The 66,250-nt window shown below is 42.1% G+C and overlaps 1 protein-coding gene and 1 long non-coding RNA gene across 2 annotated transcripts; one reads left to right on the top strand and one right to left on the bottom strand.

Annotated features, from left to right (window-relative positions):
- Nucleotides 1-28,844: 28,844 nt before the first annotated feature.
- Nucleotides 28,845-35,822, bottom strand: LOC122477114. Its single transcript, XM_043570003.1, is given in 6 exon segments — nt 28,845-29,474; nt 29,477-29,753; nt 29,755-30,750; nt 30,753-31,540; nt 32,418-32,502; nt 35,751-35,822. Coding segments are annotated over 6 exon segments (2,841 nt in total). The 3' UTR covers nt 28,845-28,851.
- A 3,994-nt stretch (nt 35,823-39,816) lies between these two features.
- On the top strand, nt 39,817-60,702 carry LOC122477804. The gene is made up of 3 exons (XR_006295767.1): nt 39,817-40,680; nt 43,927-44,121; nt 60,468-60,702. It is a non-coding gene; the product is annotated as an uncharacterized LOC122477804 (long non-coding RNA).
- The last annotated feature ends 5,548 nt before the right edge of the window (nt 60,703-66,250 follow it).

Genomic DNA, 66,250 nt, shown 5'->3' on the forward strand with positions numbered 1-66,250 from the left:
TGCTTCCACATGTTAGCTGCTGGTTCCAGCTTTGCCTTCTTCATTCTATCAACATGATGCCTCTGACATGAACATCATAGCATGACTACCAGAGAGAACACTTAGACATGGTATAACAAGCAAAGATGAGCCCACATTTCCATGATGTGAGAGGTTCAGTGTCACTGCACTGTGTGAGATGGAGCTGGGGAAGAGGCACCGTGTCGTTGCAGTTTCCAGTGACCTGGGTGTGGACAGTGAAGCACATCTTCAACCGCTCTCCCTGTGATTATGTTCTCTGCCTTACTCTCTTTCCTCTTTATTCCATGCATTGTATGAACTCCTGACTCTCCCTTTTGTTGGGATAGCAGAGAAAGGTATGGACTCGACCCCCAGAAATAGGAGCTGATAGAGAAGAACAAGTATTGTATCCAATGTGCTAGAAAATGTGTTGTAGTCAGAGTGAAAAGATCATGGTCCTATCACTGGGACACTGTAATTAAGTCATTTCTTTCTTCCAGTGCTTTCTAAATAAGAAGATAACAATACCCAGTGCTCCCAACCACCCAGAATTATTGTGGACTTTAAGTGTGATTCCATGTAAGAATGCAATCTGTGGTCATAGGTGGGAGTGAAGGACCACTGCACATTTGACTAATCGTATTAATGGAAACACCCCCTGAAATCACAGAAATATTCATGGTAGACATTAAATTTAATGTACATAAATGTCAGATATTTATGTCAGGATTTCTCCCAAGTGTGGTCCATGCACTAACTCATCAAAAAGAGCAGGGTGTGCATATTAAAATGGTGGATATATTGGTCCACATTAGCTTTACTGTATACAAAACAAAAAAAGTTTTGGGATATCTCTCCATAATTCTTTGGAGCTTCTGGTGTTTTCCTCAAAATGTCTGTATTCCTTCACGTGCAGATATTTGATAACCAACTCTGCCTTTATCATCACATGGCACTGTCCCTGTCCTGTCTTAACATGGCCATCTTCTTATAAAGATAACACTCACATACTCTAATATGACATCATAACTAATTACATCTGCAACAACCATACCTCCAGATAAGGTTACATTTGAGGCACTGGGTATTAAGACTTCAAAATATCTTTTTTTGGGGGGGGGGCGGTTGATGCAATTTAACCTATAATAGCCACTGAAAAAATTCATGGGGATACAACACAGTGAACAAGACAAGCCATATCCCCAGTGCTTTTATTCTACCTTGGGGAAACCGTCAATAAACAGACAAGCAAATCAATAAGCAGGACAATTTTATATGGGAATATATATTGTCCAAAGACAGTAAATGAATCCTTTTAGTAAGAAATGATGCGGTCATGGATTATTATAGATGGGGTTGTCAGTCTAGCTCATTCTCAGAAAGTGATATTTGCGCTGATTCCTGAATGGCAAGAGCAAACCAAGCCTGGGCTGGCCTTTTGGTATGCAGAAGTACACCAGTACTTCCAAGAGCAGATGATGAACTCAAGTGACTGAAGCCTGGCGGACAATGTGCAGATGGTGGAAGATGAGTTCCCAGGGCAGACAGGAGCCACAACATTTGGGACATGAGATTTAAATTTATTCTATTTGGATATGTATAGTATGAGAGTGACATGATGTGATTCATATGCTCAGTGGTGACTGTGGCCACTGTGAGGAGAATGGACTGGACAGGGACAGGATAGCTGTGGGGATAACCATAAGGAAAATCTTGTAGAAGTTCAGAAGAGGGACTGTGCCAGTGCTGCATCAGTGTGCAGGGAACAGGGGTGGCCCTGGACATGGGCATGTTGGACAATCAGGCACTACATTGGGTGTGGGTGGATGTGTGGGGGTAAGACAGGAGCTTAGGTGAGCCCTTGACTTTTTGTACCACCATGTGCAGAAATGGTGATGCCATTTTCTAAGATCTGTTATTTCAACCAATTTTGAGACATTCCCATGATAGGTATCCAATGGTGGATATAATTAAATTTAGTGATTTAAAAGACACAACAGTTGATGAATAGGATTCAGTTATAAGATTATCAAGGTTATCAACCTTTAATAAAGATACATGTAAATGTTTTTTTCTTTCTTCTTTCTTTTCTTTTCTTTTTTTTATTTTTCTTTTTCTTTTATTTTTTTGAGAGAGAGATAGGGCCAGAGGCAGAGAGAGGGAGACAGAGAATCCCAAGCACCCTCTGCGTCATCAGTACAGAGCCTGATGCAGGATTCGAATTCACAAACCTGAGCCAAAATCAAGAGTCAGATGCTTCACGGACTGAACCACCCAGACACCCCATGGAAACGTTTTCTAAAACTATCCACAGTATTAGAAACTGAACTTTCATATATGTATGTAAACTTCCAGCTTTTATTAAGCTGTTACTATGTGCCTTTCAACGTTCTATGTGTGGTCATGTATACACTAAACCAATTCTCAAAACAACAATCCATGAGGAGTGGCTGATTGTTTTCCTCATTTACAGAAGAGGAAACTGAGGCATAGAGGTTCATTCATTTTCCTAAAGTTCAGAAACAGCCATTTATTTCAACATTTCTGCAGTAGAATTTTTTAAATGACATGATTCCTGACCATGTGTCCTTGTAATTCCCAAAAGACAAATATATATCACTATTTTTGTATCATTATATATACTATTACATATTATATTTGCATATTATTATATTATATATAGTTATATATATAATAAACTATATATATATAGTTACAGTTATATAATTATAATTAACATGCTATGTTATATTAGTTTTTGATGTGCAGCGTATTGTCAACAATTCTATACATTACTAAATACCATAAGGGTAGTCACTATCTGTCACCATACGTTTTGAAAATATTCTTGTCTATATTTCCTATGCTATACTTTTAATCTCCATAATTTATGTATTTTATAACTGAAAGTTAATACCTCTTAATCCCCTTTACTATTTCATCCATTCCCCCAATGACTTACCTTCTGGCAACTACTTTATTCTCTGTGTTTAGCAACCTGTATTTTTACAACTCACACTTGTCAGATTAGCTAAAATTAACAACACGCACGCACACACACACACACGCGCGCGCGCGCACACACACACACACACAAAACCGGCGTTGGAGAGGATGCAGAGAAAGGGGAACCCTGTTGCTCTGTTGGAGGGGAAGAAAACTGGTGCAACCAATCTGGAAAGCAGTATGGAGGTTTCTCAAAAAGTTAAAAGTAGAACTACCCTATGATCCAGCAATTGCACTACTAGGTATTTACCCAAAGGATACAAAAAATACAGATTCAAAGGGGTACATGCACCCCAATGTCTATAGCAGCATTATCAACAATAACCAAACTATGGAGAGTCTCAAGTGTCCATCAAATGATGAATGGATAAAGAAGATGTGTTCTATATGTACATTGGAATATTACTCAACCATCAAAAAGAAGGAAATCTTGTCATCTACAACAACGTACATCGAGCTAGAATGTATTGATAAGCAAAATAAATCAATCAGAGAAAGACAAATATCATGGTCTCACTAATATGTGGAATTTAAGAAACAAATCAGATAAACATATGGGAAGGAGAGAGAAGAAAGAGAAACAAACTACAAAGGACTCTTAATGACAGAGAACAAACTGAGGGTTGATGGAGGCAAGTGGGTGGGTGATGGGCTAGATGGATGATAGGTGTTAAGGATGGCACTTGTGATGATCACTGGGTGTTGTAAGTAAGTGATGAATCACTGAATTCTGCTCCTGAAATTGACATTGCACCGTATTTTAACTAACATTTAAAATAAATAAATAAATAAATAAATAAATAGGATCTTGGAGATCTTTCCATATTAAAAAAAAATGAGTATGTGTTTTTGTTCATTTGTTTTGTTTTGTTTTGTTTTTTAGATTCCACATATAAGTGAAATCATATGGTATTTGTCTTTCTTTCTCTGATATTTCACTTAGCATAAAGCCTTCTAAGTCCATCCAGGTAGACCAAATGGCAAGAGCTCATTATTTTTCATAACTGAGTAACTATATATATATATATATATATACATATATATATAGTTTCTTGAAATTGAATTGCTGATTCAATTTCATTATTATTCATTGGTCTGTTCAAACTTCCTATTTCATCCTAGTTCAGTTTTGGAAGATTGATAAAATTATTGGCTAATTTATTCCTAACATTTAATTTTTTCTGTTACTTTGTTATTAGCACGTAGAAATGCAAGATTTCCACATATTGATTTTGTATCCTGCAAATTTACTGAATTCACTTCTCAGCTTGAAGAGTTTCCAGGTGGAGTCCTTAGGATATTCTATAAATAGTATCATGTCATCTCCCAAAAGTGAAAGGTTTACTTCTTCCTTACTAATTTGAATGACTTTTTTTGTCTTTTTCTTGTCTGAATCCCATGGCTGGAATTTCCAGTATTAGGTTGAATAAAAGTGCTTAGAGTGGACATCCTGTTCTTGTTCCAGTCTTAGAGGAAAAGCTTTAAGTTTTCGCCATTGACCCCAATGTTAACTGTGGATTTCTTATACATGGTCTTTATTATCTTGAGGTATGTCCTCTCTACACCCCCTTTGTTGAGAGTTTTTATCATGAATGGATGCTGTATGTTATCAAATTATTTTTCTGCATCTATTGAGAAGATCACATGATTTTTATCCTTTCTGTCGTTAATGTGATGTATTGATTAACATGGAATGATTTGCAAATATTGTACCACACTTGCATTCCTGGAATAAATCTTACTTGATCACGGTGAGTGACTTTTTTAATGAACTATTGAATTCGGTTTACTAATATTTTGTTGCTCAGGACTTTTGCATCTATGCTCATCATATATATTTGCTGGTAGTTTTTCTATTTCTTGCTCTTGTTTTCACTATCTTTGTAGTGTATTTCTTAAGTTTATTTATTTATTTTGAAAAACAGAGAGAGCGGGGGGTGGGCAGAGAGAGGGAGAGAGAAAAAATCCCAGGCATGCTTCATGCTTATATCCTTCCCCCCCACCCCCGCCACCGATGTGGGGCTGGAACTCACGAAACGTGAGATCACGACCTGAGCTGAAATCAAGATTCGGATGGTTAACTGACTGAGTCACCCAGGTGCCCCTGCAGTATGTTTTTCTTGTTTTGGTATCAGGGTTTTTGCTGGCCTTTTAGAATGAATATGGACATTTTACATTCTCTCCTATTGTTTGGAATAGTTTGAAAAGAATAGTTATTAAGTCTTCATTAACTATTAGTAGAATTCACCTCTGAAGCCATCTAGTCCTGGACTTTTGTTTGTTGGGAGCTTTAAGATTACTGATTTGATTTCATGTCTGTTAACTGGTCTGTTCAAACTCTCTATTTCTTTCTGGTTCATTTTTGGAAGACTGTATGTCTCTAGGAATTGATCCATTTCTTCTAGATTGTCCAATTTGTTGCCATATAATTTTTCATAATATACTCTTATGATCCTTTGTATTTCTTTGGTTTCCGATTTGTTTCTCCTCCTTCATTTCTGCTTTTATTTCTTTGAATCCTTTCTCTTTCTTTCTTGTTGAGTCTGGCTAAGGTTTGCAGTGTTATTTTTAATAGAATCAACTGCTGGTCTTATCAATCTTTTCTATTTTTTTTATTTGTTTGTTTGTTTGTTTGTTTGTTTGTTTTTAGTCTTTATTTCACTTATTTGCACTCTAATCTTTACTATTTCCTTTCTTCTACTAGCTTTGGACTTCTTTATCTAGCTACTTTAGGTGTAGAGTTAGGTTGTTTCCTTGAGATTTTTCTTGCTTGTTGAGGTAAGCCTGTATCACTGTAAACATCCTTCTTAGAACTGCTTTTGCTGCATCCCAAAGATTTTGGATTGTTGTGATTTCATTTTCATTTGTTTCCACATTTTTTAAATATCCCCTCCGATTTTTTTGGTTGGGACATCCATTGTTTAATAGCATGTTGTTTAGCTTCCATGTATTTGTTTTCTCTTCAGATTTTTCCTGTAACTTATTTCTAGTTTCATACTGTTGTGCTTAGAAATGATGTTTGATATGCTCTCAATTTTCTTAAATTTGAGACTTGTTTTGTGGCCTAACATGGGATCTATCCTGAAAAATATTCCATGTGCACTTGAAAAGTTTGTGTATTCTTCTGGTTTTGAATAGTATGTTCTCTATATATCTATTAATTCCATCTGGTGAATTGTGTCACTCAAAGCTACTGTCTCCTCATCAATTTTCTGGCTGTCTGATTTATCTATTGATATACATGGGGTGCATCCATAGCTGTGCCAGAAAGACAGATTGCAAACACCTAGTCTGACTGTTGGACTCCCCCCCCCCCCACCAACCAATGAAAGCCTCTCAGTTGGCCATGCACCAAGCAAGACCTGCTATTCAGTGCACCAGAAACTATGGCAGAGAGGGTAATGGCAGACAGCTAGCCGGCATGCTGCCCTACCCACCTACCTGCCTATAGCAAACTCAGATAGGCTAATCAGCTACACATGGCACAAAGTCTGCCAGTGCACCCATAGCAGGCAAAGTGGATCATTGCAGCAGCTTGGCTGAAGGCAAATATGGCTCAGCCAAAACAGTAGAGCACGTGAAGACCACCTAAGAAGTACCCCTGGGGTTCCTGGTTCTAGTGGCTGGGAGGATTGTGGTACAGGGTACCACAAGAACTCTTCTACAGAAGGCCACTCCCTTCAAGACCAGGAGATGTAGATGACCTCCCTAATGCATAGAAAAAAAAACACAGAGAGTTAGAGAAGACAGGACTATATCTCAAGTGCAGAAACAACAGAAAAATCACAGCAAATGAGCTAAATGAAATGGAGGTAAATAACACGCCCCATAAAGAATTCAGAGTAATGGTCATAAAGATGACCCACTGGACTTGAGAAAAGAGTGGATGAACTCAGTCAGAACTTCAACAAAGATATAAAAACACAAAAAGAACCAGTCAGAGATGAAAGAGTCAATAAGTACAAAAAATACATCACAAGGAATCAACAACACACTACAGGATGAGGAAAATAAGATTTATGTTTGTTTTAAACTCTTTTTTCTGCACTCAGAAACGTAATTGCAATTTTGCAAATGAGGGAATTGAGTAACTGTGAGCTGAAACAAAAGTCATCAAGCTCCTCCTGTTTGTAAGTAGAGAACTAGGGTTTAATCCTCGTCTGTTCCCAGAGCACACAGTTATAACCAGTACACTTAGGAAGAAGAGTAAGACTCCGGGTGCCTGGGTGGCACAGTTGGTTAAGCATCCGACTCTTTTTCTTTTTTAATTTTTTCTAATGTTTATTTATTTTTCTGACAGAGACAGAGACAGAATGCGAGTGGGTTAGAGGAAGAGAGAGAGGGAGACACAGAAGCAGAAGCAGGCTCCAGGCTCTGAGCTGTCAGCACAGAGCCCGACGCGGGGCTCGAACTCACGAGCTGTGAGATCATGACCTGAGCCGAAGTCGGACGCTCAACCGACTGAGCCACCCAGGTGCCCCAAGCATCTGCCTCTTGACTTCAGCTCAGGTCATGATCTCATGGTTCATGGAATCAACCCTAATGTCTGGCTCTGCGCTGACAGCATGGAGCCTGCTTGGGATTCTCTCTCTCTCACTCTTTCTCTGACAATCCCTCACTCTCTCTGTCTTTCAAAATAAATGAATTTCTAATTTTTTTTTTTTTAAGGAAGAAGCATAAGAGTCTGTCAGCTTATGGTGAATGATGTTAGGTTGGAGCCATATCTTGATGGTGTCAAAAAGAAAACTACAGGCCCAGGATGGAATCATTTTATGCTAGCCCAAGTCACAGAACTGGGCTTAATTACTAACCTAGTGACAACTTCAAACTCCCCTAGAAATGTGATTTCAACTTGTCAGTCAGGAATTTTCTTGTCATCACCAGTAAGGTAATCTGTCGCAAGACAACTAGAGTTGCTCATTGCTACTGCATTCTTCATTGTTTCTTGTGCTGTTCAGTTCACGGAGCCTGTAAGTATGTATTATAATTTTTAGGAGAATATGCATCATCTCCTTCCATCCTAGACTACCCCTCTGTCACCTTATATGTACTGATTCTTTTATCAATTTCTGTTTTAAACTTCCAATTTTTAAAAAATATAATGAATTACAGGGGCACCTGGGTGGCTCAGTCAGTTAAGCATCTGACTTTGGCTCAGGTCATGAACTTGTGGTTCATGGGTTTGACCCCCATGTGGGGCTCTGTGCTGACAACTCAGAGCCTGGAGCTTGCTTTGTATTATGTGTCTCTCTCTGCCTCTGCCCCACTCACACTCTGTCTGTTTCTCTCAAAAATAAATAAAAACGTTTATAAAAAAGAGAAAAGAAATAGAATCAATTACAATATACCTACTAGTTTTCTGCCCTGTGCATAGGTAAAAGGTAGCATATTATGCACAATTGATCTTCAATACACATTTATGACAAAAAGAAAATGAATTTGATAAAACATATCAATAAAAGGAAGGATAAATACTATGTGGTCATTTCACCAGATGCAGAAAATGCATTTGACACGGTATAACATCCATTCATGATAAAGACCCTCAACAAAGTGGAATTAGAGGGAACATACCTCAATATAATAAAGACCATATATGACAGACACAGAGCTAACATTATATCAATGGTGAAAAACGGAAAACATTTCCCCTAAGGTCAGGGACAAGACAAGGATATCCACTCTCACCATTATTATTTAACAAAGTATTAGTAGTCCAAGCCACAGGAGTGAAGAGGAAGGAAAACAAAGGCATCCAAATTATAAAAGAAGAAGTAAAATGTTTACAATTTTCAGACTACATGATGCTATATACAGAAAACACTAAACACTCCACTGGGGTGGGGGGAAACTACTAGAACTGGTAAATGAATTTAGTAAGGTTTCAGGATACAGAGTCACCATATAGAAATCCATAGCATTTGTTTTTTTTTTTTTTTTACTGAAAACTATGTTTTCTTATTTTTGAGTAAACTATGGAGTGATGCTTCAGACTGAATAAATATGGATACAAATTTGTCCTATCTTTGCCATATGGCTATTATTTTTTTAGTGTGAAATTTATTGGCAAATTGCTTTCCATACAACACCCAGCGCTCAGCCCAACAGGTGCCCTCCTCAATGCCCATCACCCACTTTCCCTCCCTCCCACCCCCCATCAACCCTAAGTTTATACGCAGTTTTTAAGGGCATTTTATATTCCAAAATGAAGCAAAAGAAAGAGAAGTTAAGAGAGCACTCCCATCCATATCACAAGAAAGATAATAAAATACCCAGGGGTAACTTCACTCGATAAAATATTGAAAAAAAATATATCGAAAACAACACAAACAATTGGAAAGATATTCCATCCTCATGGATTGGAAGAAAAAATGTTATTAAAATGTCCATACTACCCAAAGCAATCTATAGATTTAAGGCATTCCCTTTGAAAATACCAACACAATTTTTCACAGAAGTAGAACAAATAATCCTAAAATTTGTATGGAACCACAGAAGACTCTGAATAGCCAAAACAATCTTGAAAAAGAAAAGCAAAAATTGGAGGCATCACGTTTCTGGACTTCAAGTTATATTACAGAGCTGTAGCCATGAAAACAGTGTGATACTGGCACCAAAACAAAACAAAACAAAACAAAAACACATACATGGATGGAATACAATAGAAAATCAGAAAAACTAATGTATCTATGGTCAAGTAATCCTTGACAAAGGAGGAAAGAATATGCAGTGGGGGTAAAAAATAAAAAAGCGTCTTCCAGAAATGATGTTGGGAGAACTGGATGGCTACGAGGGAAATGAGGAAAATGTTCCACTGGCCTACACCATGCCAAGATAAATTCAAAATGAATTAAGTACCTAAATGTGAGACTGTCAACTATAAAAATCTTAGAAGGCAACAGAGGCAGTAATTTCTCCAACAACATAGCAACAACATATGTCTCCAACAACGACATAGCAACATTTTCTAGATATAAGTTCTGAGGCAAGGGAAACAAAAGCTGGAACAAACTACTGTGACTTCATCAAAATATAAAGCTTCTGCACAGTGAAGGAAACAAACAACAAACCTAAAAGACAACCTACAGAATGGGAGAAGATATTTGCAAATGATATGTCTGATTAAGGGTTAGTATCTAAAACATATAAATCATGTATACATATCAAAACCCAAAAAAATAATCCAATTAGACAGTGGGCAGGGGACATGAACAGATATTTCTCCAATGGAGATATTCACTTGACCAAACACACAGATGAAAAGATATTCAACATCACTCATCATCAGGGAATTGCAAATCAAAAGCACAATGATATGTCACCTTAACCTATCACAATGGCTAAAATCACAAACACAAGAACCAACAATTGTTGTAGAGGATGTGGAGAAACAGGAAACCTCATGGACTGTTGGTGGAAGTGCAAACTGACGCAGCCACTGTGGAAAACGGTATGAAGGTTCCTCATGCACTAGCGAGTATTTACCCAAAGAAAAAAAAGTACAATTCAAAGGGATATATGCACCCCTACATTTCTTGCCACGCTATTTACAACAGGCAAAGTATGGAAGCAGCCCCAGTATCCATCAACAGATGAATGAATAAAGAAGATGTAGTATATAAATATATGCAAAGGAACATTATTCAACCATTAAAAAGAATGAAATCTTGTCATTTGCAGCAACATGGATGGAGCTAGATTGTATTATGCTAAACCAAATAAGTCAGTCAGAGAAAGACAAATACCATCTGATTTCACTCATAGATGGAATTTAAGGGGAAAAATTGAGCAAAGGAAAAAAAAAAGAGTCAGACGAACCAAGAAATACACTATTTTTTACCTTGTTATTTTAATTCCAGTTAGTTATCTGAGTCTCTCTGATGACTTATTTCACTTTGCATTATACTCTTTATCTACATCCATGCCATTGCAAATGGCAAGATTTCATTCTTTTTTTATGCCTGAATAACATTCCATTGGGTATATATACCACTTCTTCCATTTGTCTATCAATGGACACTTGGGAAGCATCCATATCTTGGCTATTGTAAATTCTACTGTTATAAACATAGGGATTCAGGTATCACTTTGAATTAATGCCTGTGTTATTTGGTAAATACGCAGTAGTGCAATGACTGGATCCTAGCATAGTTCCATTTTTAACTTTTTGAGGAACCACCATACTGTTTTCAATATGGGCTGCTCCGGCTTGCACTTCCCCCAACAGTGCAAGAGTGCTCCTATTTCTCCACATCCTTGCCAACACCTGTTGTTTCTTGTGTTGTTGATTTCAGCCACTCGGACTGGTGTGCAGTGATATCTCATTGTAGTTATTTGGGCAGGATATATATATATTTTAATTTACATCCAAGTTAGTTATCATATAGTAAAAATGATTTTAGTAGATTCCAGTGATTCATCCCTTGTGTATAACACCCAGTGCTCATCCCAACAAATGTCTTTCTTAATGGCCCTTACTCATTTAGCCCATCCCCCCACCAACACCCACTCCAGCAACCCTCAGTTTGTTCTCTGTATTTAAAAGTCTCTTACATTTTGTCCCCCTCCTTCTTTTTATATTACTTTTGCTTCCCTTCCCTTATGTTCATCTGTTTTGTATCTTAAAGTCCTTATATGAGTGAAGTCATATGATATTTGTCTTTCTTGTATTGACTAATTTCACTTAGCATAATACCCTCTAGTTCCCTCCACGTTGTTGCAAATGGCAAGATTTCATTCTTTTTGATTGCTGGGTAATATTCCATTGTGTGTGTGTGTATATATATATACCACATCTTCTTTATCCATTTATCCTTTGATGAATATTTGGGCTCTTTGCATACTTTGGCTATTGTCAATAGCGCTGCTATAAACATTGGGATGCACGTGCCCCTTTGAAACAGCACACCTGTATCCCTGTGGGGGATAAGATTAGCAATCCCCCAGGCCTACACCAATGAGTTTACAAGGCATAAAGAAACACAAAGTCAAAAAATGCTTACACCCGAGTTTGGGAAAAACAGATTGGCATTCCAAGAATAGGGAGGCACAAAGGTGCCAAGAATAGGGGTGTGCAAAGGCACCCCAAAATAGGGAGGTGGTGATGAACCCCCAAAAATAGAGAGGGAAGGACAAAGGCCTGAAATAGAATCGGTGCAAAGGTGCCCAATACATAGGAATAATGAGATTAGATATTCAGGGTGAAAGCACCCCAAGTTTAGTACTATAGCAGAAAGCTGCTTTCATAGAAGAATAGGGCCAGGTTAGGTAACTTGGTGAATTGGACTTTAGACCACTGTGCTGTAGGCAAAGCAGCCCAGAGTGGAGATGGTTAACAAAAGAAAAGGTGTCTTGTTAACCCTGAGGTTATTCCCCTTATCTGTCTCATCCCCTAAGCTGGCAAAGATAAACAGGCACAGCGTCTCCTGTCTGCTGTTAACAACCATCTACCCATGTTCCCGGCGCCTGGATTTTGCTTTATATTGACTCAAACCCCAAACACTGTATATCTTCAAGACCCCCTTTCCCCTCTCACATCCTCAAGTTAATGTTCACAGTTTCTTTGTCTTTTTTTGTGCACACCCATCACGTTTGTAAGCCTTCTGATCTGAATAGATACACGAGGCAAGGACCCTTCTTCAGGGCTCTTGCCTTTTTCCTGGACATTAGCCATCTCTTGTTTTAATCCTGTGTTCGCTCTTTTGCTAGACAAAAGAGAACTTTAGACTTAGAGTTTACGACCTAGCCCTTGGATAAATACCTCGTAGTGTAATTTCTGGGTTGTAGGGTAGTTCTATTTTTAACTTTTTGAAGAACCTCCATACTGTTTTCCAGAGTGGCGGCACCAGTTTGCATTGCCACCAGCAGTGCAAAAGAGATCCTCTTTCTCCACATCCTCACCAAAATCTGCTGTCGCCTGAGTTGTTAATTTTAGCCATTCTGACTGGTGTGAGGTGGCATCTCATTGTGGTTTTAATTTGTATTTCCCTTATGATGAGTGATGTTGAGCATTTTTTCGTGTGTCTGTTAGCCATCTCTATGTCTTCTTTGGAGAAGTTTCTATGCATGTCTCTTGCCCATTTCTTCACTGGACTATTTGTTTTTTTGTGTGTTGAGTTTGATAAGTTCCTTATAGATTTTGGATACTAACCCTTTATCTGATATGTCATTTGCAAACATCTTCTCCCATTCTGTTGGATGCCTTTTAGTTTTGCTGATTGTTTCCTTCACTGTGCAAAATATTTTAATCTTGATTATGTCCCAATAGTTCATTTTTGCTTTTGTTTCCCTTGTGTCCAGAGATGTGTTCGGTAAGAAGTTGCTGCGGCCAAGGTTAAAGAGGTTTTTGCCTGCTTTCTCCTCCAGGATTTTGATGGCTTCCTGTCTTACATTGAGGTCTTTCATCCATTTTGAGTTTATTTTTGTGTATGGTGTAAGAAAGTGGTCCAGGTTCATTCTTCTGCATGTCGCTGTCCAGTTTTCCCAGCACCACTTGCTGAAAAGACTGTCTTTATTCCATTGGATATTCTTTCCTACTTTGTCAAAGAATAGTTGGCCATACGTTTGTGGGTCCATTTCTGGGTTCTCTATTCTGTTCCATTGATCTGAATGTCTGTTTTTGTGCCAGAACGATACTGTCTTGATGACTACAGCTTTGTAATAAGTCTCGAAGTTGGGGACTGTGATGCTTATGGCTTTGGTTTTCTTTTTCAGGATTGCTTTGGCTATCTTGCATCTTTTTTTGCTTCCACACAAATTTTAGGATTGTTTGTTCTAGCTCTGTGAAGAATGCTGGTTTTATTTTTATAAGGATTGCATTGAATATGTAGACTGCTTTGGGTAGCATTGACATTTTAACAATATTTGTTCTTCCATTCCATGAGCATGAAATGTTTTTCCTTTTAACCGTGTGTGTCTTCTTCAGTTTCTTTCATAAGCTTTCTATAGTTTTCAGTGGATAGGTTTTTCACCTCTTTGGTTAAGTTTATTCCTAGGTATTTAATGGTTTTGGGTGTAATTGTAAATGGGATCAATTCCTCGATTTCTCTTTCTGTTGCTTTATTATTGGTGTATAAGAATGCAACCAATTTCTGTGCATTGACTTCACACCCTGCAACTTTGCTGAATTCATGGTTCAGTTCTAGCAAGTTTTTGATTAATTTGTTGGGATTTCCATGTAGATTATCATGTCATCTGCAAAGAGGGAAAGTTTGACTTCCTCCTTGGCAATTTGGATGCCTTTTGTTCCTTTGTGTTGTCTGATTACTGAGGCTAGGTCTCCCAATACCATGTTGAATAACAGTGGTGAGAGTGGACATCCCTGTCGTGTTCCTGACCTTAGGGGGAAATCTCTCAGATTTTCCCCATCGAGGATGATATTAATGGTGGTTCTGTCATATATAGCTTTTATGCTCTTGAGGTATGATCCTTCTATACCTACTTTCTTGAGTGTTTTGATCCAGAAAAGATGCTGTATTTTGTCAAATGCTTTCTCTGCACCTATTGATAAGATCATGTGGGTCTTGTCCTTTCTTTTATTGATGTGATGTATCACATTGATTGTTTTGTGGATATTGAACAGGTTTGCATCCCTGGTACGAATCTCACTTGGTCTTGGTGAATAATTCTTTTAATGTATTATTGGATCCAGTTGGCTAATATCTTGTTGAGGATTTTTGCATCCATGTTCATCAGGAAAATTGGTCGATAGTTCTCCTTTTTACTGGGGTCTTTGTCTGGTTTTGGAATGAAGGTAATGCTGGCCTCATAGAATGACTTCGGGAGTTTTCCATTTTTATTTTTTGGAACAGCTTCAAAATAATCGGTGTTAACTCTTCTTGAAAGCTTTGGCAGAATTCCCCTGGGAAGCCATCCAGCCCTGGACTCTTGTTTTGGGGAGATTTATTTTTATTATTAATTCGATTTCTTTACCCCTTATGGGTCTTCTCAAATTTTCTTTTTGTTCTTGTTTCAGTTTTGGCAGCCTATATGTTTCTAGAAATTTGTCCATTTCTTCCAGATTGTCCAATTTATTGGGGGTATAATTGCTCCTAATATTCTCTTATTGTTGTTTGTATTTCTGCAGTGTTGGTTGTGATCTCTCCTCTTTCATTCTGTGTTTTATTCATTTGGGTCCTTTCCTTTTTCTTTTTGATAAAACTTGCTAGGAGTTTATCAATTTTGTTAATTCTTTCAAGGAGACAGCTCCTGGTTTCATTGATCTGTTCTACTATTTTGTTTAGTTTTTTCATTTCGATGGCATTGATTTTCTGTTCTAATCTTTATTATTTCCCGTTTTCTGCTAGTTTTGGGGTTTTATTTGCTGTTCTTTTTCCAGTTCTCTCAGGTTTATGGTTAGATTGAGCATCTGAGACCTTTCTTATTTCTTTAAGAAGGTCTGGATTGCTATATACTTCCTTCTTATTACTGTCTTTTCTGCATCCCAGAATTTTTGGGCTCTGGTATTATCATTTTCATTGGCTTCCATGCACTTTTCAATTTCCTCTTTAACTTCTTGGTTAGCCCATTGATTCTTTAGTAGGCTGCTCTTTAGTCTCCAAGTATTTGCTGTCTTTCCAATTTTTTTTCTTGTGGTTGATTTCGAGTTTTATAGCATTGTGGTCTGAAAATATGCACCGTATGATCTCGATCTTTTTGTACTTGCTGAGGGCTGATTTGTGATCCAGTATGTGATCTATTCTGAAGAATGTTCCATGTGCACTGGAGAAGAATAAATAGTCTGCTGCTTTAGGATGAAATGTTCTGAATTTATCTCCTAAGTCCACCCAATCCAGTATGTCATTCAACGCCATTGTTTCCTTGTTGGTTTTCTGTTTAGATGTTCTGTCCATTACTGTAAGTGGGGTGTTGAAGACCCCTACTATGATGGTATAATTATCAATGAGTTTCTGTATGTTTGTGATTAATCTATTTATATATTTGTGTACTCACACGTTTGGAGAATATATATTTACAATTCTTAGATCTTCTTGGTGGATAGACCCTTTAATTATGATATAATGCCCTTCTTCATCTCCTGTTACAGTCTTTATTTTAAAGTCTAGATTGTCTCATATAAGTATGGCTACTCTGGCTTTCTTTTGTTGACCATTAGCATGATAGATGGTTCTCCATCCCCTTACTTGCAGTCTGAAGGTGTCTTTAGGTCTAAAGTATGTCTCTTGTAAACAGCATATAGATGGATCTTGTTTTCTTATCCATTCTGTTACCATAGATATCTTTTGATTGGAGCATTTAGGCCATTGACATTTAGAGTGAGTACTGAAAGATATGAATTTATTGCTATTATGTTGCCTGTAGAGTTGGAGTTTCTGGTGGTGTTCTCGGTTCATCTCTAGTCTTTGTTGTTTTTGCTCTCTTTGCTTTTGTTTCATCTTTTCTCCACTCAGAAAGTCCCCCTTAAAATTTCTTGCAGGGCTGGTTTAGTGGTCACGAACTCCTTTATTTTTTGTTTCTCTGGGAATTTTTTTATCTCGTCTTCTGTTTTGAATGACAGCCTTTCTGGGTAAAGAATTCTTGGTCACATATTTTTCCAATTCAGCACATTAAATATATCCTGCCACTCCTTTCTGGCCTGCCAAGTTTCTGTGGATAGGTCTGCTGCAAACCTGACCTGTCTTCCTTTGTATATTAAGGACTTTTTGTCCCTTTCTGATTCCATGATTCTTTCCTTCCCTGAGTATTTTGTGAATTTTACTATGATATGCCTTTTTGATGGTTGGTTTTTGTTGAATCTAATGGGAGTTCTCTGTGCATCCTGGATTTTGCTGTCTGTGTCTTTCCCCAGGTTAGGAAAGTTTTCCACTATATTTACTCACATAAACCTTCTACCCTATTTTACCTCTCTTCACCTTCTGGGACCCTTACTATTTGGATGTTATTCCTTTTTAATGAGTCACTGAGTTCTCTGATTCTTATTGTCATGCTCTTTTGCCTTCGTTTCCCTCTTTTCTTCTGCTTCATTATTCTCCATAAGTTTGTCCTCTATATCGCTGATTTGCTGCCCTGCTTCATTCACTCTTGTCACCGTAGCATCCATTAGAGATTGCATGTCCAAAAAGAAAAAAAAGGGGGGGAGGGAGGAAAACGTGTGAAAGTTTAAAAAAATGAATACAATAAAATAAAATGATGAAAGTAAAATGGAATTTTTAAAATTTACAAAAAGTAAATAGTATAGGAGAAAAATGAAAGAATTTTTTTTATAAAAACAGAAACTAAAAATATTTTTTCTCCTTCTGTAATTAAGAATAAGAAAAGAAAAATTTAAAAAAATGACTGCATGGATCAGCAAACGGAATGAAATAAAATTTTGATTACATCCAGTTCCCCCTAGAAGTTAAACTATGAAGCACTTCACAGTCTGTAAACTAAGCAGGTGGATAGACTTGTGGCCTTCCTCTAGAGCTTGGTTGTCCCAGCTGGATGGAGCTTGGTTTAGCAGCTCTGTTCTCTACTGGATTGTGCTTCTTAGTTTACTGGGGTGGATCTTTGTGGCGTGTGTGTGTGTATATGCATGTGTGGGAGGGGTGAAACTGGTGTCTCCCAGCTATCCAGTCTCTAGCATCAGAACTCTGTGCTCTCTCTGACCAGCAATCAAGCACCCCTCCTTTGTCTCCAGCTTCTGTCCACTCCCCACTTCTACACTGTCCATAACCAAGCCTTCAGCCTGCCAGGCGGTACCTCCTTCCCAAGTTTTATCTCAGATGGGGCTGTGTTTCCAAACCCTTCACTTTAAATTAAAAAAATAATAATAATAATTTTTTTTTAATTTCTTTTTGAGACAGAGAGAGACAGAGCATGAGCACGGGATGGGCAGAGAGAGAGGGAGACACAGAATCTGAAGCAAGCTCCAGGCTCTGAGCTGTCAGCAAAGAGCCTGACGCGGGGCTTGAACTCACAGACTGTGAGATCATGACCTGAGCTGAAGTCCGATGCCCAACCGACTGAGGCATCCAGGCACCCCTCAAGCCCTTCACTTTTGAGGGCCCTGTGGCTTTGACTCGCTCAGACCCTCTGGGAGAGGGTCTCACCAGGCAGTGGCTGAGTATCAGCCTGCCCCCAGGAATGTTCGCATGGCCACAATGCTGCAGATGCCCGAAGACTATGACTGGGTGCAAGCCCACCCCAGAAAAATTTCCTGTGATCGTATAGCAGCAGCATTTCAGGGATTATGGTAAATCACACACACACCTGGTGCCAGGCTTCACCCTTAGAGTCCTTATTCCAACACCAATAAACGTGGCTGTTCTCTGGGATCCACTGGAACCTTTGCCTGTGGGGAGGCCACACAGCCTCTACCAAATCTCCTCCCAGCAGTGGAACCCCCTCTCCCCTTGTGGCCTGAGGACCTCTCTGACCTTGGTGTCTGCTCCTGGTGATTCACCCCTCTCACCAGAGCTCTACCCAGTATGGAGCTGCTGAGTTTCAGACTCTGCCCTCCACTGTTTATAGCTTCTTAAAGGTATTTAAGCCCCTCTCCTTTCTCCATTCTCCTTTCTTCTTTCTCCCTTTCTTGTTCAGTCCCTTATGGGTGTTTCCACTCTTTCTCTTTCTCTCCAGCTGCTTTCGGAGGAAGTGCTTTTCCTGTACTCTCCCCTGTCTCCATCCTCTCTCGGCAATTAAAAACAGCTCCCTACCCTCCTCGGCTTCTATCTCCCCCAGTTCACCTCTCCGTGCCATGTACCTGCCATGTTCTGTGGTTCAAGTGGTGCATATTGTATTGTTAATCCTTAAATCAGTTTTCTAGGTGTGCAAAATGGTTCGGTGCTGCACTAGCTGCATTTCAGAGATGAGAGATGTAAAAAAACTTCCATCCTGTTCTGCCATCTTGGCCCCTCCCTCTCATTATAGTTTTGATTTGCATTTTCCTGGTGATAAGTCATGATAAGCAACTTTCCATTGATGTGTTTGCCATCTATCTTCTTTGGTGAAGTGTCTGTTTATGTCTTCTGCCCCTTTTTTTTTCATTGAATTATTTGGTTTTTTGGGTGTTGGCTTTCATAAGTTCTTTATATATTTTGGATATTAACCTTTTATTAGATATGTCACTTGCAAACACCTTCTCCCATTCCATAGGTTGCCTTCAGTTTTGTTCATTGTTTCCTTCTCTATACAGGAGCTTTATATTTTGATGAAGTCAAAATAGTTTATTTTTGCATTCGTTTCCCTTACCTCACGAGATATATCTAGTAAGAAGTTGCCTGGGCCAATGTCAAAGATGTTTCTGCCTGTGTTCTCTATGATTTTTGTGGTTTCTGGTCTCACGTTTAGGTCATTGCTCTTTTTTGAATTTGTCTTTGTATGGTGTAAGAAAGTGGTCCGGTTTCTTTCTTTGGCATGTTAACATCCAGTTTTGCCACCACAATTTAATGAAGACACTGTCTTTTATCCACTGGATATTTTTTCCTATTTTGTTGAATATCAATTGACCATATAGCTGTGGGGTCATTTCTGGCTTTTCAATTCTGTTCCATTTTCTATGTGTCTATTTCAGTGCCAGTACCATACTGCCTTGATCACTACAGCTTTGCCATATAGCTTGATTTCTGGAATTGTGATGCTTTTCTTTTTCAAGGTTGCTTTGGCTTTTCAGGATCTTTTGTGCTTTCATCCAAATTTTAGGATTGCTTTTTCTACCTCTGTGAAAAATGCTCCTGATGTTAAGATAAGGATTGCATTAAATTGGTCATGTTGTAGACACTAATTCTAAAGTTCTTTCTTGTCTATCAAGAAATCAGGATGCAGGAATAAAAGCGAGAGATGGCTAATGTCCAGGGAAAGGCAAGAGTCCCAAATAAGGATCCTTTCCACATTTTTATTAGGATCAGAAGGCTTACAAACATGGTGATGGATGTGCACAAAGAGACAATGATTCTGTGTACATTAACGCATGGACGTGAGGGAAAGGGGGTCTTGAAGACATTCGGGATTAAGGGTTTGGGTTAATACAAAACAAAATCCTGGTGCTGGGCAGCTGGGCAGAAGATTGTTTACAGTGGACATGAGGCACTGCCTCTGCTTATCTTAGGTAGCCTAGGGGTTGAGACAGGACACGTGACCTCAGGGTTAACAAGGCACCTTTCTTTTGTTAATCATCTCTGCTCTGGACAGCTTCACCCATAGCACAGAGCAGTGGTCCATAGCCCAATTTACCCATTTACTTAACTTGGTCCGTCCTTCCTGTGAAAGCAGTTTTCTGCTGCGGTACTAAATTGGGGGCAATTTTGCCCTGAACTCCTGGGCGGGGGGGGGGGGGGGGGAAGAGAGAGAGAGAGAGACCCCTCCTCTCGCTCTTCCCCCCACCCCGCTCCTACTCTTGTTTATTTCATATACCTATGTTCTATATTGGGGCCTGTTTATTTCATATACCTATGTTCTATATTGGGGCCTATATTTCATATACCTATGTTCTATATTGGGGCCTGCCCTCTCTATACTGGGGCTTCTGCCCCGCCTTCTCTATACTTATTTACCTAATCTTGTTTACCCAAACTTGGGTGTGAGCATCCTATGGCTTTGTAATTCTTTATGCCTTGTTAACCCATTGGTATAAGCCCAGGGAATTTCTAAGCTTATTCCCCACAGTTTCACCTTTTTTGTTTCTTTGGTTCTTCTAGTTTTGTGTTTGAGGGCCATCATGATAAGCACCTGGTCCTTGTTTTGCTTTTGGATGGCTTGAAGAGTGGTTCTGCCAGTGGCTTGAAGACATAAAAAGAGGCATAGTAAAAGCATTCCACTTCCCAAAGTTACCCAGAATTTGAGATGGGTGCTAGCCGCAAGTGAGAAAAGATTTACATCACACCACATTCCCAAGGAATCAGCCCATTTATTTTTAAGCCGATCCTCTGCATACTGTAACTGTTGGCGCAAAGTCATATCTAAATCTTCTATATTGTCAGAGGGGTGGGAAGAAAAGACACGGCGGAGGTGTGTCTGGACAGGACAGCATCCCAAGCCAGGGGATGACTATAAGGAATGCCAGTCATGCAGATATGCTGGTAGTTAGGGTCACAGGGCAGCTTAGAGTGAAGGAACAAGGCCTCTTGTTGTTGCAGGGAGTATGGCCAGAGTCGCAAAAAATGAGTCTGCAAACAAAGTGCAGTTAAGTGAAGATCCTCATACTCCAGTCTGAATGAGGCCCCGACTCCAGAATGAAGCTTCTTTTTATTAGGATAATTGCTAAAGACTACGTGCATAAAGTCAGCTAAGCAAGTGTGTTAATCAATCTAATGGTTTAGCTTTTCAAGGTTGAATTTCAAGTTACTTGGTTTCTATAACACTAGGAAGGGTCAGGTGTCAAGGAGGATCCAGCCCTGGACAATGTTAATGGCTCTAGGCGTTCCTTACTAGCAGCAGCCACCTTCAGCTGTGTAAACATGTCCTAAGGCCTTGCACCTTCTCCAGCCCTTCCCTTTTGAAGTCTTTTCCTTTGGTGCTTCTCTCCTGCATCTCCCACATCTGCCCCTTTTTCTTTCATTTGGCAAAGCTGGAGGACAAAGACAGAGGCTAGTGAGGCATATTCTCGCCTTCGGTGTTGTCTTCTTCTCTAGGCTAGGTATATGCAAAGTAATAAGACAAAGATTAATATAAAAATACCAATCTCAGAAAAGCTTAAGGGTTTTATGTAATTCATTGGATTCAATTCCGAGATTCAATTAGTTATCTCAGATAGAGAAGGAGCACCAGAAATCATCTCAAGTTTATTTTTGAATGTTTCATAAACGTCCTTTTGCAATTGAGCTACATCAGCAGGGGCATTGCCTTGATTAAGAAGGTGTTGACACACCAGGTCCCATGAAATCTTAGATTGATTATATACATGGGGGAGGGGGGTGACACAAAAGGTGGTTATGTTCCAATCACATTGAAGCTTTATCTGTTGTTGTAAACTAATCAATTGATCTCCCAGAAAAAGAACAGCTTGTTGCAAGTCAGATAATTGGCTCTCTATTTGTGTATCAATCAGCCGTTGGCTGTTCCACAGCCTTTCTGAATCTTGATGCCAGTTTTGTAAAAAGTGGGTGGTTTGTACAGTCTGATGCAGAACAAAACCGGCTGTTGCTGCTGTAGCTGTAATAGCTGTAGCTTGTAAATAATCCCAAGTACAGCAGTTACCAGTAAAGCTACAAACCGTCGGGTGCGGTGTAAGACACGTTTCAATATTTCATCTATGAGATACATTTCTGGGGAGTATTGCCAAGACAGATCCATGGTTACAGGCATCCAAACCCCATTTCGTGCCTTAAGGATAATATAAGCTTTGTTATTTCCTGGTTAAAAGAAATAGTAGAATTAAGACAAGTAAAAAAAAAAAAATGATGGCAAGTAAGAAGATTGTTATCAAGCTCCCAATGAGGCATGCCTAACATAAACAGAAAAGGAAGGCTGACACATGCTTGAATTTTATGAGTCTCATTGATTCTAAAAGAGATGGAGAATTTATTTGAAATATTCATTAAGTGGCCTTTCCAAGTGGTCATGCCTAATAATCCAGTACCAATTTTCCAGAGTTCTGAATGAATTGGTCCATCAGGTAAACGTGGGCTGGGGGGAGTCATCGCTCCTTCATGCCATACAATTGGGTTCAGATGTTACATCTGAAATGATGTCGTCTTGATATCGACACCATCGGAGCTCTCTTTTGGAGTATTTGGTCTGAGCAGAGCCTACAGAGGCTCAATTAAGGATGCTTCCATTGGAAGTATTAAGAAGAACTCTACCAACCTCTCCTCTACAGAGCTCCCAATTAACCCATTCCTCAGGATTTATAACCTTTCTTAATTGACATCGAGGCAATTTAGGAGGGTGAGCATATGTAATTCTCTGACTTCTCATGGAGACTCCCTGTAGTAAATACAATATAGAGACATTAGTCCCATTGGTTATTTTTGCTATCCATGCCTGTGAACGAAATGTAACACAGTGTTCACCTATTCCAAAGCATATAAGTGGCCCATCTGCACCTACAGAATATTCAGGGATTATTTTTCCTTCTTCTTCTGGTTTAAATGGGCCTCTATTATCATAAGGTTCAGGCAACCGGACTGAATCACTTACATAAACTGGGAAAGAGGGATCACCCCATGTAATTAATCTATTAAGAGGTGGATTTGGAATATAAGCCCAATATGTGTGATTCTCTTTAGTACTCACGGTTAAAATAAGAACTGATACCATGGCAATAAACAGAGTAGTAGAAGTCTTAGGTGTTCCTGTTTTTTTGGAGGATCTGTTCTGCTTCTAGAGTCATCTTCTTCATCTGTCCCCATGTCGGAGGTTTGGCTGTCATTGTTTTCTCGGTTCTTCTTTTTATTTCTCGTTTGAGGCTTAATTCTTCCCTATCTTTCTCCAGTGGTTGAAAATTATCGACCCTTTTTCTCTTCGCCCATCTGTTCATATTGTGGTTTTAATTGCTGGGCTGGGAGCTAGATATCTCCATTATCTGTGGCTACAAGAGAAAATCCCCAACCCCACGATTTAACATGCCCAGGGAACCATTGGTTATTATCATTTTCCAAAATATTGGTTGTGAAAGGGATCTGGTATTAGAGGCTGTGTGATGTTTTACAGCTGCGGTGAGCTCTTGTTCAACTCTTAAATCCAGAAAATTAAGCGTAAATAATGCTTTCATTAATTGATTCTTTGGATTCAAGGCCATATCCCCCTGTTTTTGTTTTTGTAACATGGTTTTTAATATACGATTAGCACGTTCAATAATACCTTGACCTTGTGGATTGTAAGGAATGCCTGTAGTATGGTGAATGCCCCATTTTTGGCAAAATATAAGAAAAGTGTGAGAAGTATGAGCGGGGCCATTGTCAGTTTTAAGATTCCAGGGGAGTCCCATTGTGGCAAATGCTTCTAAAAGGTGCTGAATAACATGGGCCATTTTTTCTCCTGCAGAGGTGTAGCCCATATAAAACCAGTATATGTATCTATTGATACACGTACATATGCAAAGCGACCAAGTTGTGGAACATGAGTAACATCCATTTGCCATAAATCATTAGGTTGTTGACCTCTGGGATTAACGCCCAGAGAGTACAGAGGAATGACAATAGGCCCACAAGTGGGGCAGTGTGTGATAATTTCTCTAGCTCGTTTAAGGGAAATAGAAAAGCGTTTACTTAAGCCTTTAGCATTAAGATGAGTCAGATTGCAGAGGCGCCTGGGTGGCTCAGTAGGTTGAGAGTCTGACTTTGGCTCAGGTCATGATCTCGCAGTCCGTGAGTTCGAGCCCCACGTCGGGCTCTGTGGTGACAGCTCAGAGCCTGGACCCTATTTCAGGTTCTGTGTCTCCCTCTCCCTCTCTCTCTGGCCCTCCCCCGTTCATGCTCTGTCTCTCTCTGTCTCAAAAAATAACATAAACTTCAAAAAATTAAAAAAAAATATGAGTCGGATTGTGAAAATCTTGTGCTGTAATAACAGGAGTTGCCAATAAGGAATCCACTGTAGCGTTGCCTTCTGCTAAGGGGCCAGGGAGGCCAGAATGAGATTGTATGTGAGTATGATATGCCCCAATTCGAGAGACCCCCGAAAACAAACCACCAGAGTCCAGAGTCAAAGCCAAGCGGCAAGGGTCGTTTATTGCAGGTTCGAACCCGGACCTCCGCGCACTCGTTGCCGGTGACGCTAAGAGGCCCCGAGCGAGGTTTTTACGGCACTTTTATAGACAGGCACAAACAGGTTATGGGGAAGTTAGGGATTTTTCGCGGTTACAGAGCTGTTATTGGTTGACATTTAAATTTGAACACTCAGCAGAACTTGATTGGTTCCCGCCTTTAGGTCAAACCACAACCGGGCACGCCCTGGCTGGTTCCAGGAACGGCGGAGAAGGGGGGGGGGGTCTTTTCCTTGCGGTTGTGGGTACACCTGATAATTTTTCTTTAGTCTCTCATTCCTCCCTTTCTTTGGTGCCTCAAGAGCCAATCTTGGGTCTTATGTGTCTGATTCAAATGTTTCGGTAACGATAGGTTGGTATTGGGTTTTAAGGACCATTAGTTGGACCGTGTTAACCCGATCTTTGATAAAGGCAACTAGCTTATTAATAATATAAGGCCCGAAGGTGAGGAGGAGGAGGAGTATAAGGGGCCCAGCTAGAGTAGAAAGCAGGGTGGCTAGCCATAGGGATTGATTGAACCAAGATTCAAACCAGCCTTGTTGTTGTTCTCGCTCACACCTCCGTTTGGCCAGGCCTTCTCTAACTTTAGCCATGGACTCTTGGACTACTCCGGTGTGGTCAGCATAAAAATAGCATTCTTCTCTCAAGGCTGCACATAAACCTCCCTGTTGGAGGAAGACTAGATCTAGCCCCCTTCGGTTCTGTAGGACTACTTCAGAAAGGGAGGTCAGAGATTTTTCGAGGTGCGAGATTGAGTCCTCAAGTCTGGCTATATCCTCATCAATGGCTGCCCTTAGGCTATTGAACCCCCGGTGCTGGATGGCTAGTGATGAGATCCCTGTTCCTGCCCCTATGGTACTGAGGCCAAATAAGGTGGCCAAGGTTATGGCCGTAAAGGGCTCCCGTTTTGTTCTTATTGACTCTCTTGCTTCCGTCCCTTCTGTCCACAGATCATATACAACATTTTCTCGGTGGTAAATAACCTTTGGAAATACTAATACCATGATACAATAATCGGTTGACGAATTAAAAACATTTCTGCTAACACATGGGGTGAGCCCTGTCTTAGAACAAATCCACCAACTGTCAGGAGCTGGAATTATCCATTTAGATTCATTTATAGAGTAATTAGTCGGGGCACAGAGCTGGATATGGCTACAGGGGACCTTTCCTATACAAGTCCCATTGCCAGTGACTGCTTGCAGTGTGAGGCCGGGGCTCTTTCGATTCCACTTGCAAGCTGCTGGCGACTCTTCTCCTGATTGTGAAAAAGGGGCAGCTAGACCTACGGCTTCGTAGAAGGGGGGTTTTATATCATAACACAACCAGCAGGCCCTTGTCGCCTCAGGGTCCGATCGGTTTAAGGCCTCATACGCTGCTGTTAGCAATTTCCATAGGGAGTCTATGCCTTCTGGGTTCTGACTTTCTTGGACAGCTTGTGCTTTTACTCCTGGGGTAAGGACGGGGGTCCTGCTGGAGGGAGTAGTGGGGATCTGCCTGGGGATAGGCTCGTCTTTTTTTTTTTTTTTCCTAATACCTGATTTGGCCCCACCGGTTGTACAAGAGGGGAGGCTTTTAATTTTATTTGAATGGCAGTCCCAAAGAGGGGACGTTGATATAAGTAGAGTCCCCAAGTGAGTCCTAAGACCCATCGCCTGTCTTTTTTCCTTTCCTCTGTAAATCTTACACGAATAAGGTTACAGTTTTCATCATACCTGGTGCGGGTACATGGTCGGACATAGGACATTTCAATAAATTGGGGTTTTACTTTCCACTTCCATTCCCCATCATTGGAGGTGACATAACTCCAGGCTGCGCAATAGAGGGTTTCAAACCCTCCACATGTGCGCCTCATCGCCCCCGTCCTAAATCCCGGACATGCATAAAATCCATTTCTACTTATTGATACCCTCCTTTGAGGTTGTCTCCATTTACCTCCTTCCATTTCTTCTAATGGACTAACTTTTTCTAAATTGAAATATAGATCTGGCCACCAGGTATTTAATGGGGCAGTTCCTAGGGTTTTGTTGTAGACTTCATGAGTCTCTAAATTAGTAATTTCCCATGTCAAATTATAGGGGTTGTGGGGGTTTGGATCTACAGACAGAGTTTGCAGAACAATCAAGAGGAGGGCAAGTACCATAGTTACGGTTTAGTCTGTTGGTGGCGTAGGGTCAATTTTAAAGGATTGTCCTTAGTCCGGTCAACAGTCCAGGTTGTCTTTGAGGGTCCGATGAGGTCTGAGAACGGGTCCACCGGTTTGGCGTGGGTGTAATGGATCCAGGTGGCGATTCTGTCTACTTTGATGGCCGTAGGCGTTGTCAGGATGACCTGGAAGGGTCCTTTCCACCTGGGTTCGAGTCTCCTGCCGATGACGTTTGACGAGGACCCAATCCCCGGGTCAGAATTGATGAGGAATAGGCGGGGCTCCAGTCTCATAAAGTTCTTTTAATTTGGGCCATACATACATCTTCATGGACCCTCTGCAAGGCTTGTAGGGAGAGCAAGAGTTCAAGACCATTATCGTTCTCAGTTTTGACAAGGTCATCTTTTAGGTTAGGGATGATGGAGGGTGGTCTACCATGCATTATTTCATAGGGTGTGAGTCCCAGTTTGTATGGGGAGTTACGCACCCTGAACAGAGCGTAGGGGAGAAGGACTACCCACTTAGCACCAGTCTCCATGGTCAATTTGGTTAGGGTCTCTTTTAATGTTCTGTTCATTCTTTCTACCTGCCCTGAACTTTGAGGTCGGTATGCACAATGTAATTTCCAATCAACCCCAAGTATGGAAGCCAGTCCCTGACTTACCTTAGAGACGAATGCAGGTCCATTGTCTGACCCTATCATTACTGGAAAACCATACCTGGGCAGGATTTCTTCCAGGATCTTTTTGGCTACAATCTACGCCGTTTCATTCTTGGTTGGAAAGGCTTCGGTCCATCCTGAAAAGGTATCTACAAAAACTAGCAAATACTTATATCCATATTTTCCTGGTTTTACCTCAGTGAAATCTACTTCCCAATAGGTCCCCAGTCTGCTCCCTCTTTGTCTTGCCCCTGATGTCTGAGGATTACTACTCGCATTGTTGAGTTGGCACACAGTACATTTAGTGACTACTTGATCAACCTTATCGGAGACATTTTTGATTCTCAGTCCACTCTGTCTCATTAAATCTAACATTCGCCGGGAACCTAGGTCGGTGCTGTGATGCATCCGCTCTAGAACCTGCCATCCTAGCTTCTCTGGGAGTATAGTGTTGTTCTTGGAGTCTCTCCACCAGCCATCTTTGACTCGGGTCACAGGAAGTTTACTCATCCATTGAAGATTGCTTTCTGAATACTCAGGGCTGGGGGGCAATTCCCGGGGTCCGGGATCTGGCAGCTGTAGGGTCAGTAATTGCGCTGGGGGCCGAGCTATGTTTTTTGCAGTCCGATCGGCCAAATTGTTGCCCTGGGAAACTGGGTCGGTTGTCTTCTGATGTCCTGGGCAATGCACAATTGCTAGCTTTTTGGGTTCCCATATGGCTGCTAGTAGGGCTAGAATCTCTTCTTTATTTTTGATGTCTTTTCCTTCAGCCATGAGGAGCCCCCGTTCTCTGTGTATCGCCCCATGTACATGAGCGGTGGCAAAAACATATCGGCTATCAGTGTATACGGTTAGCTTGCGATCTCTTCCTAACTTTAGGGCCTGGGTTAAGGCTATTAGCTCAGCCTTCTGGGCCGAGGTTCCGGGGGGTAGAGCTTCTGCCCACACCACCTCGGTCTCTGAAGTCATGGCCGCCCCCGCATACCTTTGTCCTTGGTGAACGAAGCTGCTTCCATCGGTAAACCAGATGGCGTCTGCGTCTGATAATGGCTGATCCTGCAAGTCCTCTCGAATCCCATAAACCTGTGCCAGTATGTCACTGCAGTCATGAAGTGGGGTCCCCATGTCTGGATCTGGCAGCAGTGATGCTGGGTTCAGGGCCGTCTCGGGGGGGGGGGGTGAAGATGATCCTGTGGGGGTTCAGTAGCAGTCCCTGGTAATGAGTGAGTCGGGCATTGCTCAGCCATCGGTCAGGCGGCTGTTTGAGGATGCCTCCGATGGCGTGCGGGGTGGTGACTTGTAGTTCTTGGCCCATGGTCAACTTATCAGCGTCTTTTACCATCAGGGCAGTGGCTGCAATCATCCGGAGACAGGGTGGCCATCTGGCGGCCACTGGATCTAACTTCTTAGATAAGCGACTGGCCTGTGCCAGGGCCCCAAATGTTGGGTTAGCACCACCTTAGCTATGCCCCGGCTCTCATCTACATATAGGTGGAAGGGTTTGGAAACATCGGGGAGTCCCAAGGCAGGTACTGATAGCAGGGCAGTTTTGATTTGCTGGAAGGCCTGTTCGGCTTCTTCCCTCCAACTAAAGGGCTGGTGATCTTTTGTTGCCTGGTATAAGGGTTTTGCTAGTTCAGCAAACCTTGGTATCCATAGTCTGCAGAACCCAGCCGACCCCAGGAATTCCCTCACCTGTCGTGGTGTCTGTGGTCTGGGAATACGAAGGACGGTTTCCTTCCGGGCATCCTTTAGCCAGCGTTGCCCCCCTTTCAGTAAGTAACCCAGGTAAGTTACCTCTGACTTGCAGATCTGAGCCTTTTTTGCTGAGGCGCGGTAATCTAAGGTTCCCAGACTTCGCAGGAGACCTTCGGTTCCCTGGATGCAGGTTTTGGGCGTCTCGGCAGCTATCAAGAGATCATCAACATACTGCAGGAGAGTTATATTTGGGTGTTGTCTGTACTCACTTAAATCTTCGTGTAGAGCCTCGTCGAACAGGGTCGGAGAGTTTTTGAATCCTGTGGTAGTCTGGTCCAGGTGAGTTGGCCATTTATGCCCCTGTCTGGATCTGTCCACTCGAATGCAAATAGCTCTTGACTTTTAGGCGCTAGTGGTAGGCTGAAAAAAGCATCTTTTAGATCCAGAACAGTATACCATTGTTTTTCTGGGCTGAGGGCGCTCAAGAGAGTATAGGAGTTAGGAACGGTTGGATGTATGTCCATCACCCGCTTATTGACTTCTCTCAGGTCCTGCACTGGTCTGTATTCCCCGCTGTTGGGTTTGCGCACGGGCAGCAGGGGGGGTATTCCATGCTGAGTGGCAGGTGCGTAGGACCCCGAAGTCAAGGAGGCGGCGGATATGCGGTGTGATGCCATTTTTGGCTTCCGCGGGCATAGGGTATTGGCGCACGCGGACAGGGTCCGTCCCAGGCTTGACCTCTATAAATAGGGCTGGGCGATGTTTTGCTAGCCCCATACCACCCGTTTCTGCCCACGCGTCTGGGAAGCGTTGAAGCCAGGGCTCGATACCCTGATCCAGAGGAGTGGGTTTCTGATGCAGCCTGTATTCATCTTCCAGTCTCACAGTGAGTACAGATATGGGTTGGTTGTGAAAGTCAGTCACTGTGGGTCCTCCCGGTTGGAAATGAATTTGGGCCCCCATTTTGGTAAGCAAATCCCTCCCCAACAGGGGGCAGGGGCTGTCGGGAATGACCAGGAAGGAGTGGGTTACCTTCCCAGTCCTTAAGTCTACAGTCCTTTGAGTTGTCCAAGGGTACTTTTTTATTCTGGTGGCCTCTTGTACCCAGGATGATTTTTCAGATACTTTTCCATGGGGCTTGACCAGAACTGAGTGTTGTGCCCCGGTGTCAACTAGGAACTGGACCGGGATCCCCTCCACTTGCAACATTACCCTAGGTTCGGGGAGGGGATCCGAACCCCGTCCTCCCTATTCTGTATCTTGGGTAAACAGTATGGGGGCTGTTTTAGGCTGCCATTGTCCTTGGCTGGGGCGGGGTTGTTTCTTCTTGGGGCATTCTCGTATCCAATGGCCTTTTTCTTTACAATAGGCGCATTGATCTTTATCTAAGTGCCGCCTGGGAGGGCGTGTTGTTTGAGTGCCTTCTGGGGGTGGCTGTTCTTTCTGGACTATAGCGGCCAGGACTTTAGTCATTTTCTCTGTGGCCTTGATCTGTCTCTCTTCTGGGGCGTCCCTGTTGTTGTAGACCTGTTGTGCTATACAGAGCAGATCCTGGATCTGTTTACCTTCTAAATCCTCTAGCCTTTGGAGTTTTTTTTTTTTTTTTTTTTTTTTTTTTTAATGTCAGGAGCTGCTTGATTTACAAAGGACATAACGACAGCAGCCTGGTTCTCAGGGATTTCTGGATTCATGGGGGTAAACTGTCTAAAGGCTTCCATTAGTCTCTCTAAGTAAGCAGCTGGACTTTCTGTCTTTCCCTGTACGACCGAATATACCTTAGGCAAATTGGTGGGCTTGCGAGCAGCAGCCTGGAGACCTACCATCAGAGTCTGGCGATAAATGAGTAGCCTTCCCCTACCTTCTGCCGTGTTGTAGTCCCATTCATCCTGTGGAGGTCTGGTTAGGGGGAAAGGCGCATTAATGAGGTCAGGGTTAGATGTCGGCTGACCGTCGTCTCCGGGAACCAGCTTTCTTGCTTCTAATTGGATCCTCTCTCGCTCCTCTGTAGTGAACAGGATGCGGAGGAGCTGCTGACAGTCGTCCCAGGTGGGCTGGTGGGTGAACATGACACTGTCTAAAAGAGCTATTAGGTCTTTAGTGTTATCAGAGAATCGAGCGTTCTGTGTTTTCCAGTTGTACAGGTCACTGGTGAAAAAGGGCCAATACTGGAGTCGGGGGTTGCCTGTTTCATCTGGGGGTCCTATTTCCCGCAGGGGTAGGGCCACAGTGGAGCCGGGGAGGCGAGGGTTTGGCTCACGCTGGGTGAGCCCGCGGGTTCGGCCGGCTGGCCCCTTGTGGTTGGTTTCGTTTTCAATGGGGCCCGGCGCGGCTGCTGCCTCCCGTCCTCCTGGTTCTGGCGCAGCTGCCACTTCCCGTCCTCCCGGTTCCCCTAGTGGGGGCAACTAGCGGGGCGACTGGCGGGGTGGCTGCTGCGGGCAGGGCCCGGGGTACAAGGGGAGGGGGATGATAGGATGGAGGGTCTAGGGATAGTAGGTCCTGACTATCGGTCAATATGGGATACAAGGGTGCAGATGGCGTCTTTGGCTTTGGGGGGGTCTGCGGGCCGCATGGCAAGGGCCTTACATGCTCCTGATGACAGGAAGGGGGCCAACCAAGAGGGTGGATTTCCTACCAAATCTTGCCATACTAGAATGTAGGGAATCTGATCCGGGTGCCCCTCGCGATCCGGTAGAAAAATCTTTGACTTCACCTTAGCGATTATAGGGAGGCAAAAAGTTCCTTCGTGTGGCCATCCAACGCTGAAGGTTGGCCATTCAGAGCGGCAGAGGGTTATTAATTTTCCCCTCCGGATGTCTAGACTCAAATTCTGTCCTCTGGTTCTAACATCCCTGAAGTTAACAACAAGGAGAGAAAGAGGAATGCTTTGAGATTGGCCCATCTGTATCCTGGAGGTGGAGAAAAGGATTGAAAGGAGAGATAGTAAAGTTAGGAGGATTCCCGGTTGTGCCAGGCCAGGTCACCTGTGAAAGAGAAGGGGGTCAACGCTTAAAGGTTACAGAATAAAGAACACAACACATAGATGGCTAGCGCGTTTCGGGTGTCTGTCACCCGGACAGAAGAATTCCGACGGGCCCAAAAAGGTGCCCCAGATGGGTGCCAGTGGACGTCTCCTACTGGACCCGACTGACTGCCCTATAGCCCGTCCGCCAGGGCTGTGTCAGTCCCCGATACAGATCCTGTGCGGGAGAGAGCCAGAAACGAACAGACGATATACAGACAGAAACGGACAGAGCCGGCTCACTTACCGATCGGTCTCAGGGACGACCCGTTGGCTTGGGGTCTGGTGGGCTTGGGGGGGGGGATCCCGGACGAGCCCCCAAGTGATATGCCCTGATTTGAGAGACCCCCGAAAACAAACCACCAGAGTCCAGAGTCAAAGCCAAGCGGCAAGGGTTGTTTATTGCAGGTTCGAACCCGGACCTCCGCGCACTCGTTGCTGGTGACGCTAAGAGGCCCCGAGCGAGGTTTTTACGGCACTTTTATAGACAGGCACAAACAGGTTATGGGGAAGTTAGGGGTTTTTCGAGGTTACAGAGCTGTTATTGGTTGACATTTAAATTTGAACACTCAGCAGAACTTGATTGGTTCCCGCCTTTAGGTCAAACCACAACCGGGCACGCCCTGGCTGGTTCCAGGAATGGCGGAGAAGCGGGGGGGGGGGGGGGGGGGGGGGGGGGTCTTTTCCTTGCGGTTGTGGGTACACCTGATAATTTTTCTTTAGTCTCTCAAGTAATGTATATAGGATGGGATTGGTGTTGGAGACAATGTTGGACTTGAAAAAATAAGTCAGACAATTCTGAGACATCTGAATAAATATTGAACGGTTTCCAAGTTTTCAATCACTTTTTTAGAATAGGCTGAATCCTTTAAGATATTGATGGAGGAGGAAACATCCTTAAGTAATAAAAATATGGCCAAGAGTTCATCCTTTTGTACTGAAGCATATGGGGATTTTACACATTTAGAAGTAGGACCATAATATGCAGAATAACTGGATTTGTTGGCATCTGTAAAATAATTAGGTCCATTTACAGGTACTGACTGTACAACTCGAGGCATGATAAAGGAGGTGGTTTTGATAAATTCAACTAATTTGGATTTAAGATAATGGTTGTCTATGTGACCTATATAATTTGCAACTCCAAGTTGCCATGAAATGCATTGCTGATATGCCATGGATATTTGTGCATGAGACAGAGGTACTATAATTGTCTCAGGGTCTTGGGTTGTTATTTCCTTAAGTCTCTCCCAACTCTTTAAAATTAACATTCCTGTTTTGTCTAAATATGTAGATAATTTTTTTAAGGCTTGTTGGAAAGAAATATCCGTTTTAAGATTCCATTAGCCTGCCAAAGTATTCCTGCAGGAGAATGAGGTAACAGTAAAATTAACAAGGAAACAGGTCGCAAGGAGTTAATTCAAGTAAGCTGATTGGAAGCAATTTTTGGTTCAATCCATTGTAATTTTTAGGGTGCTTCCGGAGTTAATTTCCTAGGGCTATTTAAATTGGAATTCCCTTTAAGTACATCAAAGAGATGAGTCAGTTGATAAGTAGGTATACCTAGAGTAGGACGCTACCAGTTAATGTCTCCTAGTAACTTCTGGAAATCATTCAAAGTATGCAAGGTATCTCTACGAATTTGAACATTTTGAGGCATTATTGAATTTTGTACTAATTTTTGACCTAAATAGAACAAGGGATCTTCAAATTGAATTTTGTCTTCTGCATTAAGGAGGCCATATTTTGAGAGGGTTGCCTGAGCTGCTAAAAAGAGTGCATGTAAATCATGTCGTTCGGGTAAAGCTAATAGGATTTCATCCATGTAATGGATGATCTTAGCATGAGGAAACTGAGATCGTAAATATCGGAGAGGTTTTGCAACAAAAAGCTGACAAAGACTGGGACTATTTAATATTCCTTGGGGTAAAACTTTCCGCTGAAATTTGCTTATGGGCTCCTCATGATTAATTACAGGAAGGGAGAACGCAAATCTCTCCGAATCTTTAGGGCTTAAGGGAATGGAGAAAAAACAATCCTTAAGATCAACAGTTATAATTTTCCAATCTCGAGGGATAGCAGCAGGCGTCGGAAGGCCAGGCTGTAGAGCCCCCATAGGTTGTATGATTTCATTTATGGCTCGGAGATCAGTCAGCATTCTCCATTTTCCAGATTTCTTTTCTATGACAAAAACCGGAGAATTCCAGGGACTAGTTGAAGGTTCAATATACCTCGCCTCTAATTGTTGAGAAGCTAAAGATTTTAAAGCTGCCAGTTTTTCTTGAGAAAGCGGCCGCTGCTCTATCCATATGGGCTCATCAATAAACCATTTTAAAGACAGCGCATATTTTTGTTCTCTGGCAGGGGCCGCTAGGATACATTTGGATATCCTAGCCTTGTGGCTTTGTGTTTGGGGAAAAATATCGAGGGGTGTTTTATTGCCTTGTTGAGTTTTATCTAATTCCTTCAGTGGGTCATATCCCATGGCACACATTATATTTTTATTTTGAGTAGATATAGATGGGATATTAATATATGCACCCCACTGTTGAAGTAAATCTCTACCCCACAGATTAATGGCAATGTTAGCCACATAGGGTTTAAGAGTTGTTATTTGATCCTCGGGTCCTTCACATCTCATAATCTGTTGACTTCTTTTTATTCCCCCTAAGGAGCCAAGTCCTGTAAAAATTACAGGTATGTTCTCAACAGGCCAAGATGAAGGCCAAAACTTTTCAGATATGATGGTAACGTCAGCTCCAGTGTCTAGTAATACTATAAAAGATTTATTATTAATTTTAAGATGTATTTTGGGGCGAAGATCTTTCAAAAAAGTTTGCCAATATACTTGTTTCCCAGTACTGCCAAAACCTCCAGTTCTGACAACAGGATTGCTTTGGCCCTCTATATAAGGAAGAATAAGTAATTGAGCAATTTTATCTCCTGGTTGAATAGTATAAGGGTTACCGGCCAGTATCATAACTTGAATTTCATTTTCATAATCACAGTCAATAACACCAGGATGCACATGAATACCTTTAAGTGTAAGACTACTCCGTCCAAAAATAAGGCCTACTGTGCCTTTTCCCAAAGGTCCATAGATTCCTGTTCTAACTGTAACGACACCCAAGGAAGGCTGTAAAACAACTGGGTCTACAGCAGGGAGATCTAAGCAGCACTCCCAGTTGTTGCATGACGGAGGTCTGTGACCTGTCGATGTTGTGGTGTTGAGACCCATTGCTGGCTGGATAAAAGCTCATTTTGTTTGTTGGGCCATGTGATAGGCCCCGTGATAAGTTTCCCTGATTTTGATCAATATTAGGAGGTGGAAGAGGATGCCCATCTTTGTGATATTGGGAATGGCACTGATTGGCCCAATGATATCCTTTTTTATAACGAGGGCATAAAGCAGTTGGAGACATTAATTTAGATAGATTATTAGCACTGGTATTATTAACATTATGCTTATCTTTTTTAAAAATTTGTCCTTTATTTTTCGACAGTCTTTTTTTTTCATGTGGCCACTTTTTCCACAACCAAAGCATTTGGTGTTAGATTTAAAAGGGTCTGTCCCTCTTACAGCAGCAGCGAGGAGGTTCATATTGTAAAGTGGGGTACCAATATCAGCATATGCTTTCACATAGTCAGCCATGGACCCAACAGCCACTCTTATAGCAGGAAGAGCTCACTGGCATTCTGAATTAACATTATCATAAGCCACAATAGGAAGCAACAAATCCCTTAGGCCTGCTTGAGGAGTTGTTTTAGCCAAAACATCTCTTAATCTTGCTACAAAGTCAACATAAGGTTAACTATGTCCCTGTTTAACATTTGCAAATGAGGGGGTAACCTCCCCTGGGGTAGCTATACGTTGCCAAGACATCTTACAGCAATTGTTGTATTACCCGTTGTATTGCTTGATCACTCAAACCACATTGATCTCTTAGTTGAGAATATTGTCCTTGTCCACAAAGTTGTTCCTTGTCAATAGGAATATTATCATGAACGTTTCTTTCCCCATGAATCTTAGCTTGATCTTCCCACCAAGTCATAAATTGTAAATATTCAGCACGGGATAAAACAGTTCTAGCCAACATTTCCCAATCTTTAAGAATCAAGCGTTCGGTGTCAGCAAATGCTGAAAGTAAGCCCTGCGTATAAGGAGAGTTAATGCCATTTTAAGATCTTTCAAAAATTTTTACAGGGATCTGAGAGTATTCAGCATTATAGCTTCCATTAGGATATTGTGCATTTGGTGAAAAAGCATTCAGAGTAACCGGAAATATTTCTGATACCGGTTGTATCAATTCTAAATCTCCTTCCTGCTTAGCTTTTATCAACCCTCGCATCAGAGGTGGAATGATAGGGCCTTCATGTTCCTTGGAAGGAACTATTATGTGAGGCTGGTCATTAGAAAAAGGTTTGGAAGTGACTGGAAAGGCAGTCTTTCGTTTAACATGAGTAGCAATTTCTGTATTTTCAGTTAAAGCAGTAGGGGGTATACTTTATTATAAGGGAGGCAGTAGCCTCCAAGTTATCATTTGTGGGTGGCGGTGGAGGCCATTCTGGTAAAGTATCTTCCTCAGGCACTATAGCTTTGATCTTCAGAGGAAGATTCATCCTCACAACTATCAGATGTAAAATCCAACTCATCTCCTTCTTCTTGATGAGTTTTTAACTTAGGTGAACATATATTTTGTTCTGAGTCAGGCTGTAAAGCCATCTCAATTAAAGAGCATAAAGACCAAACTTTTAAAGAAATGATATCTCCATTTTGATGAGCACGTCTAAGCGTTTTCATAATTAGTCTCCATTGTTTAAGGTTTAAACGATTTTTCCAGATGGATTAAACCAATAGCAATGTTTTTTAACCAAGTACCAGAGCTCATCAAAAGTTCCCCTTTTCACTTTTACTCCTGAACTTTGCAATAAAGTACGAAGTGATTTAGAGTAAGCGTCATGATCATGAGACTGGGAGTTTCCCATCCTTCACTATCCCAAAGCCAGGACTTACCTGTCCTACTGCTCTGTTTCGGTCCTCTGTGACTGTAAACCAAAGTTGTCTCGAAGACTGTTTTCTGTGCCGTATCCTGCCAACTATGCCAATTGTTGCAGGGTGTATGGCCGGAGTCACAAAAAATGAGTCGGCAAACAAAGTGCAGTTAAGTGAAGGTCCTCATACTCCAGTCGGAATGAGGCCCCGACTCCAGAACGAAGCTTCTTTTTATTAGGGTAATTGCTAAAGACTACGTGCATAAAGTCAGCTAAGCAAGTGTGTTAATCAATCTAATGGTTTAGCTTTTCAAGGTTGAATTTCAAGTTACTTGGTTTCTATAACACTAGGAAGGGTCAGGTGTCAAGGAGGATCCAGCCCTGGACAATGTTAATGGCTCTAGGCGTTCCTTACTAGCAACAGCCACCTTCAGCTGTGTAAACATGTCCTAAGGCCTTGCACCTTCTCCAGCCCTTCCCTTTTGAAGTCTTTTCCTTTGATGCTTCTCTCCTGCATCTCCCACATCTTGTCTCTTTCCAGTAAATTCCATTGCAGCCTCAAGAGCTTCGAGGGGGGCCAAAACTTGTTTATCAATGGAAGTCTGGCTTACAGACTCTTTGGTAGTATTTATCATAAACTTATTAAGCACATGGGCTGTCTGGATAGTATGATGCAGGCTGACTCCAGCTACAGAGGCAGAGGCAATAATGCCTACTGCTGTGAAGACGCCCGTGATTAACAGGCCAACAAATCTTTTCTGCCATGCAGCAGAGTGCCAGTGTCAAATAAGCTTGAAATGCACACCTAGTCCTGATGGATGCATATAGGGCTCAGACCTATTTAACAGGAACCCAGGCTGAGACACGGTGTCTAAGTACTAACTAGGAGGATATATTTAATTGGGTGATGATATTATTACTTATGCAGGACATAAACCAGCCCTGAGAAGTAGAGATATTATAATTAGTTTCTAGTTGTTGGACCTGTAAGGTGGAGGTAGCAAAGAGAACGTAGGGAGAAGGGACACAATTAGTAGTCCATGCAAGTTGGACATTGTGCAGGGAGGCCCAAGTTAAGTTAACATGTCATTTTACATAAATTTCACCATGGCTAATTGTAGTGTGAAGAAGGGAAGACCTAGCTTCCAAAGACTAACAAGCCAAGGTCCTTTTAATTTCCCTTTATATGCAGAAATTATAGGGCCAGACAAGCCTCCATCTTTCCAAAAAAATATCCTCCTTACTAGACTGGCCAAAGGATATGGTCTTATTAGAATATTTTGTTTCAAGATGTCCTCTAGGATCCCTGTCAATAATAGTCCAATTACCCCAGTGAAGATTATGCTCAGTCTCTCCATAACAGGTTGCCCAAGGAATGTTGTTCCAGGGGTGGTCTGAATATTTGAGATTGGAGCAAGCTATAACATTAGGAGTGTGAGATATGCTTTTTTTTTTTTTTTTTTTTTTTTTTTTTTTTGCGGTATATCAAAGCTTGTGGCTGAGAAAAAGGTAAAATTGTCTGGCCTGGTAGAAGTTTTGGGCTGTACATGTAAAAACCAGTTGATTTTTAGTTTAAGGCAGGCAGATAAATTGCTAAGTTTAGTAACACACATACTGAAGTAAGCCACCATTCAGGTCTCGGCATATAAAGCCAATGTTCTTGTTTAGTTTGGAAGGGAGGGTTAAGGTTGGCTCCTCCCATGAACTCAGTGTCAGTATTGCTAATAGGCATATCCTGGCCTAGGAGGGCTAGGCTATTGAATATAGGTGGGTTAAGGGGATGAGCCAAATATGAATATTGACCTTGGCCTAGGCAAATGAGGTCAAGGAGTAGAATCAGTGTTGCTCGTATCGAATTTCTGTCAATGATGGAGATCATGGCCATCAGGTGCGAGTCAGGAGTGTATGTAATACCATTGTGTTGTAAGAGGATGCTGGCCTGGTTAGACAGGCATTTAAGGCTTCCTCATGTTATATCAGGGGCAAGGACTTGCGTTTCTGGAGTGGCTTCAGGATGAGCAGTCCATAAAGAGGCTTCATCCATCTTGAAAAAGGGGGCTGGTGGCCGCTCACTCAGAGTCATTCTCTGGAATTTTTGGTTCACTGGAAGATATCCTGGGGGTCTCCACCACGCCATGGTACAGCTTCACCAACTGAGAGGGGTTCCACAGAAGTCCAGAATCTGAAAGAACACAAGCATTATCCTCTACCCCAGGTGAGAAGTTTAGTGGGCCCAGACCATGTGGGCCCCCCTTTGGGGGTTTTGTACAGCACCATAGGGTGAAAGGGCTTCTCTTCGTTTTGAAAAGTGCCATTCAGTTAGTAGTCAGTCCCTGAGGGTCAAGATTTAAAAAATTAAGAGTAATCATAGCATGGTCGAGGAGAAGTTGAGGTTGTAATGTAGACCACCATGGGTATGTTCCCCTTTTCTGTTTTTGTTTTTGTTGTTGTTTTTTAACATGGTTTTTAGAGCACTGTATGCTCGTTCTATAATAGCTTGGCCTTGTGGGTTTTAAGCAATACCTGTAATATGTCAGATATTCCATAAGGCACAGAAGTCACGAAATGAAGAGGAGACATAGTCTGGGCCATTATCTGTCTTAATTGTGTGGGGGAAGCCCCAGGCTGCAATAGCATGCAGAAGATGCTGAATGATCACTTTGGTGTTTTCTTTTGTATGAGCTGAGGCAAAAATAACACCTGAATAAGTATCTATAGATGCATGGATATACTTATGTTTACCAAATGCAGGGTAAACGTTAACATCAGTCTGCCAAATCTCACTAGGCTTGAGGCCCCGGGGTTTTGTTCTTGCTGGGAAGGAATTCAGGGGATAGTAATTAACAGTCTGAGCAGAAGTAAATGATTTGCTTGGCCTCATTCACAGTAAGGGTAAATTGTTTTCTTAGAGCTTGCCAGTTTCGATGGTAAAGATTATGGGAGGCTCTGGCTTCAAAAAGAGGATAACATTCTTGAGAAACTGTTGGGAAAATGAATAAAGTTTTACACCATAAGATGGCCGACGGGACTAAAACAAGCTCTGGTCTCTAGCTTGGAGACCCCTCTTCCGGGTTCTTCTTGCCCTGTTTGTGGAGCGGGCGCGCGCGTGCCAAAACCCTATGGAAGCTGACAACTATAAATTACCCTTCCCACTTGCATTCAGCGCTCAGATCTTTGGAGAAACGGTCTCCTCTGAGCCCACCAGTGTTAAATAAACCTCTGATCCACCGAGATCTCCACCTCCGAGTGCCGCTTGGTTTTTCCACCAGCGTTCCATCCTGGTTCCCTAACATATTTGGTTCCCTGATTGGGAAACCCAACTGCACCGGCCCATTGTTGCCACTGGTTTGGGAGAATGACGAGGTGGTGATGGAATGAGGATTCGCAAGGGAGAAGGCGCACCCTGCCTGAATTTCAGCAGTCTCCCACTTGGTCGCCCCGGGCCAACCCTGCTCCGCCATTCCTGCCGGACTGGAGGAGACTTGGCAGGTGAGGACCTGGACCCGACGTCAGAACCGGTAAGGCTGGGGCCCAATCTAGCCAGGCCCACTCACAAGAGTGGAAGGGGGGGCCTGATCACTCCCCGGAGACCTCAGAAGTCTCACAGGTAGGAATTCTGTGAGAGGGAATGTAATAGCCTCTGGTGTGTATGTGAGTGTGAATGTGTGACTCGGTCTAGCTTGCTTGCCGACTTCGCTTCTGTGCCTCCACGGGCAGGCATCCTTAAGGTCCCCAGAAGCCCATGGAGTCTGAGTGGGCTCGTCTGCGATTCCGTGGTGAATGGCACACACTCTGTGGTGGCATCGGAATAGTTTCTGATCGTAAGTCACAAAGCTGAGACCGCTATGGCTAAACGTCCCCTAAGTTCCTTCAGGACACGGACAGATGGGCATCTGACCGGTCTCTTCATTAGAGGGGACACCCCTATCCCTCTGTCTGTCTTTGTGACTCCACCTCACGGGAACATGGGGTCGGGACAGAGCAAAGAAGGGGTTTTGGGGAGACTATGGAATTAAAATAACCGCTGGCATGTTAAGGACCCTATGTGAGTTAGAATGGCCCACTTTTGCTGTAGTAGGGTCCTCTGAGGGAACCTTGGATGTCCCAATGGTCCGCTGCATCTGGCATGTTGTCTCCAGAGACCCAGGTCACCCTGATCAATTTCCATACATCAACTACTGGCTTGAAATTGCCTGAAATCCTCCGCTGTGGGTGCAATTCATCCATAGCAAGCAGAGCCAGGCAAAGGTTTTAGTTGCTTTATCCAGAGACTCAACCAGGGAGCCAAAGAAGCAACCCACCACTTTCCTAGTGTGTGCAGGAGACCCGGAGGAAGATCCTGTCTTTCTGCCACCTTATGACTCACCGGGCTCCCTCCCCCCACCGGTACGAAGAGGCTCTCCTCTGGGGGATCAGAGCAGGGGCTGAGAAACCCATGAATATGACCAGCAGCAAGGGGATTCCCCCGGGGATTATCATGCGAGGCGATGCGAGGCTTACACCCTCTTTGCTCCAGAGGCACAAGAGAGTCGTGACAAAAGGATGGGGAAAGTCTAGCCGCCAAAAGGGGGGAGGCCCAGAACCTCCTTAGCAAGGGGTCAGTGGGCCTACTGCAAGGAGAAAGGACATTGAAAGAATAAATGTCTCAACCAAGGAAAGTCCCAGAAACCCAGCCGATATCAGGAGGAATCTCAAGAAGGGAACCGTATTGGTCTGGCCGAGATAGAATCATACTGAAGGGGACCCTGGCTCTCTCCCCTTGTTCCTCTGCCTAATAGATGTGAGGGATTCTCCCTCATTTCCCAGGTTAACAGTTATAATTGGAGCCAACTGTGGTTAGTCTACCTCGGGATGGGGACTTTAAAGAATGTTCCCAAGCAGTTGCTGAAACTCCATTCATTTCGGGGAAATTCCCAGTCTTCTCTGGACTGATGTGGACTCCATATTTCCACTTTGGTGGAACAATAAAAACATGGCGTCTGCTCCTCTGAGTTAAGGTTTTGAATTAGGTTTTCCTTCTCTGCCTTCTACTGGCACCTTGCCTCTTCTGCCTTCCCCCTACCCCTGCTGTTTCTGCACCAGCTTGGGTGTGGTCTACGTAACTGGTTCCTATACCCTCCTCAGTACCTCATCACCATTGGCTCCTCCTCCCATCCTCAAGGTCAAGGAGTAAAGTGCACCCCCTTGGACATCTAGGTATTTTCCAAATAGAATAAGTTGCTAAAGCTTTGACTACTGACACGGGTTTGTGTTTTTAACTTCTTATTGCAGAGAAATTAAGGCTATTTGGACCTATTGGAAAACATGCTTTGTACTTAATTGGTTCATGAATTTACCATGTAAAAAAATTCTGGTGTAAACACCTCTCAGTTGGTTACTAAGTCCTCAATTGGAGACTAAGGTTTCCTAAGAGTTAAAATTCTGCTAAGTGTACTTGAGACTGATGGAAATAAGGAAAGCAACCCTGTATGTAGGCAAGTAGGAGGTATGTAAGAAAGATATAAGGAATGGAAATACATTTTTGTTGAGGGTAGATGAAAGTAATTTTGTCCTAAATGAGACTGGCTATTTGGAGAGAAATGGCTTTGGGACGAAGTTTGAAGGCAAAGGAAAGTTGTAGAAAGTTCATGAAGGGAAATCTTTGGAAAGGAATTTTATGTGTGCTCAGGATGGACTAAGGTTGAGATGAATGGAATTTAAGGTTGAAACTCTTCTTTTCTCTCTGCTCAAATAAAAAAGTTTTCTTGGACTGTTGACCTGCTCTTGATAAGAATGCAAACAAAGCCTTGTCTTCTGGGCAAACCAAAGTTTTAGGTTTGATCTTTATCAGGTCTTTGATTACTTAGTTAAAACTTCTCAATGTTAAAGGAACTAGGTTTTGGTAACTATATAATGCTATACATTCACCTTTAGGTTCTTTTATTGCCACCTTGGTTGAATAAATAAAGTTTTAAGATTTGTAATGATCTGTAATCCTATTTACGATGTACTTATAACTTCCTAAGGTTTTAGCAAACTTCCCAGGATTTAAATGATAAATGAAAGTCTTTTTTGACCAATTAGGCCCTTTTATTTGGGATGCTAAGTTACTTGGAAAGGCACTGTCATGCAATGGTAACCCTTAGGTTGTATTGCACAGATAAATGTTGTAACTGCCCAAATATATATGCAATTCCAAAAGTTTTAATGTTTTGGTATAAGGTCATCACTTATATTCTGATTATGTGTCACAGTGTTATGTGTCACAGAAATAACCAGATTTCTTTGTCAATTGCATCATAATGAACTCTCATCAGATCTTTAACGATGCCTGTTTCTGAGATTTTTGTTATTCTCTCACAAAACGTGTTTCTTCTTCAAGGAGATTTATAAAAAAGGACTTTGGGGAAAATTACAGGTATTCGACATCTTTAAGATTAATACTAAAATGGGTAAGAATTTCCAGAACTAAAAAGCTGCATTCAAATTGAACAAGAATTAGGAACATGGGATTAAATGAACTGAGGAAGATTACAGTTTTGTGATTCTTGTTGAAAATATTGCTGGTTCTCTAATGTTTGCTCTTCCAGATTAAGGAAAATTTCTCTTAAGATATCTATGATATACAGAAATGTCATAAAGTATTCATTTATACCCTGAAGCATTTATCTTTTCTCTCTGCATAACTCCCCCGAAATTCAAAACCTCTCAGTGAGTATTCTTTCCCTGATGGCAATTACAATTGTTTGCATAAGTTCAATAAGAATCTGTTCATCTTGTAACAGGTCACCATCGGAAATACTGGTTATTTTACCAAGGCTTTGACTGGAATGTCATATTTGAGAGTGACATTCATAGACTCAGATGTGACCAGACAGCTTTGAGGAACTAAGGTTGGCTTTATGAAACACGGAGCCATAAAGCCCCTTGGAAATGTTGGCCTGATACCTTGCTTACAGAGTTCCCAGCAGCCTCACCAGGTGAGTAAATAAGGGCACTTCCTGGCGGGTGCAGGAACCTCAGGATATCTTGGGGACCTCATGAAGAGGAGTTCGCCCCATTCTACAGGTATTGCAGGCCTGTCTGATGGCAAGTATTTGTCTTGACTTCTGGCCTGGAGAGGCTACTAAAAGTTCAACCCAGAGATTCCTTATAAAATGTTCCAGCAAAGCAAACTTTAAAAGATCCTCATGATCAATCGCTATTCTTGCTGAGCTTATATGAATAGTTAGGCCAGGTTTGTTAAGACTGGACTTGTTCTACAAATGCATTGGTCTCAATTTGGCTATCTCTGGAAAGGGGGGTTTTTAGGGAGAAAAACTATGTTTCAACAATGCACCATTATGGATGTTAAATTCTAGTTATGATTGTCTTTAAATGTTTGTTGTTTGCCTAAACTAGACAACTTGAGGTAAACTTCAGAAAAATTGTCACAGTATTTCATGTATAGACAATCTTCTGTGCTTGTTATTCTGTGGGGATAATAATAAGACCCCATGGGCATATGATTATTTCAACAACTGGAAAACAGGATGGATCTCTAAATATGCAAACCATATCTTCCCTAAACCTGATCTGACAGTTACCAGAAAACCGCCCCTTTTGAAGACTTGGAGGTGGACTTTACAGATATACAACCAACTAGAGGATTCAGTTTCAGGTATCACCCCATGGGTCCATCACTCCAGAGTTAAGAAGGCCAAGTCAGAGGAACCCTCAACGTGGCGAAGTGATCCAGATCAAGTCAACCCGCTTAAAGTGACCCTCAAAAAGACACTGGCCCCTGAGCTCTCTAGCCCTGCTCCAGCCACACCCCAGAAGCTGGCTGGCCTGTGCATGACAAAAGCTTGAGGAATCAACGTGTGGGCCAAGCCCAGGGGTTCGGATGCAACTCTGCCAGCCCTTCCCCCTTACTGGTGTCAGAGCTCTGATCTTGCTTCTTGCTGTTGGGCTAATAGAGACTGCACCAACAAACTGGACATGGAATGGATGGCAGACTCCCTGGTAACCTTACAAAGCCAAATAAACTCCCTGGAAGCAGTGTCCCTCCAAAATAGGTGAGCCCTCGACCTCCTCACTTCAGAAAAAGGAGGGACTTGTATCTTTCTGGGGGGAGGAATGTTGCTATTTTGTAAACCAATCAGGAATAGTCAGGACTAAGGTTGAGGAACTCAAGGAAAGAATTCAACATAGACAACAAGAAAATATCAGTCAGTGGAGAGGATGGGATCTCACAGACTGGGCATCCTGGCTCCCTGCCCTGGCAGGGCCCTGCCTTTCCATAATTTTACTTGTGACCATCGGCCCCTGTATGCCAAATACCCTGGTACGTTTTATTGAAAACACTGTTGCTTGCCAAACTGCAGCACGGATCTTAGCCCTCCGAGGGTACCAACCCCTAGAGCTAAAAAGTGGTGCCTAATAAAAGATTTTTTAAAAGGCATCAAAAGGGGGAATGTTGGGAAAATGAATAAAGTTTTACACAGTAAGATGGCCGACGGGACTAACACAAGCTCTGGTCTCTAGCTTGGAGACCCCTCTTCCGGGTTCTTCTTGCCCTGTCAAAGAAGGATAGCCTTGTCAAAGAAAGTGCTGCGAGTTGGCAAGTGGATGTTTACAGGGTCCTGACCTAACAACGCCCAGCATCTCCAACATCCCTTTTGGATTAATTGTGCTATGTTGAATATGAGTGCGGTGAGAGTACTTTTAAGACTTATGGGGGTAAAACCAAGGAGGAAGATGGTGGCGTAGGAGGACGCTGGGCTCACCTTGTCCTGCTGATCACTTAGATTCCGCCCACATCTGCCTAAATAACCCAGAAAACCACCAGAAGACAAGCAGTACAGACTCTCCGGAGCCAAGCGTAGACAAGAGGCCCACGGAAGAGGGTAGGAAGGGCAGAGAGGTGGTGTGCCCTACACCCAGTGGCAGCAGGGAGCTGGGGCGGTGGAGCAGGAGCCCACCAGGCCAGGCCAAGCCCCTGAGTCTGGCTTGCAAAAGGCAGAGGGGCCGGACTCCGTGAGTTCTGACAGCCAGTGGGACTTAACATCTGGAATGTTTTAAGTCAACAGCTCTGCTCAGAGAGTGGAAGGGCTAGAGGACAATGGGAGGGAAAGTTGTTGAGCCCTGGAAGACAGAGTTCAGCTCAGTGGGGGACAAAGGCACTGGTCAGTGCCATCTCCCTCACCCATCCCCCAGCCAAAATCCCAGAGGGAACCAGTTCCTGTCACGGAACTTGCTTGCACCGTGCAAACACCCAACGCTGTGCTTCTGTGGATCCATCCCTCTGACGGGTCTGCCTGCCCCCTCCCAGTGTTGTAAGGCCCCTCCCTCAGGGGACCACTGACGGCAAAACGAGCTAAGCTTGCCCCTCCCTCCCCTGTGCCCCTTGCGGATCCACCCCGGCTAATACGCCAGATCCCATAGAAGCAGCACCAAAAGGCTGGCAGTGTACAAGTAGCCCAGACAGGGGCCACACCACTCCATGGTGAGTCCCGCTCCTGGGAGAGGGGAAGATAAGGTACACACCAGTCTGACTGTGGCCCCAGCGGTGGGCTGGGGGCAGACATCAGGTCTGACTGCAGCCCCGCCCACCAACACAAGTTAGTCCAGACAGCACAGGGGAAGTGCCCTGCAGTTCCACGCCACCCCAGGGACTACCCAAAATGTCAAAACGGAAGAATTCAGCTCAAAAGAAACTCCAGCAAGTAGCGACAGCTAACGAATTGATCAAAAATGATTTAAGCAAAATAACGGAACATGAATTTAATATAATAGTCATAAAATTAATCGCTGGGCTTGAAAAAAGTATAGAGGACAGCACAGAATCTATTGCTACAGAGATCAAGGGACTAAGAAACAGTCAGGAGGAGCTAAAAAATGCTATAAATGAGCTGCAAAATAAAATGGAGGCGACCACAACTCAGATTGAAGAGGCAGAGGAGAGAATAGGTGTATTAGAAGATAAAATTATTAAAAAGAGGAAGCGGAGAAAAAGAGAGATAAAAAAATCCAGGAGTATGAGGGGACAATTGGAGAACTAAGTGATGCAATCAAACGTAACAATATCTGTATAATGGGGATTCCAGAAGAGGAAGAGAGAAAGGGGCTGAAGGTGTACTTGAACAAATCACAGCTGAGAACTTCCCTGATCTGGGGAAGGGAAAAGGCATTGAAATCCAAGAGGCACAGAGAACTCCCTTCAGACATAACTTGAATCGATCTTCTGCGCGACATATCATAGTGAAACTGGCAAAATAGAAGGATAAAGAGAAAATTCTGAAAGCAGCTAGGGATAAACAGGCTCTAACTTACAAAGGGAGACCCAAAAGAGTAGTGGCAGACCTATCTACTGAAACTTGGCAGGCCAGAAAGGAATGGCAGGAAATCTTCAATGTGATAAACAGAAAAAAATATGCAGCCGAGAATCCTTTATGCAGCAAATCTGTCATTCAGAATAGAAGGAGAGATAAAGGTCTTCCCAAACAAACAAAAACTGAAGGAATACATCACCACTAAACCAGCCCTACAAGAGATTCGAAGGGGGATTCTGTGAGTGAAATGTTGCAAGGACCCCAAAGTACCAGAGACATCACGACAAGCATGAAACCTACAGACATCACAATGACTCTAAACCCGTATCTTTCTGTAATAACACTGAATGTAAATGGACTAAATGCGCCAACCAAAAGACATAGGGTATCAGAATGGATAAAAAAACAACAACAACAACAACAAAAAAAAAACAAAAAACAAAAAAACAAGACCCATCTATTGGCTGTCTACAAAAGACTCATTTTAGACCTGAGGCCACCTTCAGATTGAAAGTGAGGGGATGGGAAAACTATCTATCATGCTACTGGAAGTCACAAGAAAGCTGCAGTAGTCATACTTATATCAGACAAACCAGACTTTAAATTAAAGGCTCTAACAAGAGATGAAGAGGGCATTATATAATAATTATAGGGTCTATCCCTCAGGAAGAGCTAACAATTATAAATGTCTATGTGCCGAATATGGGAGCCCTCAAATATATAAAACAATTAATCACAAACGTAAGTAACCTTATTGATAAGAATGGGGTAATTGCAGGGGACTTTAATACTCCACTTACAATAATGGATAGATCATCTAGACACAGGATCAATAAAAACACAAGGGCCCTGAATGATACATTGGATCAGATGGACTTGACAGGTCTATTTAGAACTCTGCATCCCAAAGCAACAGAATATACTTTCTTCTCGAATGCACATGGAACATTCTCCAAGATAGATCACACACTGGGTCACAAAACAGCCCTTCATAAGTATACAAGAATTGAGATCATACCATGCATACTTTCAGACCACAGTGCTATGAAGCTTGAAATCAACCACAGGAAAAAGTCTGGAAAACCTCCAAAAGCATGGAGGTTAAAGAACACCCTCCTAAAGAATGAATGGGTCATCCAAGCAAGTAGAGAAGAAATTAAGAATTATATGGAAACAAATGAAAATGAAAAGGCAACAATCCAAACGCTTTGGGATGCAGCGAAGGCAGTCCTGAGAGGAAAATGCATTGCAATCCGGGCCTATCTCCAGAAACAAGAAAAATCCCAAATACAAAATCTAACAGCACACCTAAAGGAAATACAAGCAGAACAGCAAAGACACCCCAAACCCGGCAGAAGAAGAGAAATAATAAAGGTCAGAGCAGAAATAAACAATAAACAACATAGAAACCAACAAAACAAAACAGAACAAAACAAAAACTGTAGAGCAGATCAACGAAACCAAGAGTTGGTTTTTTGAATAAATAAACAAAATTGATAAACCGCTAGCCAGGCTTCTCAAAAAGAAAAGTGAGATGACCCAATAGATAAAATCCTTAATGAAAATGCAATTATTACAACCAATCCGTCAGAAATACAAGCCATTATCAGGGAATATTATGAAAACTTATATGCCAACAAACTGGACAACCTGGCAGAAATGGACAAATTTCTAAGCACCCACACACTTCCAAAACTCAAACAGGAAGAAATAAAAAGCTTGAACAGACCCATAAGCAGCAAAGAAATTGAATCATTTATCAAAAATCTCCCAAAAAATAAGAGTCCAGGACCAGATGGCTTCCCAGGGGAATTCTACCAGACGTTTTTTAAAGCAGAGATAATACCTATCCTTCTCAAGCTATTCCAAAAAAAATATAAAGGGAAGGAAAACTTCCAGACTCGTTCTATGAAGCCAGCACTACTTTGATTCCGAAACCAGACAGAGACACCGCAAAAATAAGAGGACTACAGGCCAATATCTCTGATGAATATGGATTCAAAAATTCTCAATAAGGTACTAGCAAATCAAATAAAACAGCATATGAAAAGAATTATTCACCATGATCAAGTGGGACTCAAGGCTGGTTCAATATTGGCAAATCAATCAATGTGATATATCACACTAATAAAAGAAAATAAAAGAACCATATGATCCTGTCAATCGATGCAGAAAAAGCATTTGACAAAATTCAGTATGCTTTCTGAATAAAAACCCTCGAGAAAGTCAGGATAGAAGGAATATTCTTAAACATCATAAAAGCCATGTATGAAAAGCCCATAGCTAATATCATCCTCAGTGTGGAAAAACTGAGAGCTGTCCCCATGAGATCAGGAACACGGCAGGGATGTCCACTCTCACTGCTGCTGTTTACCATAGTGTTGGAAGTTCTAGCATCAGCAATCAGGCAACAAAAGGAAATCAAAGGCATCAAACTTGGCAAAGATGAAGTCAAGCTTTCACCTTTTGCAGATGGCATGATATTATACATGGAAAGCCCGATAGACTCCACCAAAAGTCTACTAGAACTGATACATGAATTCAGCAAAGTCGCAAGATACAAAATCAATGTACAGAATCCAGTTGCATTCTTATACACTAATAAAGAAGCAACAGAAGGACAAAAAGAGAAACTGATCCCATTTACAACTGCACCAAGGATCATAAAATACCTGGGAATAAACCTAACCAAAGATGTAAAAGATCTGTATGCTGAAAACTATAGAAAGCTTCTGAAGGAAATTGAAGAAGATATAATGAAATGGAAAAACATTCCATGCTCATGGATTGGAAGAATAAATATTGTTAAAGTGTCAATACTACCCAAAGCTATCTACACATTCAATGCAATCCCAATCAAAATTGCACCAGCATTCTTCTCCAAGCTACAACAAGCAATCCTAAAATTTGTATGGAACCACAAAAGACCCCGAATAGCCAAAGTAATATTGAAGATGAAGACCAAAGCGGGAGGCATCACAATCCCAGACTTTAGCTTCTACTCCAAAGCTATAATCATCAAGACAGCATGGTATAGGCACAAAAACCGACACATAGACCAATGGAATAGAATAGAGACTCCAGAATTGGACCCACAAAAGTATGGCCAACTAATCTTTGACAAAGGAGGAAAGAATATCCAATGGAAAAAAAGGCAGTCTCTTTAACAAATGGTGCTGGGAGAACTGGACAGCAACATGCAGAAGGATGAAACTAGACCACTTTCTTACGCCATTCACAATAATAAACTAAAAATGGATAAAGGGCCTGAATGTGAGACAGGAAACCATCAAAACCCTAGAGGAGAAAGCAGGAAAAAACCTCTCTGTCCTCAGCCGCAGCAATTTCTTACTTGACACATCCCTAAAGGCAAGGGAATTAAAAGCAAAAATGAACTATTGGGACCTCATGAAGGTAAAAAGCTTCTGCACAGCCAAGGAAACAATCAACAAAACTAAACGGCAAACAATGGAATGGGAAAAGATATATGCAAATGACATATCGGACAAAGGACTAGTATCCAAAAATCTATAAAGAAATCACCAAAGTCCACACCTGAAAAAACAAATAATCCAGTGAAGAAATGGGCAAAAGACATGAATAGACACTTCTCTAAAGAAGACATCCAGATGGCCAACAGGCACATGAAAAGATGCTCAACATCGCTCCTCATCGGGGAAATACAAATCAAAACCACACTCAGATATCACCTCACTCCAGTCAGAGTGGCTAAAATGAACAAATCAGGAGACTATAGATGCTGGAGAGGATGTGGAGAAATGGGAACCCTCTTGCACTGTTGGTGGGAATGCAAACTGGTGCAGCCGCTCTGGAAAACAGTGTGGAGGTTCCTCAAAAAATTAAAAATAGATCTTCCCTATGACCCAGCAATAGCACTGCTAGGAATTTACCCAAGGGATACAGAAGTGCTGATGCATAGGGGCACTTGTACCCCAATGTTTACAGCAGCACTTTCTACAATAGCCCAATTATGGAAAGAGCCTAAATGTCCATCAACTGATGAATGGATAAAGAAATTTTGGTTTAGATACACAATGGAATACTACATGGCAATGAGAAAGAATGAAATATGGCCTTTTGTAGCCATATGGATGGAAGTGGAGAGTGTTATGCTAAGTATAATAAGTCATACAGAGAAAGACAGATACCGTATGTTTTCACTCTTATGTGGATCCTGAGAAACTTAACACGAGGACATGAGTTAGGGGAAGGAAAAAAAAAAAAAAAGGTTAGAGAGGGAGGGAGCCAAACCATAAGAGACTCTTAAAAACTGAGAACAATCTGAGGGTTGATGGGGGGTGGGAGGGAGGGGAGGGTGGGTGATGGGTATTGAGGAGGGCACCTGTTGGGATGAGCACTGAGTGTTGTATGGAAACCAATTTGAAAATAAATTTCATATTAAAAGAACAAACAAATAATAATATCAAAACCAAAAGAAAAAAAAAAAGACTTACGTGGGTGAAGAGCCATTCTATTTTTAAAACTTTTTAAACAATAGCTTGCCCAATTAATGCGGTAGAAAAATCCTTAGGATTAAGAATATATAGCTGTAGAGGAAGGTTGGGATCTTTCCTATCATAACTACGAGAGGTGAGAATGGACTGAACATCGTCCAGCTCCTTCTTTGCTGCCGGGGTGAGCTAGCGCGGTGATGTTAAGTTAGGATCACCAGAAAGCAGTGCCAGGAGGTTGGTTAAATGGGCGTTAGTAATGCCCAGGAGAGGACGAATCCAGTTTATGGTGCCCAACAATTTTTGTACATGGTTAAGAATACGAACATTATTAGGAATAGTCTGAATGAGGGGACGAATTTGAGTATTAAACATGCGTAGCCCCAGGTAAGAAAATGGAGTCGACCTTTGTACTTTTTCAGGGGCTATTTTTAAACCCTGTTGGTTTAGTTGATCAGGGAGCATGGCAACGAGCTCATCTAGAGGCTGTTGATGTGGGTCACAAAAAAAGGATATCATCCATATAGTGATAAATGATCAAAGAAGGAAACCGCGTCCTAATCGACTCTAATGCTTTATTGGCATAAAATTGGTATATTGTTGGGCTATTAAACATCCCTTGGGGTAGGACTCTCCAGTGGTAATGGGGTGATGGTCGGCAGTGATTAACAACAGGAATGGTAAAGGCAAATTTCTCTCTGTCTTGTTCAGCTAAGGGGATTGTGAAAAAGCAGTCTTTTAAATCAATAATAAATCAGCCAATTTTGAGGCAACATGGAGGGAGAGGGGGTTCCTAGCTGTAAGGGACCAAAAGGCTCAATTACTGCATTAATAGCTCTGAGATCACGAAGAAGTCGCCACTTGCAAGTTTCTTTTGGAACACAAAAGATAGGAGTATTCCAAGGGCTATTACTAGGCTCTATATGCCCGTTTTTTTAATTGTTCATCTACTAATTATTGGAGATGAATCAATTGGTCCCTTTTATTGGACACTGCTCAACCTATACGGGTTTGCTAGTTTTCCATTTTAATGGGAGGGGCTCAATTTGAGCAGTGGCTAGGAAAAACTTGTTTTAAGATGAATATTCCATTGACTCAATAAGTCTCTTCCCCATAAATTGATAGGGATACTCATCGCATAGGGCTGTATGTAGACTATTTGGTCATCGGGCCCTAAACATTTGCAAAGGGTCAGACTTTGTCGGGAAGGCTGGCTGCCTCCAACTCCAACTAGGGTGGCCGTAGGGACAGTAGCCCAGTGAGGCCATTGTGAGGGGGATTATAACGGTTACATCAGCCCCTGTATCAATTAACCCTGAGAAAAGTTTATCTTTGATCTTTATTTGCAAGAGAGGTTTGTCTTGAGAAATGTTGGCGAGCCAGTATTGTTCTAAAGGCGAGTTTGTGCTCCCAAACTTGCCTTCTCTTCTAGGTTTCTTCGCAGCTCCAGGGACCCAATAAGGAAGGATAAGGAGTTGAGCCAATCGCTGGCCTTTGTTAATGGTTATTAATTTGGAGGCCTGCGCCATAATTTTAATTTCCCTGGTGAAATCACTATCAATCACCCCTGGAAGAACTAGAAGTCTGGCTTTGGTAGGGCTACATCTTCCAAGAAAGAGACCAACATGGCCTTTGGGAAGCAGGCCAAATATGCCAGTAGGGATGAGGTATACATGCCCAAACTGATTAAGTGTGATGGTCTCCTGGGATTCTAAATCTAATCCTGTGCTTCCTTTGGTGGCAGCACATAGGGACCCCATGGGTTTGAGTAGCCCAGGCCTTGGGTGGGGGAGGGTGACTTTTCTTGTGGGCAGAAAGGAGCCATCCCCTCCCTTTGTTGTCCTGGGTGTGGAGGGGGGCACGCGTTTGGGAGTTTCCCAAACTGAGGGGGCGACTGTCTTTATCAAATTTAGATCTACAGTTATTTGCCCAATGATTCCCTTTCTTGCATCGAGGGCACAATCCCGGCAAGAGGGAGGTTTGGGGAGTGTTTATAAAGGGGCAATCCTTTTTTAAGTGTCCCACTTTTCCACAGCCAAAACAGGTTGGGTTAGATTGTTTGAGGGCCAAGGCAAGTAGCATTGTTTGTAGGTTTCTGTTCCCACAGTTTGACAGGCTTTAACATATTCACTGATAGTGGCTGCAGGGCTACTTGCATTGGGTTTGATATGCTTAAGAACTCTTTTGCAATCCTCATTAGCATTTTCAACAGCCAGGGAAAGAAACATTGATTCGGTTGCTTCCATATTATCAAGCTGTCTTTGAATAGCTTCTTGGAGGTGATTGATAAAAGCCATATAGTTTTCAGTGGCCCCTTGTCGGATGTTAGTAAAGGACCATGATGATTTTCCTGAAAGGGGGATTTTATGAAATCCCGTCACACTACATCAGTGCATTGCTCCCTGACGATGATCGGGAGTTGAGCTTGCTGCCTTGGTTGGACATATTGCCCTGTGTCAGACAATTGTTCAAAAGTCACTGGAATAGCAGCATCGAGGTTCTGCATAGCACGAGTGATGAAATTCCTGAGCAAAGACAGCATATTGGGCCGGGGTCGGGAGAGAGTTCCAGTCCCAGGCACACATGGAATAAGGCAAACGGTTTCCAAAATCCCGATCGTAAAAGGGCTATGAAGGCGGTAGAGTTGAACTGCCTTCTGTAATTCTTTTACTTGGAAGGGCAGGCTTTCATGGACATATTGTCCATTTTGCCTGACAACGGGAAGCAGGTGGAATTCACCGGCCTTATGGGCTTCTTTAAGGCACTTTTGCATTGGGGAAAGGACCTTATCAGAGCAGGTTGATGAGGTGTTTTGAGGATCGATATCGTCCCACCCTTTTGGGGGGAGGGGGAGTATCTTTTTGCTGTAGAGATGCCAGAGGCACAACCTGATTATGGGGGGGGGGCGAGGTTTTTCCTTCTTTTTAGATAACTCTATGTTTTCACCTACATCCTCCGAGCTCAGTGGGAGAAGGGCAGTGCAGATGATGGATCAGGTGAGGATTACCTGGGGGGTGGGGGTGGGGGGACATTAGTCCCTTCAGAATGCTTGGCCTTTAATGTTTTCCCTGCTCATTCCCTCACGTCAAGATCACAAGTTCCTTGTTCTGGAAGCCAACGGCAATTCTGTTAGACAGTCAGAAATAATTTAAAGAGAGCCTTATAATTTAGAGTCATTCCTGCTGTCTCTCCTAGTGACTGAAGAATTCGAATATAGCGCTTTTGTTCAGGGGCTGGGGAGTTTCCCATGGGAGATCTCTCAAAAAGTTCCGTGGCAGTGAATCCTAATATAGTTTCGCTTTATCCCTTACCTCTTCAGGCAGAGACTGTACCTGATGCGTTTTTTTTTTCTCTCCCTTTCTTGGAGCTCCTTAATCATTCCACGGCATCCTGCAGTCCTTGTGTGGCACCGCCTTATCACTTTGGCTCCTTGTCCACGTTGGCCCATAGTCCCCTTTCCTTCTATCACATCAGGGTCACCATCTGTCGTAGACTCCAAGTCTAAAGTTCTTTCTTGTCTAGCAAGAAAGTGGGACACAGGATTAAAAGCGAGAGATGGCTAATATCCAGGAAAAGACAAGAGCCATGAATAAGGGTCCTTGTCCCATTTTTATTAGGATCAGAAGGCTTACAAACATGGTGCTGGACGTGCTCAAAGAGACAATGAATCTGTGAACATTAACTCATGGACGTGAGGGAAAGGGGGTCTTGAATATAATCAAGGTTAGAGGTTTGGGTTAATACAAAACAAAATCCTGGTGCCGGGCACGGTGGCACGTGCCTGTAGTCCCAGCCACCCAGGTGGCTTAGGCAGGAGGATCGCTTGAGCCCAGGAGTTCTGGGCTGTAGTGCGCTATGCCCATCAGGTGTCCACATTAAGTTCGGCATCAATATGGTGACTTCGCGGGAGTGGGGGACCACCAGTGTAGATTGCTTTAGGTAGTATAGACATTTTAATAATATTTGTTCTTCCAATCCATGAGCATGGAATGTTTTTCCACTTCTTTGTGTCATCCTCAAATTCTTTCATCAGTGTTTGTTGTTTTCAGAGTACCTCTTTCCTTAGGTTAATTTCTAGGTATCTTATTATTTGGGGCGTAATTCTATATATGTAATTGATTTCTTGATTTCTCTCTCTGTTGCTTCACTATTGGTGTATACAAATGCAACAGATTTCTTTCTTGCTTGATTTCAAGTTTTTATTTAAATTCTAGTTACTTAACACATATGAAAAAATTAGTTTTAGGCGTAGAATTTAGTGACTCAACATTTGCATATAACACTCAAATCTCATCACAACCAGTGCTCTCCTTAATACCCATCACTCATTTGGCCCACCCACCACCCACCTCCCTCCACCAACCCTGTTTTTTCTCTAAAGTTAGCTGTCTATTATGGTTTGCTTCCCTCTCACTTTTGTTTCTCTTCCCCTATGTTCATCCTTTTTTTCTTTTAAAAAAATGTGTATTTATTTTGGGAAAGACAGTGCATGAGTGGGGGGAGGGTCAGAGAGAGGATAGAGAGAATCCCAGACGAGCTCCATGGTGTCAGCACAAAGCCCCACACGGGGCTTGATCCCATGAACCATGAGATCACGACCTGAGCCAAAATCAAGAGTTCAATGCTTCACTGACTGAGCCACCCAGGGGTCCCCATCTACTTTTCTTCTTTAATTCCACATATGAATGAAATCATATGGTATCTGTCTCTTATTTCACTTAGCATAATGCACTATGGCTCCATCCACAGATTTCTGTACATTGATTTTGTGTCCTATGACTTTACTGAATCTGTGTATCAGTTCTAGCAATCTTTTGTGGAGTCTTTCAGGTTTTCTATAAAGAGTATCATATCACCTGCAAATGCTGAAAGTTTGACCTCTTCCTTGCCAATTTGGATACCTTTAATTTCTTTTTGTTGTCTGATTGCTGTGGCTAGGATTCCCATACTATGTTAAATAACAATGATGATAGTGGACATCCCTGTCTTGTTCCTGACCATAGAGGAAAATCTCTCAGTTTTTCACCATTGAGGATGATGTGGACTGTGGGTTTTTCATATATGGCCTTTATTAGGTTGAGGCATGTTCCTTTAACACTCCTTTCTTGTTTTTTGTTTTTTGGTTTTTTTAATCATGAATGGATGTTGTACTTTGTCAAATGTTTTTTTTTTCTGCATCTATTGAAAGTATCATGGTTCTTAGCCTTACTCATATTAATGTGATGTGCCTTTTGTATTGACACGGTGTGTGTGTGTTTGCATGTCCTCCTCCAGCTCTACTACCTCACTACACACTCACAGTTGCAGCTTTAGTCTCAGGTAAGCCTGGAGCTGGACTTCCAATCTCAGGTTTAGATATCCCAGAAATAGTGTTTATATTCTAGGAAAGTGATATATACAGATGATTATTCCAATTAAGGGAAAATCCAAAAAGCTGGCTGATTCCATGAAGTCAGTCTCCCAACCTCCATCCTCCCTCTTCCTTGCCATGTACCCTTGGTCTGAGACTCTAAGAGCTGTCATCCTGGATCTCACCACCAGGTGCCATGACATTTATCTCCATTTTTATTGTTCTCTTTTAATTGAAAGAAGTACATGCTGAAAAGACTATAAAAACAATCATGAAAAGGTTTGTTTACCACGATACCAAGTCTGCTTGGAACTTCATATGTATATTAAAGCAGTTCCATTTGCTATTGACCCCAAACTGCATCATGCTCATTGATTTCTCTATCCTTTCACCACTGTCAGCTAATGTGCAGTGTAGACTGTTCTGAGGGTGTCTCCCAGAGAACAAAGCATTCATTCTTGATCACCCAACCCTTGTGTAAGCTGCCCACACCTCCTCACACACCATCTGTCATCCTTTCTGCATCACACAGGACACAGCTGCCCAGATTCCTCTCTGATGGCCCATCCAGTTTCAGCTCACTTATCCCCTGTTCTGACATGTACTGCCTTCACAAACCTGCCACTCAATGCCAAGGCACACCACTGCCACCTGGTGTTTCATCATTTGCAGGCCCTAGAGTGTATGTTTTCACAATCCTTTTTACACCTAACAGTTCCTTCAGCCAGTGTTAGGATCAATTTGTATATATACAAATCTTGGATTTTAAGGGAGTTTGTTTGGTTCTTTTCTCCTCCGTCCATCCCCTCCAACCTCCCCCTCCCTTCTCCTCCTTCTCTGCCTCCTCCTCCCTCCTCCTCCTCCTTCTCCTCTGCCTCCTCCTCCTCCTCCTTCTCCTCCTCCTCTTCCTCCTTCTTCTCCTTGCAGAAAATTTTTGGGAGCAGAGTTTAATGATGATGACACTTCAGTGCCATCTGCTGACAAAAACCTGAACAGCTGCTTGAACAATATGGTTATCCTTTGGTGCCATCTGGTGACAAAAACCGGAACAGCCGCTTGAACAATATGGCGATGCTTTGGTGCCATCTGGCGACAAAATCTTGAACAGCCGCTTGAACAATATGGCGATGCTTTGGTGCCGTCTGGTGACAAAAACCTGAATTGCTGCTTGGACAATATGGAACAGGAAAATGGGAAGGAGAGTCTGTGACATAAACTCACCAGACAGAGCTTTCTAGAATCAGGATGGAAAGTGTTGGGTACAGCATATTGGTGAACTCTCCCTGGACATTTTATATAAGTGAAATCATGCAATATGTGGTCTTTTGCATTTTTGGCTCCTTCCATCGAGTTCAACATTTTTCAAGTTTCATCCATACTGTCACACATATAAGTACTTCCTTTCTTTTTTTGTCAAATAATGTACCAAATTGTCCTTATATTTTTATTAATTAGTATACATTCAAGCTGGTGCTATGTACATTTGTATACAAGTTTTTATGCAGACATATGTGGCCCTTTCTCCTGACTGTGTACCTAGGAGTGGGATTGCTGTGTCATATGGTAACTCTGGTGAAGTGTTTGTGGAACTGCCAGAATGCTGTCATGACCCTGTGTGTTGAGGAGTGCGTGCATAGCCTGTTACTTTTCTCCCGAGGGTTCTGAGAAAGAAAAAAAGGTTGAGGTGCCCTTCTCGTCACCTCACCTCTGGGAGGATGGGAGGGCATGATACCCATGAGACCTCACTGGGTCACTGGAGCTATTGACTCTCATCGCAGGATTAAGGTGGTGTTTGTCTACTTTTTCCAATGTACAGTAACTATCACCCATTCATCTACTCTACTTTTTAGAAATGAAACAAAGTCAGCCCTGGGCTCTAGTGTGAGAGGTGGAAATAAGGTTCTCTTCATAGAGGCATGGTGTGTACATTTGGAATTATTTGATAAAGACAGTTTGTCTCTTATCATGAATTTTTATTAATTCAAACATTTTTTTACATTTATATTTATTTATATATTTCGATTCATGCATAGTGTTTGGTAGATTTTCTTTTTCATGGGCACATACCACAAGAAAGTCTAGCATCATGGTTTTTATGATGCATAAAATGAATTTTAAATAAACAGAAAACTCCAAGAGTTCTGTATACCCACCATTATATATCACCATCATTGTGTTGTCTAAATATGGTATATTAGAAAATGCACTTACATTTTTTAAAAATTTTAAATGGTTATTTATTTTCAAGAGAGAGAGGGGGGAAGATTGTGAGCAGGGCAGGGGCAGCAAGGGAGGGGCAGAGAGAGAGGGAGACACAGAATCAGAAGCAGGCCCCAGGATCCAAGCTGTCAGCACAGAGCCCAATGCGGGACTCAAACTCACGAGCTGTGAGATCGTGACCCGAGCTGAAGTTGGATGCTTAACCAACTAAGCCACCCAGACATCCCTAGAAAATGCATTTAGATAATATATTTAACCATGTCAGAGTTGGGAACATTATAATTTCACATGATTTTATTCCATACATGCGAATCCCTTGAGAAACAAACAAGCATACAACAGCAGACACATAAGACAGCTATTCCTAGAGTGATGATAAAAAAAATAATAATTATTGCTAAACTGAATGAAAAATATTTACAGAACCCTTTTTAGTGAAGCAAAAGCATGAGATATGTCACAGAAAATGTGAGCTTCATTTGAAAGCCCATTGTCTAAGGCACAGCCTTCCAGTTATGTGACTCTGACTCTATGGGAGGTATTTTAAAATTCTAGCTTTTATGTAACTCATCTTGTTCCAATGTGCTCCTTAACTATTTTCAAGCAATTACATTCTGTTCTGGGGTAAGGAATTCTTTTTTTTTTTTTTTTTCCTAAACTCCTGTCTGTCTTCATTTGAACAATCATTTCAACATTTCTGATCTGTACATGTGACAAAAAAGTTGTTGAGCTGGAAATTGTATTTTCCACTGAAGCATGGGGAAATACGGTCTTCTTAGATGATGGATGAAGACTGAGTAGGAGGGTAGGCACAGGGATATGTGAATTTAGTATCCAGGAGAAGTATTTCTGTGCAAAGGTGAGAATATAAGTAAAGAGGACAGCCGTTAAAGATGTGGAGAGGGGTGCAGGGCTTTAAAGCATATATTTATTTATTTATTTATTTATTTAAATTTTTTTTTTTTGACTAGGCTTCACATCTAGGGCAAACCCCAGTGCTGGTCTTGAACTCACAACCCAGAGGTCAACACCTGAGATGAGATAAAGAGTTGGACACTTGGACACTTAACCCATGCAGCCACCCAGACCCACCTAAAGCATAATTTTAAATGATCAATTATAAAAACTTGGAATGTTGGAATTAAGGTTCTTTCATGGGAAAGAACCATATCTTTTCAGATTTAACATCTGAATTTACCACACCACCCTATTCAGATGCTTGGTCTTTATTTCTATTTTGGCGAAACCTAAACCTTAACCAAGGGGTGGTGTAGAATTTGGTCATAGTGCCTGTTAACTGAATGAATGGGTGGATGGATACAGGATTATTTCAAACATGCCTTGGAAAGTCTTGGATTTTTACGTCCCAGGGCAGAGCTGTTCATGCAGCTGTCTAAAGCCGTAGTGTTGGGTGGCTGAGGGGATGCAGCTTCTCAAGACCCAGGAACCGATGGCTGCAAGATGGGAAGCATTTCGAGTGTGGAAGACCGGCATACACTTCATGGTTGCCATAGAAACGTGACTCTGTTGTGACAACCATGATGACTTTTCAATACAGAGACGGATTGGGAAGAAGAGGGGCCTTCAAGTGTTTGGAGCTTAGCTGAAGGTGTGGGTCCCCTCAGTGGAGCTGATCTGTCCCAGAGTCTGGGGAGACAAAGGAATCCAGGTCCAAGTCTCCTCTTTCCTTCTTTGGAGCTCGGCACCCAGAGTGTCTCATGGGTAAACCTGTTGGGGTCTGGTCTGGGTCCAGTGAGTGTGGGTCCTGCTCCAGGGGTGTCCTGGAGCTACTGTCCTGTGAAGGCAGGGGTGCGGGAGGGGAAGGCAGATAATGACTATGCACCTGGCTTCCCTTCTGCAGAATGGGGGTGTGAATGCTTCACCCACAGGGTCGCCGAGAACACTCGGTGATACACATGACCAAGTCCCTGGCCCTGTGATTACTGCAGGATCATGAATGCCTGTATGATTTCAGGCCACTTGTTACTTCTTTTCTTCTTTGTTGTTAGGGGATAGAAGAAAAAGGCCCGGTGACAAGTTCATTGTAACATGTAGTTGTTATGATCACAGCCCACTTGTTGTGAAGTAGGGAAGCTGAAGAGGCTCCATTTTACAAGTGGTTTTTCTACCAGGCCCCATTTAGCCTGCCAGGCTCCACATTTGGCCTCTGAATAAGACAAAGAGCTATGTTCTCACTTCAACGGGGAAGCAAGAAAGTTAATCATTCTCTGAGATTTGTCGAAGGCCCCAGACACCTGATAACACCTAAGAAGAGCCAGATCCAAAACATGTTCCAGGACATTGGCTTCAAACAAACCTCAGCTGACGATGGCATCAATACCCCTACCTTTGGTACTTTATGAAATAACACCTATTGTTCACCTGACGCTTGCCTTTGATTGGACACTACCATGGATTCCCCTGGAACGTGTACCCTAAACCCTTTTTAAATACAAACTCCTAGCCCAAAGCAATGACAAGGCTCATTCTCCTTTCCTTTCTGAGTCTCCCCCAGGCACTGTGCTATTTTCTGTCATTCATGCTATTTGATAAACTCTGTTAGCACTTTCTCCAGCTAACGTTTGATTTCTACCACTTTTGAAGCCAAGGACCCTCTTGGCTGGTCCTGTGGTACCGTTCCCTGGGTTCTTGGACTCAGCTTGACTGCATCAGTATCAATGTCAGTGTCACTAGACTAGTGCCTAGCATGCTGCTGGGCACATAGTTACTCTTGCAAATCATAGCGATAGCTGGATCTGTCTCTCCCTCTTCAGAACTTCATTCCATTGGCCACGCTCTTATCAGGTGCCGGAAGGAGACAGGTTATGAGGATCTGAGTCCTGGTGGCTGCTGAAACCTCTACCCCATATTCAAGGACAACAGTCCTCAGGAGACACTAACATTTCACATTCCTGGTGGGATATGATGCCTGGCACAAGTGAGTTCATAGACCTGAACAAAAGCATGTTGTGGAATAGCTCTTGTAAGGTTCAAAAACTAACCTAAAAGCAGAGAAACTACTTAAACCACGTCATGGGAGGAGAAGTTTAGCAGGTGGAATTTCAATCCACCAACAGGTGTGTTAGTAAATCTTGAGGCCCATCTTAGAGAATTCCTCATTTGTCTGAAAGGGACAAATCGTGCACCTGAAAATGACTTGATCATTAACATGCACTTGCAATAAATATATTTTTTTCTGATTGCATAAATAATAATTAATGAATTCTATGTTTCCTCAGAACAATGTGAAAATAGGCATTTAGAAGGGATCGTAGCAACTTGAGATCTTAACACAGATTCTTTCCTGGTTTGCTTGGTTTTACCCATACTACAAAGAAAAAAATTAAGGGCCTAAAATTTTTGTAGTGTGAGTTAAAAGTGTCACTTACAAGACTTTGGAATTTTTATAATAATAATTACCAACATGTCTTCCCTGCTATCATGATACCCAGAATTTTCCCTTATACAAATCAGAAGTTGTTAAATGTCAGTATGATTATATTCCTGGTACGTGACGTTTTAAGTTCAGTACTCATGGACCACAGTTTCCCTCAACATGCCATGTCCCCAAGCAACTATTTAGTTTTCTTGTCAATAGATTAGTTTTGATTGTCTGTAACTTTGTGTCAATCGTTGCATTTTATTTTTATCTGGCTTATTATACTCAGGCATTTATTCATTTATTAACAGTTCCATTATCTTTTATTTGACATGAATATATAAAACACTATTGATGAGAAGCTCCTTTGACTCATCATGGGCAAAGAAATTTAGCAAGTAGAATTGCATTCCATCAGCAACTACACGTTGTGCAGTAGCTTTTGAGGCCCATCTTACAGGTGCCTGATTGCTGAAAAGCAATCGATTATACAGATGGAGACAGAAGTTGGTCTTTATAGGCATGTGTAATAAATGTCGCTAATGTTTTACTAAGAAAAAAAAAACTATGCAAAGGGCCACATATAGTATGATTCCATTTTTTATGAAATACTTAGTGGGAGGCCCTCAATATGCTGTACCCAATAAATTACCCTCTTTCCATTCTGACTTTCAGAAGCTCTGGTAGGTTTGAGTCATAGTCCCTCCCTCTTATCTTTCCTGTGATGTTCAACAGCAGTTCAGGCTTTTGTCATAAGATGGCACCAAAGTACCACCATCATTAAACTTCTCTTCTAAGAAGTGTCTGCAAGGAATAAAAACGTAACAATAATATCCCCTAAACCCAGGTTTTGTACGTAAACAAGAGAATTTTAATTTTTTCTGAAAAAGAAAAAAAAAACCCTTGTAGGTGTAAAGGAAAATTGTTAAAACATATACTCCATTTTCCCCATTGAGGAGGATATTAACTGTGAGCCTTTCATATGTGGCTTTTATGATGTCGAGGTATGTTCCCTCTTACCCCTACTTTCTTAAGGGTTTTTATCAAGAACTGATGCTCTATTGTGTCAATTTTTTTTCTGCAGTTTTTGGAAAAGATTATAGAGTTCTTTATTCCAGAGCCTGCAGACTTTGAACACCTGGTGGCAGTAGTGCACCTTGACAATCAGTGGCAGGTATTCCAAGGGTGGTACAGGTTAGACACGGGTAGGTGACTCAGAGAGGATGGGGGTGTCAGAGCTGGATTTGGGCAGCTATGTCTTGTGTCATGGACAGGGAATGATAGAGAGGAAAAGAAGGTCTGAGCAGCCTCTACAAGGTTGGAGAAATGGAGGGTGAACACCCTGTTCTCTGATAGGGAACTTCTGTACAGTCCACACTACACAACAGCTGACAGTGATTAAGAAAGAGATAAATCAGTGATTATGATGAAAGTTAGGGTCAACAACAAATGGAACTTTTTAAACATACTTATGACATACTTATACATAATTGTAACATACTTACATACATACTTAGTGCACTGACCATGGTGTCCTCAATAAGAGATACCTGAGTGCCTTGATTAATTGCTTCAGAGGAATGTGGAAGCCTTTCAAGCACAAATGATTAACTGCTGAGCACCAGCTTCTTCTGCATATACCCCTCACCATTTCCCCGCACCTTCCCCTTAAAAAACCTTCTGCTTTTCCTGGACAGGGAAGATGGTCTTTGCAAAGTTATTCTGCCATTTTCCCAGGTTGCTGGCTTCCTGAATAGGGCAACTTTTCCTTTCTCACTGTCACTTGTCTCTTGAGCATTGGCTTTTGGTGGGAGATGCAGGAGAGAAGCATCAAGGGAAAAGACTTCAAAAGGGAAGGGCTGGAGAAGGTGCAAGGCCTTAGGACATGTTTACACAGCTGAACATGGCTGCTGCTCATAAGGAATGCCTAGAGCCATTAACATTGTCCAGGGATGGATCCTCCCTCACACCTGAGCCTTCCTTAGTCTTCTAGAAACCAATTAACTCGAAATTCAACCTTGAAAAGCTAAACCATTAGGTTGATTAACACACTTGCTTAGCTGACTTTATGCACATAGTCTTTAGCAATTATCCTAATAAAAAGAAGCTTCATTCTGGAGTCAGGGCCTCATTCAGACTCAAGAATGAGGACCTTCACTTAACTGAATTTTGTTTGCACACTCATCTTTTGCGATTCTGGCCATACTCCCTGCAACAGCTTTTGAGCTGTCTTAAAGATTTGCTGATTTCCCTAAGTCTGCAGTCACCATCCAATACTTCCCTTTCCCTCTTCTTTTCAGCTTCATTATTTTCATAATTTTATCTTCTACATCACTGATTCACTCCTCTGCTTTGTGCATCCTTCGTTGTCATGGCATTCATTCAGGTTTGCATCTTGGTTATAGCATTTTTTATTTCAACCTGACTAGTTTTTAGTTATCTCTTCAGTAAGGGATTCTCTAAGGGATTCTCTATGCTTTCTTCAAGCCCAGCTACTATCCTTATAATTTTTGTTTGAAATTCCCTTTCAGGCATCTTAATGTGAATTGATTAAATGCCTGTTCTCTCTCTTGGGGTTAATTCCTCCATCTTGTGATTTTGAGGTCAATTAAAAAAAAAACATGAATGTAGATCCTTGGTGTGGGTTGTTCTCCTTCTTAGAGAAGTTTGATCCAAATCAATCAATCAATCAATCAATTAATAATGAAATAAATCATTAAAAATAAGTAATTGCTTTTCCTATACTCAAAAAATTTGTAAATAAAACCCAAAGGAACCTAGATCATGCTTCCCATAGAGTTCAAGCTTTGAAGCACTCTATGATTCACCAGTAGAGTTGGTGTATGTGAGGGGCTTGTGTTGGACTTCTAGGGGTGGGGCCTGTTGTGTTGATTCTTAGGCGGGACTTGCCCTAATGGAGATGCACTTCCAGGGAGCGACTCTGGCCTTCACCTGGTGGCACTGTTTGCTCACTGAAGTAAGTCAGTGTTGATGGGTGTGGAGGGGGGGAAATGGTGTTGCCCTGCTCTCTTGTCTCTGAAGCAGGGCGCTCGGGCCTGCCACTCCATAGAAAGCCTGAACATAAGATCAAACAATCACCCCTCTTGTGTCCCTGGCTGCTGTCATATCCCTGCCTTAATCTTGTCTTTATTTCAGCTGTCTGCCTGCCAGGCAACACAGTACTCTCATGTTTTATCTCAGGCACAGTTGGGTCTCAAAACTCCAAACTTCAGAGACCCCCATGGCATAGACCTGCACTGATACTTTAGGAGAGGGTCTTGCTGTGCTGTGGCTGAGTGTTGGTTTGTCCCAGAAAATAGCTGGGTGACCCTGCAGGGCTTGGAGTTTGTGGTAAAGCATAGCAGAAAGATGGCA

Source organism: Prionailurus bengalensis, chromosome X (genome assembly GCF_016509475.1).
Source record: "Prionailurus bengalensis isolate Pbe53 chromosome X, Fcat_Pben_1.1_paternal_pri, whole genome shotgun sequence".
In the NCBI taxonomy this organism is placed as follows: domain Eukaryota; kingdom Metazoa; phylum Chordata; class Mammalia; order Carnivora; family Felidae; genus Prionailurus; species Prionailurus bengalensis.